Source organism: Podarcis pityusensis, assembly GCF_964106645.2.
Source record: "Podarcis pityusensis genome assembly, chromosome: 3".
NCBI classification, from domain to species: domain Eukaryota; kingdom Metazoa; phylum Chordata; class Lepidosauria; order Squamata; family Lacertidae; genus Podarcis; species Podarcis pityusensis.
The window spans coordinates 55,404,911-55,465,858 of NC_138026.1; the positions used below are offsets into that span (position 1 = coordinate 55,404,911).

General features: G+C 41.4%; 2 protein-coding genes across 3 annotated transcripts; one reads left to right on the forward strand and one right to left on the reverse strand.

Moving 5' to 3' along the window:
• The first annotated feature begins 35,233 nt into the window (after nt 1-35,233).
• HSF2 (heat shock transcription factor 2) lies at nt 35,234-49,605 on the forward strand. 2 transcript variants are annotated; one of them, XM_080999678.1, is made up of 13 exons: nt 35,236-35,489; nt 39,687-39,795; nt 40,796-40,923; nt 41,905-42,029; nt 43,008-43,083; nt 43,764-43,825; nt 43,952-44,036; nt 44,870-45,015; nt 46,234-46,497; nt 47,502-47,607; nt 47,918-47,971; nt 48,578-48,662; nt 48,905-49,605. In XM_080999678.1, exons 1-13 carry the CDS (start codon nt 35,361-35,363, stop codon nt 49,189-49,191), a joined length of 1,656 nt encoding a protein of 551 aa, XP_080855804.1. In that variant the 5' UTR covers nt 35,236-35,360; the 3' UTR covers nt 49,192-49,605. The 2 variants fall into 2 exon arrangements, with proteins under 2 accessions (XP_080855805.1, XP_080855804.1); XM_080999679.1 differs by lacking the exon at nt 47,918-47,971 and having other exon boundaries at nt 35,234-35,489.
• On the reverse strand, nt 49,516-60,383 carry SERINC1 (serine incorporator 1). The gene is made up of 10 exons (XM_080999709.1): nt 60,178-60,383; nt 58,083-58,244; nt 57,388-57,548; nt 55,921-56,000; nt 54,984-55,121; nt 54,314-54,483; nt 53,756-53,846; nt 52,870-53,011; nt 52,548-52,778; nt 49,516-52,301 (listed from the first exon to the last, which is right to left on the reverse strand). Exons 1-10 carry the CDS (start codon nt 60,214-60,216, stop codon nt 52,163-52,165), a joined length of 1,353 nt encoding a protein of 450 aa, XP_080855835.1. The 5' UTR covers nt 60,217-60,383; the 3' UTR covers nt 49,516-52,162.
• Between the last annotated feature and the right edge of the window lie 565 nt (nt 60,384-60,948).

Below are 60,948 nucleotides of genomic sequence, written 5' to 3' on the forward strand. Positions count from 1 at the left end.
CAAATCATGCTTTCATAGCTTTAATTTTTGAATGCTCTGAACACATTTGTAATTCATTTTTATATTATTACTTTCTTTAGTGTGTATTTTTAATTTGTTTGTCTTACAGCTAACTATTTTTCCACTGTTGTTTCCCACTGCTTCATCTCTTTGCCAAATTCATAATGGTCCTGGAACCTTGCTGGTTTGTTTCGGACAATACAAGGGAGCCAGTGTTTCTATCTGCATCCAAACGTTAATTTTTTTATTTTTTTAAAAAAAAAGAGAGGTGCCATTAGTTCAAGACAAATTACAGCTCAGCAACATAAATCAGCCAATCTTTCTGCAAAAGCACCCATTTACATGAGACATCACTTGAACCGGTTTGCACAATTTATTTTTCACACTAGTTTAATAGTATATCATCCATCATGTGCCACCCTATGGACATTAAAACAAAGGACTAGACATTTCATATATTTCAGACAGCTACATTGCTCACTTTTGGGGCAGTTGTACTCCGCAGTGGCAAGTAGTGACATTCCCCCTCCCCCCACTTGCTAGGGGCATGATTCATCATGCTATGCCCTTGCAAAAACTTTGTTTTTGTGGTGTTTTGATTGTTTGCTGGGAAGATCAATTATTTTATCATAAAAAACTCTGAAGTTCACATAAGTCAGGCAGATGTACAGCGCTGAATACTTGCAATTATTGTTGTTACAGAAAGGACCAGTTCAAATGAGGTGGCTTCATAAGCCCTGTTTTATGAAGTTGGGAATGAGCATTGGGCTACACCCTCCCTCCCCAGATTCAGACTAGAGATTCTGGTTTGTTTAAAACAAGCATTCTTTGGTAAGTCTGTATGGGGAAGTTTAGTTTAATGTTGGTTTACTAACCAGGGTATTAAGCCAGAATGTGATCAAGTGAACAAATTAAGCAAACTAGGATTTCCATTCTCAAACTGGGCCTGCAGTCCCAACTTTATGTCCAAAACAGCCCAGTGCTTTTTAGCAATAAAAATGTTCTGTCTCAATTATGGAACCCTGCCCTGTCTGTAGGTCCTGTGTGGTGACCATGATTCAGTATGTCTAAAAGCAAAGTGGAATACAGCAGCTTTCATATAAATATTTGTCAGAAAGGGATGGAAGGGCTGTCAGTTTTGGTTCTCTCAGTTCTCTACATTTCCTCAGCAATTTGTGATCTTTTAATATTTCTAATAAAAAATATTTCAGCATTTTAGTGCAAATTTCTCCTTACAAACACATTTTTGTACGCAGTCTTGACCAAGGCACACATTTTTGTGAACAATTTATTCTAATGGTATGCTTTATTATGTCGTTTGCACTAATATATTCATTATTTATGCACACATTCCCCCCTAATATATGCATTTTTGTAAACATCATTTGGTTGAAGAACAGCGTAGCAAATTCAGGTGTGTGAATTTCAGAAGTTGGTTATTTCCCTCTTTCTAATATTGTTTCAGAAAGTGTGAATTTGTCCCCAGTCCATACTACTGGCATATCTATCAGAAACACTGGATTACAGTCCCTGAACAAAATCCATTACTAGCCACTTCATTGCCCCATGAACATCACTGTCAGTATTCTGTCCCTATTTCTGACTTTTGGGGATCCTAACTCTAAGTTAGGATGCGGGTGGCGCTGTGGGTTAAACCACAGAGCCTAGGGCTTGCCGATCAGAAGGTCAGTGGTTCAAATCCCTGCGATGGGTTGAGCTCCCATTGTTCAGTCCCTGCTCCTGCCAACCTAGCAGTTCAAAAGCACGAAGTGCAAGTAGATAAATAGGTACTGCTCCGGCGGGAAGGTAAACGGCATTTCCATGCGCTGCTCTGGTTCACCAGAAGCAGCTTAGTCATGCTGGCCACATGACCAGGAAGCTGTACGCCGGCTCCTTCGGCCAATAAAGCGAGATGAGTGCCACAACCCCAGAGTCGTCCGCGACTGGACCTAACATTCAGGGGTCCCTTAACCTTTAACTCTAAGTTTGCTGGTGTGAATAGGCAATGTCTATACTGAATATATTGGCTAAATAAATGTCAGAATGTAGCAGCTGGAGTCAATATGGTGATGGAAGCTGACCAACAAAGCTGGCCCACCCATGAGGTAAGGTGAGGTGACCGCCTCTGGCAGCAGAATTCACCAGGGGCAGCAGATCCCAATGTCAATCTTTCTCCCCACTTTGCTCCTGATGTCTTCCCTCACCCATTTTCCTTACTGGGCAGGGGGTGCCATTTAGGGATTCACCTCTGATACCAAAATGCATTTGTCTGGGCTGCTAATCAAGCTGGTGATATTTCAGCAGGGATCCTGACCTTGGCATGTGGAATGTTACATATACAGGTTCCTATTTTCACCTGTGAAATAGTGGTGGGGTAGGCAGTTGCCCTCATCTGTGAACTTCATCATGTGAGATTTGTGGGCTCTGCGGGTTCACAGAACAAGCAGCCAATGACACAGATGATTTCGTCTATGCAGAAAAAGTGGAAAATATTGCACAGCCCTTACTGAACTCCTGTTCTTAAATGACTGCCCAAACCTATGCATCTCCACTCAGAGTCAAGTGCCACTGAGTTGATGTTCCCCATCACTACAGCAAAAGTGGTGGTGGGACCATCCATAATGAATCTGAATAGAATCTTATTTTCCATGGCCACTAAAACATTCCAGGCTTCAACTGCCCATGCCAAAAGCTTTGTTTGAGAACAATCTAATACAATAAAAAGTTAACATTATTGTAAACACTTTGGGTTGGGTGGGAGTGCAACTTCTATTAAGCCATTTGAGAAGGACAAACTGTATCTCGCTCAAGGAATGTCAAGGGCAGAGCCAAAGCTTTATTTATATTGTTATATTACACAACATGAATGGAATTGTAGGGTGGAGGCAAAAGGCTTCAAACAGCACCTGATCTGTTCCTACACTGGCTCACTGTACCTGAAGGTCATGGAAGTTGTTGATCTATTCTGGTCCATAAGGGTTGAAATGAAAGCAAGTACTTAGGTTTCAAAGATCTAAACATGGTTAGTGATTTCACTTGTTATTCTTTCCAGTGTCAAAGGCTCGGGACAAATAAGTCACATTGACTCCAATGAGAGAGCTCTATGTGCATGCACAATTCACCCACTGAAATTATAGGGACCTAAATTTGCTTAATAATGATGGGATTGTGGTCTGTATTTAGAATGCTGGTACACAGTCACAAAAATAAGCTCATAAAAGACCTATTAAAGTACCCTATTTTAGTAAATTTTAGAGGCATATGGTAAAGCTTTTATAGAAGAACATTTACTTAAATATTTCCCCAAAGGACAGAGATGTTTAACATGCACTGCCATTATGAGAAATTTCATTTACAGTCTTACGGGTAATTGTGTTTTAAGGTTAGCCAGGATCTGCATGAATGTTGCTTGTAGCTGTCTCTGACACCTTTTATTGCCCACACATTCATTTCATTTCTAGCCAATTCTATAGGGTACAACTAGCAATACCAATGTGGTCACGCTTGCCAAACTCACTGTGAAAGTGCCTCAGAAAAGTTTGATGATGGCAATTTCATGATACTATGCAGTAAACAGTAGAATTAAATGTGTTAATTTTTATCAATAGCCCTTAACACTGAAGAAGTAAAGCAATAAATTTGCTTGTATTGTATAGTGATTGCCCCTGGAAAAGCAGGGTAGCCTAACCTAGATCAATTCATCACTAAACAAAAATGTACCCAAAATTGCTGCCCAGCTACAAATGTTAGGGAGTTCCTAAGAGTTGTGCAGGCCTTTCCTAGATGGAAGCAACTTATTTGTTATGTTGATCAATAAAGTTTATGCCCTGGGTGTATTTTATTGAGCCAGACACAGAATTCTGCTTATTATTTTGGACAGAAGGGCTATTAAAGTTTTGCTTAACTGAACACTTTTGACATTTCAAAAAGCCTTCACCTAGATTCCCGACTCCTGTTAAGTACCTCAGCCTAAGCACTGCCCAATAAAGAAACCACTTTAACTTTTCCCTGGCTCCTGGCAGCTTCATAGAAATTATGTCTGCTTTGCACATGCTAAGGGGACTCTATTCTTTCCAATTAATTCCCATCTTCCAGAACAGTGCTTTCAGAAGGTTGAAGCTGAGGCTGAATACAGCACACAATTCCTCGCACAGATCTGCCTTGTCTGCAGTGATGCTTTTCTTATGGAATGACCTCCCCGCTGGACACAGGTAGGCACCATATATATGACATTTCTTTCTGGACTCAATGGAGATGGAGTACTTGTTTTTTCTCCATAGTCCACACACAATCTAGATCTATTGCACATTTGTTGTCCCTGAAAAGCACTTCCTGAGAAACTAGCTCCTTGCCAAAAACAAATGCTCGTTGCAGATTGATTCTGCATTGCCCCGCAGTGTGTCCATTGGAAAACAGTTGAAAACAGATGGAGGTGGTCCTGGCAATGGGAGCATATTCATACCTACTCAATGAAGTTGTGGGTTGGTGATTGCCAAGATCACAGCTACCACTTCCTTCTTCATTCACTGGGGGCAGGGGCAGTGAGAAAAGGCACAGATAACCTAATCAAGGGGAGAGTTTTCAACACATATCTAGTAACCACAGACCCCCTTGTGGAAGGCTAGAAGCAATCTAGGTAGAAAACATATTGAGCAGAAGCATGAATGATCTCCGATTGAGAAAAATGACATTTTTGTGCTGCAAATGGATTAGCGTGTATGCAACTGGTGACATTTCAGCGCTGAACCTTTGCTGGTGTTTAAATTCCAGTAGGTGGCTATGATTTTAATTCTAACCTAAGTTATCTGCTGGCTTAAATTCTGCCCTAGGTTATTTATTTTTTTCTTGTGATGCCAACGCTACATTTTCAGTATCTTCTGTACCCCAGTTTGAGATGGATGTGGGAGGTGGAATAAAAAAGTTTACATGGCTAAATAGTGATTTCACAAGCGTCCCCTCCAGATAGCAAAAATAATTAATACATGTAATCATTTAATGCACATAATGCATAGGTCACCCTATAACTTAAGGTCTCTGCATAGCTTACAAAACCTGAAACAAACAAATTCATAATCAAACAATGCCATTATAAAATTGCAACTCACTTTAAAACAGAGAGAGGAGGAAAATAAAGCAGGAAATCAGTTTAAAAACGGAGGGCAGAACTTCTCCCTGTTCAGGAAGCAAAGAGGAGGAAAATGCCTATCATAAAATAAGTGGAATGCAACATATTCCTCTATTGGATATTTCAAGAGTGGCAGACAAAACAAATGGCTAAACATGCAATATAATTTTTACTCAATGCATCATTGCGCACTACAGAGCAAACCGAGTTGTCGAAATCTTTTTTATTAAAATTCATGCCATGTGGTCATGCTTCAGTAAATGATGAAGTCAAAGGACATACTGTCAGAAGCTGGATTAATTGTTGACACTCCTGTCAATGTGTGGCCTGTTGCATTAATAGTGATTTATTTTCCTCTTACAGCTCACATTCATGAGGTTTTAATTTCTCTTTGGTCCTATTTTTTATTTGTCTTTGTTCTTTCCATTAATTTATTGAGGTCTTTCTTGTCATTTTCTACCTGAGACTTTTAGCAGTCAAAACAAGTGTTCAACCAGTGAGATGCAACCCGTCCCCAAGGATCTGAGTGTTCACAATAAAAGCGGGTGAAGTGGCAATGGCTGAGTCATGCATCACAGAGTTTCCAGTTCAAATGAGACTTTTGCCCCCGACTTGTGTGCCTTTAAAAAAAAGCCTCAGACCAATCCCCCCCCCCCCCAGCAATGAGGGCATAACAATACTGGCCTGCTTTTCAGGCTTGTTGTAAGGAGGGTGTGGGAGGTGTTCAAAAATGCTATAGCACCACCAGCAGAACTATCCAATTGATGCCCGCTTCACCCAAACATACACCTATCTATTGCAGAACTTTTGGTTATATTGTGCCAGTGCTGTAAAAACTACAGAAATATGGAAAGGTCAATCGACCAAAGCACATGACAAGAAATGGCATAACTGTTGTGAATACAGCAGACAATGACAGTCCAACAATACCATCTCCAGATCCATGAAAATATATTTTCTGTACAAAGCATAAGAGCATCCTGTACAGTGGTACCTTGGGTTAAGAACTTAATTTGTTCTGGAGGTCTGTTCTTAACCTGAAACTGTTCTTAACCTGAGGTACCACTTTAGTTATTGGGGTCTCCTGCTGCCGCCACTCTGCCAGAGCACAATTTCTGTTCTCATCCTGAAGCAAAGTTCTTAACCTGAGGTACTATTTCTGGGTTAGCGGAGTCTATAACTTGAAGCATCTGTAACCCGAGGTACCACTGTATCTTATTTAGTATCCTTGTTTCCCACCTCTCTCAAGGTATATCATTCTCATCTTTTATCTTATTAGCCTAGCTATTTCCCAGCCTATAAGCCTCAGCACTGTCTGCTAATTATTACACCATTTTAAAATTACTGGTGATTTTTCTGTTTTTTTCAAATTTGTCAATCCAAGTGCCTTGATATACCATCTGAAGCTTAAAAAACTGCCTTATACTGTGTCAATCCATTGGCCCATTCATTGAGCTCAGTGGTTAACCAGGGCTTCACACAAGGAGTTTGTTCTGGCCTCAGCTGGAGAATGAACCTGAGAACTTTTGCATACACTTCCGGGTTAGCGCGATCGGTTAATGGCGGATTCCCTCCGAGCTCTGGAGGGAATCGGCTCTACTGAGGACGGGTCCTGCCGCGGCGGCGACGCGGGGACCCTCAGAAACCACAGGCGCGGATGCCTGTGGACTTGGTGACTCGGCGGGCACCATTTGCGCCCCCCCAACCCACAAAGAAGCCTTTTTAAAGGCTTCGGAGAGGGTGCGGAGAGTGGCGTGGTGCTGTGAGTAGACCGCTACTTCAGTGGAGTGAAGCCGCGAGCCATGGCCGGAGAGCGCTGACTTTTTTCCTTGAACATTTGGACTGAAAAAGAAATAACCCGTGAGTAGTACGGAATTTGGATTTAAAAAATTTTTTTTCCTTGAATTTGGAACGATCGGGGGAGTGCTAAAAGGAAGTCCGCCCCCCCCCTTCCTGCAGACATTTAAAGCAAGAATTGGATAACTAAGGTGGAGAGACCATCTCTCTCTTTGTGAGACAAAAGTTATTAATTTCATGATTGGCATTAGAAGTTTTGTGCTGGAGGATGAGAACTGAATCTTAGAAGTTGATGTGAAACCCCCCCCCCCGGATTCGGGAGCGATCCGTGAGCGAGCCTGCTGAGGAGACATAAGGAGTTTGACAGCTGTCAAAGGAGCTGTCAAACGAGCTTTCAAACCTAGAAAAAATTGTTATTTACTATCTTTAAGGACTAGATGTGCTACATTTGATTCTAAGTTGTTGGAAACAAAGAAGAAATAAATAAATAAAGTTACTGACTGTTGGAGAAGGACTACTAAGTAATCAGAATCCCTCTAGGGGGGATTCTGAGACATTACAATGGCTGCAGATGGAAAATTACAGGCCGAGTTGGAAAAAATGTTTCTGCTCGTGGGAAAATTACAAGACCAGAGTACAGCTATGGCTACAAAGCTTGCGACCTTGAATCTTAAAGTAAATAATCCTGTTGACTGTGCTAAGGACTTGACAAAAAATAATTCTGCAGCTGAATCAGAAGAGATATTTTCAGAACTAGAGGAGAGAGAAGGAGGAGCGGAAATGTTGCTGGTGGAAAGGGCCAACCAGAAGCCTACAATTGTGGAATATAAAGAAAATAAGGAAATTGTGGATTATAAAGAAAACAAGATTCAGATTATGGGAATTTGGATTGAAATTGAAGAACTACGGATTGCAAATTTGTCCAAGATGAAAGAGGAAGCCTTTGGGACACTTGGAACATTTGGACTTAAAAGAAGCAAGAAAGATGATTGGGGCTCCGTTTTGGAATATGGAGGACTGGCTGGAAGAAACATGGATTTTACTGGGATAGAGCTCCTTCGAGACCCGATGACCAACATAAAGGACTATCAACAAAACCGGCGGAGAGGGACTGACGGAGATTTGAAGGCCTCGGACGTGAGAAATCCAGGCTAAGAACTGATATTGTGGACATCTTCTGTTCTGGGGGATCGAAACCGGGAAAGAGGGGGGGTGAGAGCTTCTGAATCCAAAAGGAGGATAATTTTAAGATTTTTATGTTTAGGTAGTGTGTTCAGTAACTAATATTTAAAATTGGGAAATTTGTGGAAGGGAACTTAGGTCGACCTTAGAAAAGGATGTAATGATTATAATTGATGTATAAGTTAAATTTGGTTAATTAAGCAGAACTAAGTTAAAAAAATAATTACAATAATATTGTGAAGATGAGAGTAAGAACTTGCTGAGCTAACTATTGGAATTAGGATGTATGAAGGGGTGGTGCGGGGAAGTCAGAGAATGTGGTTAAGAAAGGAAGGATTTGAAATTATACATGTTTGTCTTTGTCTTTGTGTGTTTGTGATGTCAATATAAAACGTGAAAACCTAATAAAAAAAATTAAAAAAAGAGAGAACTTTTGCATACAGCACATTATCTTTTTCATTGAGCTACTGTCCTTCCCAAACAGTATCTGACCACACTGACAGATCTCCAGCTTACAGATACATCAATAATGAAATAATTTCTTCTCTTAAACCAGGGGTCAGCAACTTAAGGCCCATGGGCCACAAGCAGCCCACGGGGGTCATTTTACCTGCCCACGAGCTGCCCCCAAACCGAGCTGCCTGCTTGGCAAGCCCCCACACACTGCACTAAACCGGCGCAGCATGGCATGGGGACTCGCTTTCGCGGTGCCGGAAATCGCATCTGTGCAGGCACCGGAAATCGTGGGCACACGCTTACGCACGCCCACAATCTGGCCCACGTAGGGGGCTCTGTGGCAGTAAACAGGCCCAGGCAAGGCAAGCTTTGCCGACCCCTGTCTTAAACTATAAATGCTGTATTTACAACATACACACACTCACATTAACATGTTGCTGATTAGGGAAATAGGTAGGATTTTTATTTTATTACAGGTACTGGATTCAGTCTGTGCTGGAGTCACTTTTTTATGAAGTGCAACTTATTCTGCACGAAGAGGTAAAATGGTATGAACTCATAAAACCAGCAATCTTGGACCAGATGGGTCTCGCTTGAGGGACTCATGCTTCACCCTGATCAATTTAAACTCAGAAGAACATCACAAACAGCATTTCAACAATAACGTTATTTATAGCCTAGTCCTGGCCATGTTTACTTGAAAGTCAGGACTGGTACATACTTAACACATAGGTGCTGGTAAAAACAGGCTTCCTGTAAACAGCAAATGGCCCAGAGGCATCTTAAAGACTGATTTACTGCGGCATAAGCTGTTATGAACATGGAGGCATATTCCACAATAAATCTATTAGTCTCTTGGTGGGGGATTGCTGCAGCTAAATAACATGGTTACCTCTCTGGAATTAAGTTTCCCATAGTCCATTATCCCAATCCTGGCCATAACATCTGTAACTGTTTACCATGCAAATCACTGCCATCTTGTCAAGATGATCCCAAAATGAACATTGTTCATGACTGTCGTTGGCAGCACAAAGGATCTGAATACAAGAGTAGCTTGCCATAAGGGAGGCTGGTTTTGTGGCAGGTTTGTGTTATTAATATGGACACCTGTCCTAGGTTTGGGTTATCCAACCTGAAGTCCTCCAAACAATTGCCATCATCCCTGGCCGTTAGCCATGCTTGCTAGGGCTGATGGAAGTTTTTGTCCAATGGAAGTTTTAGGCCACTCTTGTTTTGGAAGTTTTAGGCCACTCTTGTCCTATGCCATGTTGCCTTTTCCAGTTAACTGTGCACAGGGGTGAAACTTTGATCTTGGGCAGCAACTCAGCAGGGATGCTTAAGATTGATTTATTTAAGATCCTATGTTCACTGGGTGCCATCTCCATATTACAGGCTTAGTAAGCCCTGAAATCCTGGACAGTTGCTATTAGACAACAATGGCAATAATGAGATGGTTAGAATATTAGAGCCACTGATCTCCCCAATCACGAGCAACAAATTACATGTGGAGATGAAATCTTGCAGAGCCTGCTTCATGTACTCTCTATGACCAATGTATTGCATGTAAATCAACTGCGACGCAACACTAGGACAGCATATGAGGTAACTGCTTAATATTTCCAGAAGGTTCTGTAAGATCCTTCCATGCTAAATTGGAAGAACAGATACGAGATATAATTTATTTGGCAGTATACAATAAATCTTTTCATTCGTGAATTCCAGACTAAATACAACCACTGGGGCACATCAACCCAAAATCATCCTGGCACCAGTGGCACTTCCTTCCTAAGGCAGCTTTATGGTTGGCATTTGTATGTGTGCCAATTTTAACCAGGAGCATAGTGTCAGGGGGAGTATTATTCCCTTTGCCCCAGACTGTCATCCCAGGTATTTGTAAAGAAAAATACACAATATTGCTCAGCCCATACACACTTAATTGGTCTCCTTTGGTCTTCATTGCATGGAAATGCATGCTGTTTCAAGGAGTACCAACATTTCAGTAAGAGACTTTGCCTATGGAGTCACTTTGGCTTAGGACACGAAGGCCATACTTCTCCTTTAACAGCAACAATTACAGGATCCCCAAAAGAGATTAAAGCCTGCAGGTAGGGGAAGCAGGAAAGCCAAAGACCCTGTGTTCCTACAACAGTAATTTCTTTTAATAAAGCTTGAAGGCCACCAAGATTTTTTTAAAAAAACCCCACAAAGGAACAAAATGGATTCTGAACACTTTAGATGAGTTGTTAGTAGCGCATGTTGGTTTGGCCGGTTCTATACTTTTCTGTGGGATTCATATTATTTTTCTGGGAAATTATGTGCACTTCTCTTCAATTGTTCAGAGGACTTGCCAAGACTCACAGCCTTTCTTGAAGGTCAGAATAAATGAGCTTCACTATTCATAGGAAGTGTCCTCTTCCAATTACTGTCAGTTGTGCAACACACATAATCCCATACAAATATGGCGGACAGCAGGGTATATATGGCCTTTGGTAATGCCCTCAAAGGGTTGTGTTTGGAAACGGAAACCCAGGGGAAACACGAGGAGACAGCTGCCATCAGGTGGCTGTTTACAACTGTCGTGAAGAAACAGGGTGATGAATTGCAGGCTTTGAAGCAGAAGGTAGCTACTCTTGAGCAGGATATTACTAGAGAAGAAGACTTACGATCGACCACCTGTGAGGTCGTAAAGGACTCTGCTACTGAATTACAGCAGGAGGCAGCACAGCTCATCTTAGCATGCCAGTATGTCTCCCCAGTATGAATGCCAGTTTCCAGCAACTGGTATTCAGAAGCATTGCTGTCTCCAACTAGGGACAAGAAAGTAAATCCCATTGTATCTGGAAGATGTATAGAAGTCGTTCTTAATGTTTTTGGGGTCACTGAAAAACTGATGAAAGCTATGGACCCTTTCCCAAGAATTCCCCCCCCCCCAGCAAAGATCATTCTCAAAGTTAACAGGAAGGAAATCAAAGAAAAAAACGTTTTGCTCTTGGTTCATGGACTTCCTGAAGACCATCCACAAACTCCTTAAGTGTTCATGGACTGCAAGTTAAGAATCCCTGGTGTACAGGATTATGGCTGTGGATGAGAGCCATATGACGATTATTAGTGGGGAATCAAAGTGTGTCATGTGCATCAGATGAGGAAAACCCCAACCCTTCTCCAGTGTGGTGTAGTGGTTAAGAGCGGTAGTCTCGTAATCTGGGGAACCGGGTTTGAGTCTCCGCTCCTCCACATGCAGCTGCTGGGTGACCTTGGGCCAGTCACACTTCTTTGAAGTCTCTCAGCCCCACTCACCTCACAGAGTGTTTGTTGTGGGGGAGGAAGGGAAAGGAGAATGTTAGCCGCTTTGAGACTCCTTAAAGGGAGTGAAAGGCGGGATATCAAATCCAAACTCTTCTTCTTCTTCTTCTTCATCTACTGGATCGGACAATTGGCAATGTGGAAACACATCAGAGCATACTTAGGAGTGCAACAATGAGAAATTTCAATTTGAAATGCAGACCTCATTGTGTTTCAAGCTGATAATATGTGCACAGCCTAAGTTCATTTCAGATAAAGTAGTCCTTTGCCTATGACAAAAATATACATTAGCTACAAAACTGTATCCTAGCTGCTGCCTTAGCTGAAAGGAGTGCATCAAAACTTTGGAAATAATTCCCCTCCTCTGGCAAAGATACCTCCTGTCAATTTAGAAGGTCCATTTCCAATTCACTTTGGCAGCAAATAGAACAGGAAATGCCAATGGAGCTTATCTTTGCACCCGTAACAATGAACACAATACTGGTTGCAGCCTCTCTGGGTTCCAGCTGTGGTTTTTGGCATCCCTATAGTCAAAACATCTTCCAGAAGAATGCTCTCAGGAATCTAAACTTTATCAAGTCTTGTCACCCTTTGCCTTCAAACGGATGTCTTCCCTTCAACAAAACTAGACAAGCCTTGCAGTTTGGGGCATTAAATTTCGCCATTTTAAATGCCATATTCCTTCTCCTCCTCCACCAAATATATTCTTCGAGTCCTTTTATCTTTTACAGAAGCCACCATTGTTCAATGTATGAAAAGAAAACTATCTGAATTTCTCAAGAAGGATTCCAAGCACATCACTAGTAAATAGTGTGTGTCCTGTCAGATGTAGCTCCCTGGATAAAAGGATAAAATGCATTTAATTAATCCATACCCTCAGGTATCTCACCATCTTATAACACTGCATTCTCATACTAAGGTTGTGTATCTGAACATGTTACCTCCCATGATAACAGAACAGATATTTATTTTCCATTTGCAACATATAATGTTATATACATAATGCAATAGACAGTTCTGTGATGGCTTCTGAAGTGTGTAGTAAACTGACCTTTTCCTTTAAAAAAAATAGAAGAGTTGAACAGAATGTGTAATCTCACAGTGAATCTGGTTATACTTATCACAGAATAGAAACATTCCACATTCCAGTTCATCTGCTGCAGCAAAAACAACAAAGAGGCTTGTGGCATCTTCAAGGCAAACCCATTTATTATGGCATAAGCTTTCCTGGACAGCCCACTTCATCTGATGCATGAAGTGTTGTCATGAGTTTCAGATGTGCATATGCACATGGTTGGGGATGGGCTTGTAAATAGCGTGGTCAGAGTGAAATGGAACGTTTACTGTTTGAAGAAACCAGGGGTGGACAACCTTTTTGAGCCAGCGGGCACACTTGGAAGTTTAAGGAAGTGATGTTGATGCCAATCACAAAATGGCTGCCACACGGATATGAAACAGGACCACAAAAATAGTGCAGGCATGTCCCACCAACACCAATCAATGATAAAAGGCACCTAACATTTGCAACATGCCCCCTCCCCACAAACAACATGCCTGCGGGGTAAAACAGGGGTAGATATTCACCAAAGACAGGCAGAGGTGGTACAAAAACGGGGACAACAGAACCACATGTTTCTGCCACTGAAGTCAACATGACGAAGTGATGGATATTTTGCTTTGCTGGAACAGAATTCAGAAGTTAAATTGTTTACAGCATTCAAAGATTAGCAGCATCAGACCCAGATTTGTAGTGGAAGCAGATTTCAAGCTGAACACTCAGGCTATGGAAAAACAAGGAGAGACCTCGCACACTGGTTTGCTTCTGATCAGCCTGGCAGCTTAGACTCATCTGAAAGTATTTCAAAGCACACATCCTTAATGCGGAAGATTTCTGACACCTACAGGCCAACCTAGCTCACTGCATGGTATAATTCTTCAAAAAGCTGTGGAGCAGTGATGGCCAAACTTGGCCCTCCAGCTGTTTCGGGACTACAATTCCCATCATCCCTGACCTCTGGTCCTGTTAGCTAGGGATGATGGGAGTTGTAGTCCCAAAACAGCTGTGGGGGGCGAGTTTCGCCACCACTGCTGTAGAGGGAGAAATCAAACTGGAACAAGCCACAAAACAATTAATTTTAAAAAAGAAGAGTAATTCTTGCAGGTTTTGTGAACAGTTCTGGGTTAACACATGATTGGACCAGCACCAGATCCCCATTGCTACCCAGCTGGATGTAAGAACAGCTCAGAATCCAGCAGATTCCAGGCCACCTCAGGATCTCCCTCACCTCATCCTCAGAAGGGGCTTTCCGCTAGGTTCCACTGGCTAGGATACCAGCAGTGAGCCTTAGAGTCACACATTCAGCAACCAGCAGCAGGTCAACCGAACCAACAGAAGTAAGCAGAGTGATGCATCCACTCAATCCAAACCCTCCATAACCTGGCATGGGGTTGGCTTGCATCTTTACCAAGATACCTCTACGTGGGGCTACCTTTGAAGGTGACCTGGAAACTACAACTAATCCATAATGCGGTTCCTAGACTGGTGACTGGGAGTAGCTGCCAAGACTATATAACACCAGTCCTGAAAGTGCTACACTGGCTCCTGGTACATTTCTGAGCACAATTCAAAGTGCTGGTGCTGACCTTTAAAGCCCTAAGTGGCCTTGGTCCAGTATACCTGAAGGACCATCTCCACCCCCATCGTTCAGCCCGGACACGGAGATCCAGCGCCGAGGGCCTTCTGGCAGTTCCCTCACTGTGAGAAGTGAGATTACAGGGAACCAGGCAGAGGGCCTTCTCAGTGGTGGCGACCACCCTGTGGAACGCCCTCCCAGCAGATGTCAAGGAAATAAACAACTATCCGACTTTTAGAAGACATCTGAAACTTCAGGGAAGTTTTTAATGTTTGATGTTTTCTTGTGCTTTTAATCTTCTGTTGGGAGCCGCCCAGAGTGGTTGGGGGAACCCAGCCAGATGGGCAGGGTATAAATAATAAGTTATTATTGTTAGATTATCACCATCTGTTAAGCCTGGATACCTGACAGTAAAATCAATTCTTAAAGAGAATGAACACCTATCCTGACCCCTACACAGAAAGACGCCTTTTCATCGTTTAAAGACTTATTCACTTTGTAATTACCACTTTTCCACTTATTGTTTTATGTTGTGTATGTCTGTTGTAATTTTTATGCTTAGAAACCACCCAATAAACTTCATTTTTATAGGTGTGACCCAGAGCATGGCACTCAGCATATACCTATGAATCTTGCTTGGGAACAGAATAGAAATGTCTAAAAGAAATATACATTCCTAAGATACTTGTATTTTTGAAGGATTTGGAAGATTAATGTATCAGTGTGGTATGGAAATAAGGACCTGTCAAAAGCTTTGTCCCTCTTGTACCGGGGGAAACTGTGACCCTTCCAATGTTGTGGGACAACATCTGTAGGACCATCGGTTCTTCATCCCTCTTTTACATAATGCCATTAAGCTTACCACTACATTTTCTCCCAAAGTCAACTAATAGCAAACTCTGGAGACCCAGCTGTGTGAAAGATAATTAATTTGGAACTGAAACCCTGGAGCCAAATCAAGAGTTTGCTCATCTCCCTGCAATTCCAACAAACTATAATTGTCCTTGGTTTGTTATAGCAGCCAAAAGGTTTTTAATGAACTCAGAAGAGGCCCACACTTGCTCAACTATACTGAAAGACTATGGGAAAATAATTTCATGTGATTGCCGCACGAGGCTCGAACTTTTCCCTGTACAAATGCATAACTGATCCTTAAAGCACAGCGCTTTGGTTGCAGATGTTTGGCTTAACAGGAGATTACTTCACCGCTGCTCTCTCCATGCGTTGCCAGCTTTTATGCTTGTCAACACCCCTTCCCACCAACAGAGCACAGATCCTTCTGCCTGCAAAGGCGGAAAAATTAGTGCGACACACAAGTCTACGCTTCTGGCTCCGCTACAAAAAAAATAAAGGGAAAAGTCAACATCTATTGGGCTGGAGACACAAGGAGGACACTCCAGGATCAACGCTATAAACCAATGTGGGGATCATGCTCCACTCGCCTTGCCTTGGTAATCTGGCCTGCACTTGGCCACAATTCCCTTTGTGAATTCCTTTTTCCTCCCAGATTATTTTCTTCTCCTCGGACTATAGGTTTTCCAGTTAAGTATGAAGAGAGATATTCAGTTAGCGGTAGGTGCACTACTAGTATATTTGGCAAATCAACAACTCACTTCAAGAAACTTGGGGAGAATAAAAACATACCAAATACCAGCCGTAGAACTGCAGTTCTAGTATTTTTTGGAAGATGTACAATATTTCTCTCCAGGAGCAAACTTAGGAAAATGGTTCTGCCTGTTTGCATTAGATGCTTACTGTGCTAGCTCTGACTGGCAGACAGCAAGGGTGAAATGGAAGATTAAGTCAGTATTGGAATCAGAAGCAAGTCCATCTGCTTGCTGTACAAGGATGAGGCAAGATGGGCACAACCCCCCAAAAAAGTCTTTTTAAAAAATAAAAAAAAGAACAGAATGTGCCAACACCTGTTTTAAGTATTTTCCATGTCTGATGACATGGGCTCTGGTCTCCAAGGCTTATGCCATAAAGTATTTCTTAGCCTTCCAAGTGACACCAAGCTTTTAATCATTTATTGTTGTGTTGTGTTTAGAAGTACAGCCCTTGGGAATTCCTTCTTGCCTAGGAAGTCAATATGTGAAAGCTTCAGCACAATTCTATATGTGTCTACTCAGAAGTAAGTCCTACTTTCAGTGACACTTACTCCGAGACAAGTGGAGACAGGATTACAACTTTAATGCCTTAGTGGTTTTTGAAAGCTTTAGAATCTACAGAAGAAAAAGAGATGCATTTTATAAGTTATGGGCCATATTCAATGAGCATGTTGCTCTAGCGGAAGCCATCACAATGATTCCCACTAGCGCAGCAGGGCTTCCCTCTTCCCCCACAGTGCCCTCCCCAAATCTGCTTCAGAGGGTTAGGAGGACCTCCCAAATACCTGCAAAACAGCATGCAAGGAGAGGAGAGGAGATACCTGTTTTATCAGAGAAGCAGAAATGCTTGCGCTGATGGAACAATCTTCTTGGCGTTACACTGAATGCACCTGTAAACTATTACGTGTGGCTGTGAGGGCGGAGGAATGCTAGGCCACAGGTCAGTGGTAGTGAACGTGTTTTGCATGCACAAAGCCTCAGGACACTTGTTGCCCCTCATCTATAATCTATAGTTGTTTTCCATGTTAAAACTTACTGAACGCATTCATCTAATTCTAAGAATTCAGCAATTCAGATAATCTTTCAGGCCAACTAATTCTCCATTTGCAATAGCTATTTCGCTAATTGAATTGAGAGCTCCTTTGAGCACATTTAAGTGCTTGAGCATGTGCATTGTTGTGGGTCAGAGCTGGATGAGAGGGGCCGATGCTGGAAAGTGGGGACTTGGACGCCTAAACTGCACACATGTGGAAGGGAACTGACTAATTGGTCCATCTCTGCCTCTTATCAATCTTTTCAAGCCAAATGTCTCTAATTAACAAACTTTTCTGTACAAATTTTTGTTGTGTTTTATTGCTTATGCTTGCACTCAGGATTCCAAACTATGCACAGCAAAAGGCATTTCACCACAAGCGAAAAGATCGCCACGCTTATTGCACAATGAATTTCTTTTCTGTTATGCCAACGCGTAGAAAATAAGGAGACCCGTTAAGGGGAAAACATAAAAACACCAGAGAGTACATTCTGTTCATTTGTTCTCCAAACTTCCTCCTTGGTCTTTGTGCAATAATTGATACCAATTATTTTCATAATGTCTTCTAGCCCTGTATGTGCTCAGCAAACCAATTGAGTCAGCAGCAGGAGGGGGACGGGAATTGGCTATAGGCATGCATCCAGCGACACCTGCCTATTGGCTCTGAAATCAAATATCCTTCTGCATAAAGGGATTCAGCATGGCAGCTTGTTTGTGGCCAGTTTGAGGAGCCACTGAACTAGATTAGGAAGCTCCAGATTTGGGTTTTCTTTTTTCTTTTTTAATAATATTTATTGCTTTTATACCTTACAAAAAGAAAAAAGAGAAAAGAAGAAAGAAAAGAAGAGAAGAAAAAGAAAAAAAGCAAAAGAGAAAACAATACAATATATAAACAATACAGAATGCAACATTAACATTAACACATTAACCAAAAAAAAAAAAAAAATTAAAAAAAAAACCCATCGTACCATCTCAATATCCTCTCTTTCATTCCCTTGTTTCATCGACCTCCTCTCACCTCCCTTTTTGTATTCCATTTCTACTAATTGTTTCAGCAAATCCTTTCCATCTTTCTCTATTTTCTGTCATGTAATTATCTTAACATATTTTAACCTTATTTTCCATTAATACTATAGTACTTATTTATACTTAATTCCTTAAGATATTTCTACTAAAGCCATATAATTCCCTTCCAACATTTTTTTAACACTCATTAATTTTACATTATTTCCATATATAGGTTTTAAATTTTTTCCAATATTCTTCCACCATCTCTTCTCCCTGGTCTCGGGTTCTGCCAGTCATTTCCGTCAATTCCAGATAGCCCATCAACCTGGTGATCTTCTGTCCGAGGCTCTTAACTCTTTTCCAGGTCCCTTCTGTAGGTCTTTTTCATATTTATACGTGCTCTTTACTTTGTCTTCTCCTGATCTTGTTCTTATTTTCCTTCCTTTGATGCTGAAAAGTAAATCTCCGGGAAATTCCCATCTAGCAATGTTTTTATTCCTTCTCAACAGGTCAACCAAATCTCCATAATTAAAACTGAAATTCAAAAGATATTTCCAATCGTGTTCCAAAGTTCCTCCAAGTCTGGCAGTCCCCACAACTCCAGTCTCCTTCTGACCCAAGTCCAGGTCCCATAGGTCAATCTCCAGTCCAAGCGGGGCTCCAATCCTAGAAGTCTGACTTTCTCTAAATTCAGTCTTGGAAGGCATCAACTTATAATAATCAAATTGCAACTGTAAGGCTGGAACTCTCTGCCTCACCACTTGTGCCACTTTAAGTTCCACAGTGAGAACTTTCTCCTCCACCTTCTCCTCGATTTGTCATGTCAAAATAGATCCCTGTGTCGTTTCCTGAATAGTTTCTGTATTAATATTGACTTTTTGTGCCAAATTAGTCACTTTTCGTTCCAAGTTATCAATTTTTATAGTCCTCACATCCGTCTTCTTGAAAAGCTGTTCCAGTGAGTCGTTAATCTTGCAAAATGCAACCACTAAGGCTTCTTCTGTCAACATTCTTAACATATCAAGGTCAATCCCAGATTCTCACAACTTTATCTTGCAAGTGGAAAATTCCCCCAGCTCAGTTCTTGTAACAATTTCAAAGGTTTTGAATGTATTGCCCAGAATGTTGTTTTTGTTTCAAACTTTGCAGATCGTGGACAAAATGGATTGTTTCAAGAAGTGGCAGAAAGATATTTCTAAATTTGTCTGGCAGGGCAAGAAACCCAGAATAAAATTTAAAATACTAACGGATGCAAAGGAAAGAGGTGGATTTGCCCTGCCAGACCTTAAACTTTACTATGAATCAGCAGCTTTTTGCTGGTTGAAAGAATGGCTTCTTCTTGAAAACACTGACATTTTGGATCTAGAAGGTTTTAATAATGTATTTGGATGGCATGCATATTTATGGTATGATAAGGTCAAAGCACATAAAGCATTTAAAAACCACATTGTCAGGAAAGCGCTGTTTAATGTTTGGATAAGATATAAGGATTTGTTAGAAAACAAAACCCCAAGGTGGCTGTCACCAATGGAAGCGAAAGCCTTGAAAAAGGTCAATATGGAGGTCAAATGGCCGAAATATTGGGAGATTTTGGAACAAGACGGAGATAGACTGAAATTGCAGAGTTTTGAAAAACTAAAAAACAAAGTGCGAGACTGGCTTCATTATTATCAAATAATGGAGGTATTTAAATTAGACAGGAAAATTGGCTTCCAGGTGGAAAGATCCAAATTAGAAACAGAATTGTTAGAACCCAAGACTAAGAATTTGTCAAGAATGTATAACTTGCTGCTGAAATGGAATACTCAAGATGAAACGGTAAAATCGGCTATGATTAAATGGGCACAGGACGTTGGACATAACATTATGTTTGCTGACTGGGAACAGTTATGGACCACAGGTGTGAAATTTACGGCATGTAATGCCTTAAGAGAGAATATTATGAAAATGATATACAGGTGGTACATAACCCCAGTCAAGCTTGCAAAAATCTATCACTTGCCCGATAACAAATGTTGGAAATGTAAAGAAACTGAAGGTACATTTTTTCACCTTTGGTGGACGTGCCCAAAGATTAAGGCTTTCTGGGAAATGATATATAATGAATTAAAAAAGGTATTTAAGTATACCTTCCCTAAGAAACCAGAGGCCTTTCTCCTGGGCATAGTCGGCCAAATGGTGTTAAAAAAGGATAGAACTTTCTTTATGTATGCAACAACAGCAGCAAGAATACTTATCGCAAAGTATTGGAAGACACAAGAACTTCCCACGGTGGAGGAATGGCAGATGAAACTTATGGACTATATGGAATTGGCGGAAATGACTGGCAGAATCTGAGACCAGGGAGAAGAGTCGATGGAGGAAGACTGGAAGAAATTCAAAGACTATCTTCAGAAACACTGTAAAATTAAGGAATGTTAGAGTGATGATGGACTGAAAACAAGTGGTTTCCAGCTGCACAGGTTAAAGTTAAGGATAGATTAAGATTAAAGATTAAGATTAAAGAAGTTTAAAGAAATGGAAATTTGATTTTAAAAGGGGAAACTTTAAAGTTATATGATATTAAGATTAAAGGATTAGGTTTTAAAAAAAAGTTGAAGTTATATATTATAACATTTTATTAAATTAAAGATTGGGATTAAAAAAGTGGAAAAGAAACTGCTGGACAAATAATGTGGATTGGAATACAAAAGAGGGAGGTATGAGGAAGTCCAGAAAATAAGTAACTTAAAATTGGAAATGGAAAAGAGAGTTTGTTTTTAATTGTTTTGTGTTTATATTGTTAAGTCTTGTATTGTTTTTTGTGTGTGTTGTTTTTCTTTTTTTGTTGTTTAAAACTTTAATAAAAAATTATTAAAAAAAAAAACAATTTCAAAGGTTTCCTCTAGGGGGAAACAATTTCTATTTGTATCAATCCTTTTAGGCACAGTTCAAACAATAAAGTTTGTTTCAATTTTCAGTTACTTTTACTCCTTTTTAAACGCAGAAGGAGACAATGGAAACAAGATATTTCCCTTCTTTAACTTACTGTCAGCAGACAATCTGTTCACAGTCAATGAGCATATCCAAAACTTCAATACTTGCTAGCAGCCCGTTTCCAGGTTCAGAGCGGTGGTAATTTGATTTTCTTCACTCTTTCCTGCAGGCTTACAGGATCTTAAATCTCCCCCCCTTCTCCTGCTTCCAAGGGGGGTTTGGTAATTTAACCGATGGAAGTTTAATCCTTTATGAGAGACTTTCCAAGGCTTTAGCTTGCAGCCTCTTTGCTTCAATCTATTTACAAAAGGGGGAGGCGGACTTCCTGTTTGAAACCTCCCCGTTTCGATGCCAAATTAAGACGTTTAAAAATCCAATTTTCCGTTCTACTCACGGGTTGTTGTTTTAAGATCAAATTGTCCACAGGAAAAAGCGCTCTCCCGCAACAGCAATGCGGCTTCACTCCGTGAAAAAAGCAGTCGATTCAAAGCACCACACCACTCACCCCACCTCGCTCCGGATCCCCGAAACCGGGTTTCCCCGCAAGTAGAGGAGGCGCAAAAGGTGCCAGCCGAATCCCACATCCACAAGCCTCTCCCGCCTGTGGTTTTTGATGGGTCTCCACCTTCACCGTGGCGGCCGGACCCTAATTTCCACGGAGCGGATTCCTCCCGATCAGAGGAATCCAGCCATTGCGGGAGGCGCCTCCCCGGAAGTCTCCAGATTTGGGTTTTCTGACACCCCTTGTCACTGCAGGTCACCAAGAACCCAGGGCTACAACATTTGATTTGTCAGCTTTTGGCTCCTTTGAAGACTAGCAGCAGGAGAGGGAGGAATCCCTCGAGTTACCACTGCTATACTGTAATGCCACCCTCCCGCCAACAGAGCCTACGGTGGCCATGGGAGAAGGACAGATGCACACCTTGCTGCCTCATATGCATCCACATGTGAAATGGTGTGTCAGTACACCACAGCAATGGTGGTGAAGGGAGGTCAGGTATATAAGTTATACCCTGAACAGCCTTGGACCAAACAACCCTTCAAATAGAAACAAGGCATATGGTGACCTAAGTCAAACAAGGCCTAGTGAATAAAAGTGTTCCTAGCCACTGCTGAGACACAACATCACTGATGCAGAAGTAGGTCCAAGGAAAGGCTGTGGCTCTATGAAGGGGTGTCTTTTCTCTCGGCATTTCTCCTGCAGCTGGTGCAGTGAGAAAACCATGTCGACTGTCGACTTCTGAGCTCTAAAGCCGCATTGTGATAGACCCTGTCAGCAAGTGACTGTAAACTTCTGAGAACTACACTAGCAAAGGCTTTTTGCACCACAGTACTCAGTAGGGAGATTCCACGGTAGTTGTTACAGTTATGGCAGTCACCTTTGTTATTGTATAGGGTCACAATGCTTGAGTTTATAGGAAAAGGTATATTGTACTTTTGATTTGATTTTTGTTCTTTAAATTCTAAATGTAAGAGAACCATAACCTATCACCGTGTGCTAGATGGCACCCGCAGCAGAGAAGGTTTATATGCAGGTAAGTATGGTTAAGGGACACGGGTGGCGCTGTGGGTTAAACCACAGAGCCTAGGACAAATAGGTACTGCTCCGGCGGGAAGGTAAACGGCATTTCCGTGCGCTGCTCTGGTTCGCCAGAAGCGGCTTAGTCATACTGGCCACATGACCTGGAAGCTGTATGCCGGCTCCCTCGGCCAATAAAGTGAGATGAGTGCCGCAACCCCAGAGTCGGCCACGACTGGACCTAATGGTCAGGGGTCCCCTTACCTTAAGTATGGTTTGGGGGGGGTTCCCCCAGAACTGTTGTTTAAATAATTAAGCAAACAATGTTTTTTCTCCCAGAAATGTGGTGTGAATAATTAAGCAAATAATGTTTTTAACTTTTCTTCGTGATTTGTGTTGGGCTCTAAAAATGAATCAGCTAGGCCATCAAAAGCTTAGAATCGTTTTGGGAATTGAAGCAGATGTTCAACCTGACATTTAACCAAGAAAACGGGGGGCAGCTGAGATCCAGTGTGAGATCCACCATAGTTGTACATGAGTCTTCTATGAGGAGTTACTAAGAATCATAGAATTGATCAAAAGATGTCAGATTGTTTAAATAAATATGTTAGATTTTAACAGATTCCTCAATAAATGCCAGAGCACAGGGCTTTGGAAATAAATATAACATGAAACATTTGTTTTAAAGGGGTGAAATTAAACTTATTTCTCCGAGCCCCACCTTGGGGGTTATAGATGCCATGCCTTTCATTTACAAGGCTCCAGAAGCATTCGATTATAGCAGATTCTGTCGTGTATTTTCCGCCCAACCATGGGCAAATCACTTAATAAAGCCTTTATTGCAGCTCCATCATCTCTTCACCTACAAAATGGAAATAATACCCTCGGCAATCAGCTTGCAGGAGGAATTTGAGATCCCTCTCTCCCACCTGGCAAAAGGACATGTATGGGCCCTGTATCTCTGGGATGACTCATAAGACTATAAAATGATTCAGAATGACTCATGAATATTTTCAATACCTACAAGCAAATTGATACTATCTTAGGATGCAAGTGCTGGTGGCATAAAACTGTCACGGCACATTTGCAATAGCCGGATTACCCCTCCCCAAATGCTGGATTATCGCACGCCGCAGATGAACTCCTAAAGAGCAATTGTGTGCATGAACTTTTAAACCTGCAGGTACAGCTTCTATCCAGCATGCATGCAAGCTGTATCATATCACACAGTGCTATCAAGAGCCAAAACAGAGCTGATATCATCTAACCAGATAGAACCCTTGAAATGGAAATTGGAGAAAGGCTATATGGATCCAAGTGTTTCTACAATGAGGCCTTTAGCCAACATGGTTTTCTGACCTTGAAAGTGCCTATTAGACACATGCATGCAACAACTAACCAGAAACACATGGAAGTTCTTTATTAGAACCTGCCACAGAAGCATTACCAGACTCTAAATCCATGCCTACATTAGCAACACTAATAACAGCAGTAGTGGGAATATTAGTGGAATAAAGCCAATTTTTTTAATGTAATTCAGATGCTGGCTAAGTTCTTATCAAAGTTCACTGCTTTCAAGGGAGTTAAATAACAGCTATGTTTGGGCTAAAGAGAGTAGCTCTGTATTATTAATGATATATGGGAGACCTAATCCTAAATTTGCAGCTGCCCAGGATTAACCTGACAATCCCAAAAGAACTTTTCCCTGGATATTTAGGCTTTTTGCTTATGAATGATGCATACAGAGATTTCTTAGGATTTGAAATAAGTACAGACACCTTCCCCGCAAGGCATTTCCCAATTCACCAAGGCTTCAGCTCCACTCGGCTTTGTCTGGACAATTCAGATGGTGCCAGTGCAGAGTTAGGGCTAGAAAAATGGGAGCGTTGAGGTGAGGAAAGTGTTCCCACAACTCATACAACAACATGGCTGTCTGGGGTGTGGGGAATGTGAGCACTGTTGCTTACAGAATCTCTACATTCCAGGCGGGTATCTGCTGTAAGGTGGGTGTTCCTCACACATGCAACCCTAATATAGAACTACCATGCATGTAAATCCCTTTCTGACGATTCTCCCAAATGCATTGGTGGGGAAAGGCGCAAAGCTCAGAATAACCAAGGCAAGTTTAAAAGCTCAGATCCTGAAGTCCCAAAGTCAAGAGGACATAGAACTGTGCAATGGCTGCAATCTAGCTGACTGCAAGCAGATGGGACTCAATGGATAACAATGGAGAGACAATGATTTATGGTCCCACAGACAGCATGTAAACTGTTATGTACTGAAGTTCTCACCCTGGGCCAGCAGGGGGATACTGTAGATAGTTATGCAAATGAAGGATCGAAAGTGACATTCAGTGATTGGATAGTTTGTATGCAAATGAAGGATCGAAAGTGACGTTCAGTGATTGGATAGTTTTAGAAAGTTGTTACAGTAACAAGGTACTGGAGCTCTATATAAGCAGACTGACTGAGCCCTTCAGTTCAGTTCTGTTCTGGCATCTGAATAAAGAAGAGCTGTTTGAAGAATTGCTGTGTCGTCTGATATGTTCACCCACAACATAACATAAACTTCTTCTTTTTCCACAGAGAATTCCGGATCACAGCTAATGTTACAACATTTTTTCCAGCCGAGGTGTCAGTCAGAGACTTTTATGCCAGGATGCATATCACTTCGAGTTTTAATAATGGAAAAGAATGAACAGTACTGTAAAGTTCAATGTTTCTTTTCAGCATTTTTTAAAAAATAAAAATAAAATACCAATGGTGCTGCACTTGTCTATAACATAAATCAAGTAAGTGAAATGAACTGGGCACAGATTCTTTGTGTGAGTATTCTGCAAAGCACTTTGAATAAGAAATAATGGCTCTTTAGCATATTAACCAGGCGGGTACAACATTTGTTTTCACTTCATTAGAGTCCCTCCCCCTTTCTCTCTCTTGGCCTCATGAAAAATTGTGAACAATCAACTTACTGCTGCCAATGTCTGGGACCCATTAAGGAGCAGTAGTTCCGTTTCATAACTCCGTAGCCAGTTAGACTTAGAATAAAAGTATACAGCTGACCACAAAAATTAGCTTTGTACTCATAAAATCTAACCAAAAAATGTTGATGGGGGAAAATATGCGACTGAAAACTTTTTATGCAGAAATGGTTTTGTTTAGCGCCTCATCACAGCCAGCCTTTGTAAAAGCACTTCGGGTTTATATGGTGCCTTCGGTGGCAAAGGATCTCAAAGTACTAGCCAGGCAGGAGTCTGTGCACAAGTGAATTATGGGCTGACTTCCAAGGGAAGAAGACAACACACAGGGGAGAAAATGTAACATGCTAGTCCTCACCTTACAGGGCTTTAGCCAGGGAGTGCAATCAAATGTTGTGACTGGCAAGGGACCTTCCTGGCCATCATCAGCCAGAGCTGCCTTTCTTCCTGCTTCTGTCGCACTGCTGCCCAGGCATTGCAGATAATGATGTGTGAACATTGCATGGGTTGACTGAGTTTATGTTCTTCAACAGCAGTAGCCCTTGTGCACAGGGCCGGATTTAGGTTTGTTGAGGCCCTAAGCTACTGAAGGTAATGGAGCCCTTTATATGCGATATTTTAGGGAGCAGCCTAGCAGGCCATTACTTACATCATAGGAGCCTACACAACGCAAAACACGGTTGCTGTATGTAGGCTTTATTTTATTTTTGTTTTTTATCTTATATTTTGGAAATGTACATCCAGTTTTTTGGGGGAGGGGGGCCCAGAGAGTGGGGCCCTAATATAGTTCGTTTAGCTCATACATAAATCCGGCACTGGCTGCCCACCATTCTCTCCTTGTGCACATCCAGCACAAGGTCCAAAAAACCCAAGAAGCCCCGGCAGGCATACACATTGAACAACAGCAGTTATGATGACAATAAATGCTTCCGTACAGCTTTTTGATAAATATTAATTTTATTTCCAAGGAATAACACAGTACACAGCTGACCTATCAGCTTTTTTGAAGAGATATAAAAAGTGTACATTCAGCTTATGATGGCATCGAAAAGTTCTGATAATTTTTATAGCTCTTTATATTTACCAAAAAAAAAAATTCTGGGCTGAACAAGAGAGTTTATTTGTCTAATTAATAATAGCCTGTTTTGAATGTGGTCCTTCCCAGCATCATTTCTTGGGTGTAAGGCTAAAATCTTAATCCTGTTTACCTGGATGCAAACCCGATTCCATTCAATAGGATTTACTTTTGAGTGGACATGGTTTGGATTCTGCTGTAAGTCAATGGAATTTACGTCTAGGGTTGTATCTACCTCCCTTCCATCCTAATTTTTAAAGCAATTACACAGTGTTTACTTATGTGTCACTGTCGATATTGACAGGAAACTAATACTGATTATATTTTTACATTTCTACTATCGGCAAGCTTTTTAACTTTTATTTTGGCTTGGTCTGATAGAAGCTGGATTCCAGAATTCTGGCAGGCAACAGGTTTCCTATTCCAGCATGGTGTAGTGTTAGTGTGTTGGACTAGGACTGGGGCCAGCAACCTAAGGCCCATGGGCCACAAGCGGCCCACAGGGGTCGTTTAACCAGCCCATGAGCCACCCCCAAACCAAGTTGCCTGCTCGGCATTGCACTAAACCGGCGCAGCGTGCAACTCGCTTCCATGGTGCTGGAAAGTGCATCTGCGCATGTGCAGATGCCGGAAATCATGTCTGCGCAGACACTGACACCGGAAATCGTGTCTGCACAGGCGCCGAAAATCGTGGGTGTGGGCGATCCGGCCCATGGAGGGATCTCCGCTGGAGTGAACTAGCCCAGGCGAGGTAAACCTTGCGGACCCCTGGACTAGGACCTGAAAAAGAGCCTCTCAGCCTAACCTATGTCACAGGGTTGTTGTGAGGATAACACAAGGAGGACATGAACCATGTACACCACCTTGAGCTCCTTGGATGGAAGGCAGAATATAAATGTAATTAATAAATTCCTGCACTTGTGAGAAGCAACCATCAGAATATGATTCACTGGATACAATCAGTCAGCTGAAAAAATGAAGAAGTTCCACAACTGACCCATAGCTCTTGGTTAGCACAACAAAAAAATTCTCCCGAGTCTTCCCTTCAGCAATAATTTGGTATTTTCTAGACATAAAACCCAACGAGCAATATTCTGGTTTTAAGGAGAGAGAAAATCCCAGGGAGGAGGAAGATGAATTAAAGTATTATGGAGCCAATTCTGAATATTTGTGGGATGAGAACCATTGGTTGATAAAATGAAAAGTAAACTGGGGTCAGGAAATCTTTCTTGGCAATCAGCAAGGAGTCAGGGGCAGGAATGTATGAAAGCCACTGAAATTCCATTGCTATTTCCACATTTTCCAGAACCAAACAATAGATTTCTGTGGAAAATCCTTTGTCTGAATCAAAATTTGGTCAGTTCATTATGGGATTCTATTCTTTACTGCTTTCTGTATTAGTTGGATCACTAATTAATGGACTTTAAAGATTTTTTTGCCTGTAAACAGCATGCCTTCCAAAATGGTTTGCAAACTATATATCAACATATACATATTAAAAACCCTTTTACGCACTCATTTAAAACATCCATTTCTTTAAAAACACTATTAAACTCCAGCATAAACAATACAATAATAACAACCAATTTATATTGTGGACCCAGAACACAGTACTATTTCTATAGCCCAAGTATGGTTAGCCACCAACATCCTTGATAAAAACACAGGTATTTGAGGCCTTTTAAAAGTAATGAAGGCTGGGGTTCTTGCCTGGTCTCAGAACTGAGTTCTGTGAGGTCACTGCCCAAACAACTCTGTTCCATTCCAAGAATTTATAAGATTTCCATTAGGCATGGATCCTATGGTGCCTCAAGCAAAATGTGTTCTGTGTTTCAAACATTTGTAAGGTTTCCCTTTTATGTGCTCTCTTGTGCACCATAATAATAATAAATAAAAGGCAAATGTCATACATTTACTATACTTGCAGAACCATTCCAAGTCTGTTTTCTCAGAAGTAAATCCCGCTGATCTCAACAAAATTTACTCCCAGGTGTGAATAGACTTGCAGCTGTAAAGCTGTCTGAACACACCATTTTTGTGCATTTTCAAAATCGCACTGCATCACGGGAGTTGAAGCAGCATGAAGGCACCAGTGAAATAAAAAGTAAATATTTATTTCACTGGTGCGTTCATGCTGCTTCAACTTCCATGATGCAATGCGAAAGAGTGAGAAAAGGTATAGGATAAGAAATGGGCACAATTACAGGAGTTTTGGTGCAAAAGTTAAAATATTGTGGGAGTAACTTTGTTACAGCAATGGTGGTGGAAAAAATTCCTGGATAGACATGAATCAAAGGTAGTTTTTGGTAAAGCTGCCTGTAAGTTCAGCACAATATTTTAGTCTGACAAATTTCAGTTTGAATTATCCTGTTACTAACAGCAATAACCACATCTACCGCAGCAGTAGCCCTGGTCAGCTATGGTTAAAAATATAACGCAAAGAACTTCACAGTTTGATCTATATTGCTTGAGGACATCAGAAAGAATTACTACAGCTATTCAGTTAATCAGCTGTGTACACAAGCTTCATTCCTGTTTGCAATTGCACCATTAATTGAAGTTCAGTTTTGACTTTGCTTGCCTCAGGTAGGGCTGCACTGCCACTGTGTGGCAAGATTGTTTGCAAACCTAGCAGTGGTTTCTGTGGCACAGTGAGCAGAAAGGGCACAGCAAACTGGATATAGAAATGTGAAGGTCAAGTGGGGAGGAACTGGGGGGGGGGGTATTCCAACCCCTTTCCACCTCTGTTCCTACATTGTTATGTCACAAGGTCATAAAGACTGAATTCAGGAAATCAATTTTTTGTGACTTAAATGAAACTTATGCAATGTCTTTTAACACACAGCCATTCAAGAACCAGTTACAGTCTGAACGCTTTTTCCAAAAACATGGTAATCCCCATGTGTTGTTGTGTGTGTGTTTTGGGTGGAGGGAGTTTGAAACAACATGTATAGTTGACCTAAGATTCAGTGCTCTAGCAGATATATTCACAGGATGGAACTTGCAAGGTTTCCCATCATACCAACGTGTCAGATCCCGAGGAAGTGGAACTTTGCTCACATAATGTGATTTTCCTGGCCTGCTTGCAGAACGTCCCAGATTCAATCCCCAGCATCTCCAGGTAGGGCTGGGAGACAACTTCGTTGGAAAGCCTGGGAAGCCACTGCCAGTATGGATTACCCTGAGCTAGCTGAACTAATGGTCTGGCTCACCACAGTGGTACCTCAGGTTACAGACACTTCAGGTTACAGACTCTGCTAACCCAGAAATAGTACCTCGGGTTAAGAACTTTGCTTCAGGATGAGAACCGAAATCACGCAGCGGCCGCGCAGCAGCAACGGGAGGCCCCATTAGCTAAAGTGGTACCTCAGTTTAAGAACAGTTTCAGGTTAAGAACGGACCCGAGGTACCACTGTATAAGGCAGCTTCCTGTGTTCCCTTGAGCCCACCTACACCTCAAAAGCTGTTCCCTCTGGGACAGCATGTGATAGGGCAGGAGGCAGCAGCAGTGGCAAGGAAATTGCAAGAATCTGGCAGGTCTGCCTAACTTTAAGGGCCTTTCTGCTCATGCAAGATATTTTTGCATGCAAGTCACTGCCAAGTATCACGTATTAAATATAGATTAAAAAAAAACATCCTGCACAAGTGTTTCGGTTTAGCTTCCCAACATGTCTCTGAACATACGTTTGGGTCTGCGAAGTTCAGTGGAAATTATGTAGGCGTGCTCTTTCGATACGTAAACCAGTAACATTATGCTTATTGAATAAGCTTACTACCAGAAGTTTAAAAAAAAAGGAAGAAGTCAAGAAATGGTTCTTTCACCACCACTTTTTAACATTGGAATGACACTGGCACCACCTTGAGGTAGACGTTAACAGTATACAGTATTGAAATTTTGCAAGTTATTTCTCTTTTGAAGAAAATTTAATATTTTAGCAATCATACCATTAAATAACAGACAGTGTTGACACTGTTATTCACAAATTTAGGCAATTACTCCTTCATACCAGCCTCTGAATGGGATCATATATAAATATGTATAGCTGGGGTGGGATATTGTTGTGGGGGATTGTTGCTGTTATTGATATGAAAATTATGATACAAGAAAGTAACACATTATTTATGTGGAAATTGTTCAGTTTGTTGTGTACATTGTGTGTGTGTTTTTCTTATGTTTGGAATCTATTATATTTTCATGTTGAAGCCACCTTGAGCATGGTTTTAAGCTATGGCAAGGTAGTGTACCAATAAAATCTCAAACTGTTTCCTAGCCCTTACTTTCCATTGAAGAAACATCAACCAATATCCCAGGCCACTAATAAGCAAGCCTGTTAGCAACAAAAGGCATACAACTTACAAGCATACACACTATTAGTGCAGCTAGATTATCAAAGCCAGCTTTCCCACCAAAATGAGGGGGGAAATGGCACCAAAAATATAACAACGCTTGACACATTTCGTTCAGAGGAGCTAGACTGATAGCAAACCTTCGAAGCATTAATGAACAGAGCAATTATTATAATTTATCTGGAAGGGGTTGAGGGAGGAAGAACTCCACACATCAAGATCCACATTTCATTTTTTTCAAACTCATTAAAAGCTTTTAGACAAATGTATCCTGCTGCACCTAGCATTATGGGCTGGCCCTCACTTAACTGCAAACATAGAAAACATAGCACAAATCATAAAAACCCAGTGCTTAGTGAAGTCCTATAAAAACCTTCCTCTACTAGTTCTGTACACCTATGAACTAAATCAATTTAGGATTGAGGGGGCTGGGGTGCATAGTAGTGGTAGACATTATGTGACATTTGTCCACTCCATGCTGATTGCTCCCAAAAATATGAGAGACTCTGCCCACTATTCTGGGCTTCTCAATTAAACAGCCTCCTCATATGTTTCTGAAGTGCCACCTTTTTTTGGCAGAAAAAGCTGGAGGGTAGTCAGGTGGGTTATTCTGCACTGTGGTCTTAAGTCACTATCGTACACACCAGTGTGAATACTCAAGATGGAAGCTGGTTCTAGACCACATGCAAATTACAAATGTCACACAGAGGTCACGGTGCACTTTTTTAAGGTCAGCAATAGTTAACGAGCTGTACATACATTGGCAATTTTCAGAAAGTGTCCTCTTTGAGACTATGCAACGTAAAAATTGAGGTTGAGTTTCTTTTAAAATTCACTTTCATGAACTACAAACTTGTAGCTGTCATGAATTGAATTGATTTCTCAGCAGAGGCAGGTATCATTTGTTAGACCCTTAAATTATTTTATTATCCAGCAAATGATCTTTTTCTTCATTGCAAGTTATATCCATGAGTGGAAATAAATCCAGGACACTTAAAAACAATTAAGAACAGATATTGTCAGGGAACTGCCATCAGTGCCGGAGGGAGAGAGCAAAATCCAGAGGGATTCCGGAGAGCGTCCCGGGATTGGGAGAGGCAGCCCATCTTCTGGGGAAGAGAATCAGCGTAGCACCAGTGGAGAAGGGGGGCAGATGGGGGAAGCGGCGAGGCGGTCCCATGACTCCTTGCCGGGGACCAGCGGGGAGAGTAGAGGTCCTCCCCTGCCTACGCCCTCCTTGCGCAGAAGGCTTTCACGCAGAGAGAGTAGGAGGAGAATAGGCGTCAAAGAGCTTCTTTGCTGGGAGAAGTTTAAGAAACGCCCACTGACGGATTCTGCCAGCGATTGAGACAGCCACGGGTGAGTGGCTGTCCGGACAGAAAAGGTTCACTCAGGCAACCCAGACAGGTGTTTGCACCGGCTTACGCACAAGCAACCCCTAGAACCACTACAGATATGCTTGCATCAATTCTTTCAAATCTACTTAAGCAGCATGATGTATTTTTAATTCAGTTGAAATATTAATATGTTCAAGGGCTATTATTATTATTATTAAATTTATTTATCCTTTACCTATTCCTTGACAGGAACTCAATGCAGCTTACAGATAAAATAAGAACAGCTGTCGGGAATCACGTTTTCAGATGTGTTAGTGTTGCAGATTCATATTTCTCTAAGCATATAAATGCTCTCCCATCATTTTAACTGCTTTAAATAAAGTTCTCTCACTGAAGTGATCTATAGCTTTTTCCCTTCCCCAACAAAATGGATTAATATTTTCTGCCATTTTTCCTGTTCATCTCTGAGGAACTGTAAAGGCACGTTCCAAAAATAAAACTAAAAATTTTATGAAGGACATTTGCCATATAGATCTTCAGATGTGCCCACTTATTTAAGTCATTTTCTTTTGCTTCCACATGAATTTATTAGGATTGTATTCTAAGATCTCTTTCCATTTTTGTGTGATCCTAGATATTTAACTGGCTGCCTCTCCAAGCAATGTGTACTGTCTTCTTTGGTAGGTTTGTTTATATCAGGGGTTGTCAACCTGGTCCCTACAGCCCATTAATGGGCGTTTCAGGATTCTAGGTGGGTGGTTGAAGGTTCTACGGCACAAGCTGAATCCTCCTTCCATCGAGCACTGGTGGGTGAAAAGGAAATTTTACCATCAAGGAAGATGCATTTGTGGGCGGTAGGTATAAAAAGGTTGACTATATTATAGCCAATTCATTTGGGTTTTGTATCCAGAAAATGTTTATCTATTAAACTTTTACCCAGAGACAACCAAAAAGTTAAGAGTTTCCCACCCCAAAAAAAAATCAGGATTGGGTACACATAATCTAACATCACCAGCGCACAAAATAATTTTTAATTCTTCCCTGCATATTTTGACCTCATTAATTGGCAGCTTCCCAGCCACAACAGCCTCCTGCCTACCCTACTCCCCTTAAAAATAATGACCAGTTTTTTAAGAGCTCGCTGCTCTTTCAGGGCCCAAAAAACCCCAAACACATACACTGAAATAAAGTGTGAGAGGTGTGTTTTTTTTAGATCTGCCTGCACATTCTTGTTGCAGAAGGGACTCTGCCACATAGAGGGGCAGAGCCTTGGAACACACCTGAGCCCAGCAGTTGGATGAGCCCAGCCAGCCTTTACCAGTTTATTGTATTGATCTTGTAACTGTCACTATAACACTTTTCCAGATGTAATAAAAGAGTATCACGGTGTTTTAAGACCATAATATTAGTCGTTAGGAAGATGATTCACAAACATAGTAGCGATCAGATTTCTTTTTAAGGAAAAGAAGAAGAATTCTAAGAGACAGTGCAATGGAGTGCTAGCTAGGGGGAGGAAGAACAGAAGCACTTTTCCGGGGGAGCAGCAGAGGATCATTGCTGGGAAGACAGGTAATTTGTCGCATCAGATAAATGGTCCATCCAAGCACACTTGAGTAGCAGCAGCTGCCTAGGCTTCCCAGGCCCTTCTCAAAGGCTGTACCAGAGCGTGGTCGAGGGTGGATCCCCAGCCCTTCTCCATGCAAAGCAGTGCCAGATTTATGTATAAGCTAAACAAGCTATAGCTTAGGGCTCCACTCTTTTGGGGGGGCCCCCAAAAAATTACAGTGGTATCTCAGGTTAAGTACTTAATTCATTCCGGAGGTCCGTTCTTAACCTGAAACTGTTCTTAACCTGAAGCACCACTTTAGCTAATGGGGCCTCCTGCTGCTGCCGCACTGCCACCACACAATTTCTGTTCTCATCCTGAAGCAAAGTTCTTAACCCAAGGTAATATTTCTGGGTTAGCGGAGTCTGTAACCTGAAGTGTATGTAACGAAGCGTATGTAACCCGAGGTACCACTGTAAAGGAAAAAACCAATCGATGTACTCTTCCAAAATACCAGATAAAAAACAAATAAAATAAAACCTACATACAGTAAGTGTTTTGTGTTGTGTAGGTTCCTATTTGTTATGTGCAAATGGCTTTAGATACCTATTAGGTCCATAAATTACCATATAGCATATATTCAACACAAAACACAGTGACAATTTGTTGTTGACAAAGGACAGCTGGACATATAAAGGGCCCATCACCTTCAGTAGCTTAGGGCCTCAGCAAACCTAAATCCGGCCCTGATGCAAAGCACCTGCTTCTGTCACCAATAGCTAAACCCCGCCCCAGCTATTTCTACGGGTGCAGAGCTTGGACCGCAACCTGAATTACTATAAGCGTGGCAACTTCACTGGCAAATACTAGGCTTCTAATTCCAACGCCAACGCCTCCCAACCCAGAGCCTTTCCCCCTCCCTTCTTTGATTTTTCCCCACCGTTGAGCCTCGCCCACTTTCCTTCCCTCCCCTTCGCGCGCGCCGCTGTCGCTCCGGCCTCCCATTCTTATTTGGAGAAACTCCCCCTGATTGGCCGAACATACGGCTCTCTCCAAATTTGCATCCCACGTCGGTGGAAATTTCCGTCTCCCGATTTATATATTTATTTATTTATTCCGCGCCCGGAGCCAATGGGAGCCCCTCCGCTCGCTCCGGCGCTTTTCCGACCAATGAAAGGCGAGAATTCTCGCTGTTGTGGCACGTGAGGGCCGCGCACGTGGACTCGTTATGTAAAAGGCGGGGCAAAGAACTCGCGAGCCCTCCCCCCCGCCGCGCGTGCGGGACGGCGCGCACGCGCGTTGCGGGGGGCGGAGGGGGCAGGCAGGAGGAGGAGGAGGAGCGGCGGCGACGACGACGACGACGGTATTAGCAGCGGTAGCGAAGGACAACGGCGGCACCGACGGCCGAGACTGCCTCAGGCGCACTTCAGCGGGCGAAGATGAAGCAGCAGCAGCCGGTAACGTCGGCGGCGAACGCGAGCGCCGCCACCGCAGTCCCGGCCTTCCTCAGCAAGCTCTGGGCGCTGGTGGGCGACGCGCCGAGCAACCAGCTCATCACCTGGAGCCAGGTAGGCGCTGAGGAGGAGGAGGATGGGGGCGAGGGGAGCGGGATGAAGCGAGGCCTCCTCGCTCGGTAGGCGACGCGGCGCGGAGGGAGGCGGGAATGAGGGAGGGGATCGGTCTCCCCGCCATCTCCCGTCACCGTTTCGTGGATGGCGCACGCCTTCCTTCCCACCCTTTTTCTCTCCGTCTCCCCTCAGCCGCCCATCTTCGCGTCTGTGTTGCGTCTTGGGCCTTCGTTCGGACAAAAGGCGGGGGGGGGGAGAGAGAGAGAAGGGAAGGGGGCGTGGTCAGGCGTTGGTCACGCTTTCTGTATTCCTGACGGGCGGGGGGGGGGCAGGGGCTTCACGCGGCCTACCCGCGAAGGGCCCCGTGAGGCCCGAGGCGCACTCGGGTTCGCCGTGAGGGCGCCTTCGTCCGAGGGAGCGGGGGAGAAAAGGAGGCCTCGGCAGCCGTGTATGCACACCACACGGTAATCTGAAGGCCGCGCTTCGGTTTCCGCAACATGGAAACCCCCCCCCCCCAATCTACCGAAGGGCTGCGAAACAAGTTCCAGGGGAAGGGAGGCGACAGACAGCCAAATATAAAGGGGAGGAGAATGTGCCGCGCGACCCTTCCCAAACGTGGCTTTGACGTAGGCACGTGTGGATCAGTGCATATCTACCCGCTTCCTTAACACGGAGGTGGTTCGCATGTAGGAGAAACGCCTTGTATGGAAACAGTCCGCAACCAGAGGGTGAGGGGTGTTTCTGCGTGTGGCGTACACACAAACAAAGGCACGAGTTAAGAGGACATGAGGACATTAGGTCGTGAGCATCTTACTGACTGTGTTAAGATCTGGTTTGGGGGAGTCCCTGGTTCATGCATTATTATTTTCTCCTTAGGCATGAACTTGGTCAGTGGTTCTCGGTGAACCATTACAGTATTATCTTGCCTATTACCTCCACAACATGGGGCCTTACAAAACTGTTAAGTAGGAGTGGCAGAACTGCCCTTACAGGTACTGACTCAGCCTCTTATGCACTAACACACATATCTGCCATTTTATTGACTTCCAATAGTCCATTAATTTTGGGAAGGAAACATAAATACACATAAAGTGTTGGAGTCAGTAGAGAGGTTTAGATCTCTGTTTGTAGCTCCAGGAGATCAGCAAGGGCTGAAGGTGGTTCTCAAGTCAAAAAAGGTTACTCACTTCTCTTGTAAACAGAGGTAGCCATGTTGGTCTGTTTTAGTCAAAACAGCTGTCTTGTGTATTGCGATGTGGATCATTTTGAATGCACTAACGTGCTAAATAATCACTATAGTTTCTTGTCCTAGGTTTGATTCTAGTAGTGCTCCCCTGTAAGTAGGCTTACATGGAGAAGAGGAGGTGGCAGCTCAGTAGCTCCGTAGACCATATTGGGCTACAGGTTGTTAGATTACTGCTTCTCTGTTTTGCCCAAAATAGACGAATTCCAAGAATTATGGAAGGAGTTACACCTGTATGAATAAAACCTTATGGTGAGAAGCAAAGAACTGAGATTGTTATGAACAAATTGATGAATGTTGAGTACACTCTTTCTGTAACAATGTAGAAGAGGTCCTCTTTCATTAGCATCACAATTGTCTGGGAACTTGTACAAATTGGAACAGCAGGGTAGGAAAGCTTTGGTGATCAATTTTCAGACAGTCTTTGTATGCCTAAGGCAAACAATGTCCAGATCTCAGGAGGCATTCATCTTTTGCATAGTTTTTGTGTCACATTCCCTATCCTGCTAACAGTGACACTTTATTTTTAGCATATGAAGTTTTAGGTACGTAATTCTTTTGTTTGATTCGAGGCTTAGGAACTATTTGGTAGGTAAAAATAGGCTATTTAATCATCTTAATATAAGCAGTAAGATTTACACTGCATTCCTATTGCTCATTTGCAGTCCATTTTGTATGTACATGCATCCATTTCAGGTCTCTTTAAGAGGAAGGATACTTTCTATTAAGGATACAGTTGCAGGAATTTGTGCAGTCATGTACACCAGTTTGGCAAAGAAACAAAAGCCAGGGTGTTATGGGTAGATGAAGGGGCAAACAATATAGAAAGGGCATTGGTGGCAGCAAAGGTTAAAAGCTCTGCCTGAGTGCTTGTCCAGGAAATCTCTCTTCATCTTCCCTTGCAGCATTTCTATGGAAAGCTGCAGATGTGGTGACTTAGTCAAGTCTTCATCCAGGTAATGGAAAACATCCAATCTCTCCTAAAGACCTTTCAGCAAGTAGTACAATCAAGAATGCTGCCGAAGCGCTTGACAACAGGGAAGCAGTAGATAACAGACCAAGGACAGTGGTGTAGTCACTGGTGCCACCAGTTGGAAACCCAGAATTTGCAGGGGACAAGCAGAACAGGCCAAATCTTGCACTTAATTTTGTAAACAAGAATTTTAAAAAAGGCCAACACCACCAATAATGTACACACTGCACATGTGCTCTGATGTGCACATGAAACTTTTGTTCAAGTAGACTTTTTCCACAGAGAGACAAGTTGGAAGAATGAGTCTTTTGGGCTGCTCCCTTTCGTGACCAGAGTATTTGAATATTTTCTCAACCAAGAATTCTCATCTTTGTAACTTTCCAATTACTGAGCAACATGCATACCATACTAATAGGGAATATGGTCTGCCTCCTTCATGTTTTATCTGAGTAACCTTGAGGAGTTGTGGAAATATGTTTGTGTTTTGTCTCAGTTTTTATGTAAGTATAAATAATAATTCTGAAATATTCTAAGCTCAGCCATGATAAGAATGAATATTACTTGGGTATGTATGTATGCAGCAGAATCATTCTGCAGTTGATTCTCATTTATCTGTTTCATTTTTAATTACCCCCTTCTTCCTGATTTACCTGATCTTGCGGCACTCTGTACATTGTTTCAGTATGCACAAAGATTAGCATAAAAATAGGAGCAAGAGGCAATAGGTGATTCCTAACTTGTATGAATGGAGTTGCATTATAAGTGGTCCATGTTTCACAAGCATACAGTAAGGTTGGTAGTACAATAGCTTTGTAAACAAGCATTTTGGTTTCCCTGCGAATGTACCAGTCCACAAACACACTGCGCTTCAATTGTGAGAAAGCTGCACTCGCAGAGCTCAAAGGTTGTTGGATTTCGGCATCAATGTCAGCCCAGGTGGGAGAAGTGATTGACACTTTCCAGCATTACACCACTGAGTTGGATTTGTAGCGCTGCAGAGGTGTCGTTTTTCTGCTCGTTGGTACAGCGCTTTGGTTTTTTGGATATTGAGCGATAGGCCTCGCTTTTTATTAGCTTATGTGAAGATATTTAGGATGGTTTGGAGGTCATCCTCTTGAGTGTGTACACGCTATGTTCTCATCAGTATGCTGAAGCTTTATGGCAGAAGTTATGGTAACCTTACTCTTTGTTTTCAGCCTGCTCAAAGAGCTTTCCATCTGTTCGATATGATTTCTATTCTGGTGGGGAGTTTCCCTTCAACAAAGGGTAGGGTCATGGCAATGAAAATAATAAATAAAGAGTTGGGGTGATAACACAACCCTGTGGAACACCTGATCTCACTGTGAACGGTTCACTTTGAGAGCAATTATCTGCAATTGTTGCTGTCATATTATCATGGAAGAGCCAAAAGATGTTCACAAATTCATCTGGGCAGTCGATTTTAAGGACAGTCCACAGGGCATTACGATTTACAGTGTCGAAGGCCTTAGTCAGGTCAGTAAATGCCATATACAGGGGTTAGTTTTGATCTTAGCATTTTTCTGGAAGCTGTCAAGCAGTGAAAATCATGTACACTGTCCCCCTAGAAGGTTGAAAACCATTTTGGGATTCAGGAGGAGTAGCCTCGGATATTGTTCAGAGACAGTTTGCTAAGATCCTTGCAAGAATTTTGCAGGCTGCAGCTAATAAAGTGATGCTTTGATAGTTTCAGTAATCCGTTCTATCACCTTTTTTAAAGAGATTGATAATTTTGGCATCCCTAAAGTCTGCTGGGATCTCTCTCCCAGATTTTTTCGATGAGCTAGTAAAGTTGTTGTGTAAGTTTAGCTCCGCCCACTTTGAAGACTTCAGCAGGTATCCTATCACATCCGCTGGCTTTGTTGTTTTTCATTTGGTTAATGATAGTCTATGCTTAAGAAACTGTTTTACATTTCTAACCACATTATTTAGGCATTGAATGTGATTGTGATCTTCATTGCAGAATGGACAGAGTTTCCTTGTGTTGGATGAACAAAGATTTGCCAAAGAGATTCTTCCAAAGTACTTCAAGCACAACAACATGGCAAGCTTTGTGAGACAGCTGAATATGTGTGAGTTTTATAACAATATGTAGTATTAACCTTTAGATATACTGGTCTACATTTAAAACATTGAACTCCATGGAATTCAGTTCTGAGATGGATTCTACCTTTTATTGTAATAACAGATTCTAACTATTTCTCAGTTTTAATCATTTATTGTACAAAACAGTATCGTAAGGCATTCAGCTGCAGTCACTGACTGGAATGCAAGGGGAAACAAGCAGAATGCATACTGCATATTGAGTGAATCAAAGAAATGTAGACTTGGAAGGGACCCAGAGGGTCATCTATGCAGGAATCTCAACTAGGAGAAGGACAGTTGACGCTGAGAGAATTGATTCAAAGCAACGAGCCATCCTCATAGCTGCAGCCTGCAGCTTGGTTTTTGTGTGAACTTCAGTCATGTTTGACAACCAGTAATAATGGTTTTTATAAGTGTTTTGAGAGCATGTGTGGCAGCTTTATAAAAAAGAAATCCCATGATATTGATAGTATCTTCTTCCAGAAGGGACAGGTTTTGACATGACATGTAGCAGTATAAGTTCATCTCCTTATTTTAGGAAGGACACCCATCTTGTAACACAGCATAGCGTTGTGATGATTGAATTTGTATGTCATATTTTAAGTGGCACTTTAAAACTAGAACTCTTAGGTATAGCCTTTATAGTACTAATATATAAAGGCTGTGGTTGGCTTTGTTGTTCTGCCTTCCGCTGCTCTTATGAGAACGGCCTTGTTATCCCAAGATAAAACCCAGGACTAATAAGGCTGGAAGGGAAACAAAATGGGACCCTGCATAGGTTGATAATGCACCTAGGGTTAGTCACACAGAAACTTGCACAAATGAAGGGCAGCTTGTAGCAGAATAGCTTTCACTAAAGGTAAAAGAAATGTGAATAGGCAGTGCTGCTACCTGCACAAAGACAGCAAAATTTTTCTCTCAACTGAATGAGGATTGTAGCCTTGATTATTCCAGTAGGCTTTTCCATAGTTGATTTATTCTTTTCAGATGGTTTCCGTAAGGTAGTCCATGTTGACTCTGGCATTGTCAAATTGGAAAGAGATGGCCCTGTTGAATTCCAGCACCCCTACTTCAAGCAAGGACGGGAAGACTTACTGGAGCACATTAAAAGAAAGGTTAGTGAAAGGGAGTCTGGAAGCTTTGAACCTTCTGTAAGCACTGACGTAGATCCATGTGAGGGTTTGCCAGGATCTTACAGATAGTGTAAGTGGGAACAGAAATCTAGATTGCAAAAAAGGAACAGTACAATTCTGTTTTACTGAGTACAAAGCAATGCACATGCCAACAAGACTGCCATGCAACGGTTCAAAACAACTGCATGCAAGCCTTCAGTCACATCAAGATCTAGAACTACAGATCAAGGATGGCTTACTGTAACCTAAAATATGCCTTCAACAAAGGGGGATGGCCAGTTCTCTGATCTAAAGGCAAAAGCAAGTCTTGGACCTATTTTGATCAGTATAAGGAAGCGCTTCACCAATGAAACAGAAATCCAGGGAGATGTTCAGAGTCTTATCTTCATTTGGCACAACTTGAACTATGTCAGAATTCACTTGCTTACCTTCCACACTTTTTCTCCTCCTTTTTTACAAACCCCACTTCTTCCATCCCCTATGCTTGCAAAAATTGTCATCTGACCTCATGGAATGTTTGCATTATTTATTTCTTCAGTTTCTAGTTATTTGCTATAATACCTGCATAAGGTAGCTTTGGAAAGCTTCTGGGTGAAAAGGGAATTCTCTGTAAGAGATGGAACAAGGCCCTGACCATCCAGCTTGAATACCCCTCCCATTATTCTCTTGACCTTTCTGCCTTATAATAAACATACATACGTACATAGCACTTCCCTTTTTATTCTTTCTGAATTATTTGAATTCAGCATAGCCTTTGTTTATTTCGTTCATTTTCAGATAGCATATGATCCCTACATGATCTTGCAGATTCCATCCATGTGTACATTTTTGTTAATTGAAAGCAGAAGTACAAAGCTCTGCATGGATTCAGAGCAAAACCTTATTTATCAGTTAAATAGTCACTGTAATCCATATTTTTAAAAGTAACATGTTAACTGAAATTTGTGGTGATAATTCTTACAGGTTTCTTCTTCAAGGCCTGAAGAAAATAAAATTCGTCAGGAAGATCTGTCTAAAATCATAAGCAGTGCTCAGAAGGTTCAAAGTAAACAAGAGACTATTGAATCCAGGCTATCTGCTCTGAAGAGGTAAATAAGATTTCTAGCTTGATTTTTGAGGAAAAAGAGTATGAAAGACTACTAGTTCATCTAAAACTGTTTTTAGATTGCTGTAAGCTGCCCAGAGTGGCTGGGGGAACCCAGCCAGATGGGCGGGGTATTTACTATTATTATTATTATTATTATTATTATTATTATTATCATCATCATCATCACCATTATTATTTATATCATTACTGGTGGGTTTATGGCACCTTTAAGGAAACAGTTGTTTATTAAAGCTGGTATTCACCTGAGTGTTACTCTGAGTAGACGCATTGAAATTAATGGCCATGACTATGGGTCTTCCATTTCAATGGGTCTGTTCTGAGTAAGGCAACTGAGTACTCCCTGTAGTGCTGTCTTTGTGTATTTTGTATTACAAAGAAGAGGTGTGACAGGTCCCTGTTTCAAGGAATTCACAATCTAAAATAGGAGGGGGGGAATAAGCATGAATATGTGATTATTTTAATTATATATGTTTTGGCTTAGTTAACAATAAGGTATAATTACAGTTCCAAGTTTCACTAGGTCAGTTATTGGGATGCGGGTGGCGCTGTGGTTGAAACCACTGAGCTTCTTGAGCTTGCCGATTGGAAGGTCAGCAGTTCAAAAATGTGCGATGGGGTGAGCTCCCATTGCTCTGTCCTAGCTTCTGCCAACCTAACAGTTGGAAAGCACACCAGTGCAAGCAGATAAATAGGTACTGCTGCGGCGGGAAAGTAAACTGTGTTTCTGTGCACTCTGGCTTCTGTCACGGTGTCCTGTTGCACCAGAAGTGGTTTAGTCATGGTGGCCACATGACCCGGAAAGCTTTCTGTGGACAAACACTGCCTCCTCAGCCTGAAGCGAGACGAGTGCCCCATAGTCACCTTTGACTGGACTTGACCGTCCAGGGGTCCTTTAACTTTTTACCTTTATCTGGGTCAGTTAGTAATCCTTATATTGACTGTAAACATTTTGAAACAGAGAAAATGAATCTCTTTGGCGGGAGGTAGCAGAACTGAGAGCAAAACATCTGCAGCAACAGCAAGTTATTCGAAAGGTAATTATGTAACTTCTTTCTTCATAAGAATAATTTAAAGTAATCTATAAATGCAGTGCAAAATTGGAAGGGAAGCAGTAATTTGTGTGTTGGAAAGGGGCAGGGGTTTTAGTGGAAATTGGTAGCTTGAATGGTAGGTGACTTGCAATAATTCAATAAAGCTTGAAATTATCTTCTCGGAGATAACTTGGATAGTGGGTGGCAAAAAGCTCAGATGATCTGTTTAGGATATGGTAGCATGAAATGTAAAGGGCATTAATAATCTAATTTTGTTAAAATTGCATAAAAAATGTTTAAGAGATTAAACACAGGGATATACACAAAATATAAAACTTGCAGAAGTCCATGTTTTATATTTTGAATGCCTTTAAGTTCCATCTCATAATTTTTAAATTGTTTTTAGACAAATCTGATATCTAAAACATACAGAAATTAGGCTGTTTAGGGATTTGCACTATTATCTCTGCATTAGAATGACACCCAGACCTCTAAATCCTCTTGTTCTTAACTTTCCTATTAGGAAGGTGACTCTAAGCCTTTGATATTTCAGGCTTTAATTCTAGCCTACTTGACTCTGTATAGTACCATAAAAAATAAAATTGAACTATTGAGTTCAGTTGAACTTGCTCCTAATTGTATGTAGGATTTTTCTAAAGGCAACATTCTGTCTTTTTCTGCAGATTGTACAGTTCATTGTCACCCTTGTTCAGAATAATCAACTTGTGAGTTTGAAACGAAAACGGTAAGTATCAGGTTGCCGATACTGGAATTGTAACACAGGTTTATTTTGTGGATATATAGTGTTTATAGAAGCATAAGTTTAAATCCTTGTGTTTTTTAAAAAACATTTTTTTCTTTTATGATTTAGCCCATTGCTTCTGAATACTAATGGGACACCGAAGTCCAACATATTCCAGCAGATAGTCAAAGAACCAGCAGAAAACAAACATCATGTGAGTTAATTCTGAAATATACTTAAGGAAAGCATTAAAAAATGGGCAGAATAACTGCTTGGTTGGCCAGAGAAAATACAATATTCCCCATGAAAAAGAGTACAGTAATCATTATTCACATAGTCCTTGTGTTGGCTGTTCTCCTTTATATGGAGTGAAAATAGATCAGGCATATAGCAGTAAGGTACCAAGAATGCTGTTGACGGAAAGGGAGGGGCACCAAGTGATGCTTTTCCATAGCATTTACACCCAATACTGCATTGTCAGATTATTGTTTAGTTTTGATAAGCTAAATGAGGAGGAAACAGGGCAAAATATTCAGCTAAAAGAGCAGGTGTCTTTGATGTAGGAGCTATTTTTTTCCTTAAACACAATCTGAAGAAGTATTGTCTGTACACACTGTACAGATTTTGCATTCTTTCTGCATCTTCTCCCACAAATTATTTCACTATGTTGTAACTTTCTTCCATTCATCTTGAACCCTCTAAGGCCCACATTGGTTGTGAAGGTGAAAATGTTCCCCCCCCCCTTTATTGTGTACACACAAACTTCCTAATTAGGATGGCAACTTTTGTTCAGAACTGTACTTACTGTCTCACCCTCACCTTACAAAGTTAAGGGGAGGGTGGTTTCTCCAGATTCTCGTTTTAAGCTGTTTTTTACATTTGTCAGGACAGCTCATTTGGAAATTGTATCATTTTCCTCCTAAATGTATGTTTAGTATGATGTCTGAATTCCTAATGATTTGTAAATCTAAATTGGTTTCCATTTATGGTTTATTTAAATTTTTAAAAAATCATTATGACACTATTTTGGTTCTTGTAAATGGGCAGGTACCGCATAGCAGGACTGATGGCTTAAAGCAGAGAGAACAGCTGTCAGACGATATTATTATTTATGATATCACTGATGATATTGGTGATGAAGAAAAGCCTCCAGTTACTCCAGAAAGCAGTGAAGATGCTGCTTCAGACTCAAAGTAAGAAAAAATATTTGGAATTAAATATCCTCAGGCACACTGACCTACAGAAATTATGTCCATATCTTACTTGATAGTTTGACCCTCTAGGTCTTGTGTAGATCCCAAGATACCTGTGTAATCAAAAGATAAGATGCAAGATATCCAATAGGTTAGTCTATAAATTTTAACATTAAATCAAAATTGTTCTGAAAGGTAACTGATGAAAGGTGTAGGTTTAAGGGAGCCATCCTAAAGCCTGTGGACCGCCTCTCTTGGTATGCCCTGCAGAGGACCTTATGGTCCACAAACAATAACACTTTGGAGGTCCTGGGCCTCAAGGACGTTAGGCTGGCCTCGACCAGGGCCAGGGTCTTTTCGGCCCTGGCCTGGTGGAATGCTCTGTCGCAAGAGACCTGCGGTATTTGACATCTTTCCGCAGGGCCTGCAAGACGGAGCTGTTCCAACAGGACTATGGTCGGGGCCCAGTCTGACCCCCCAACAAACACACAAACTTTTTTTTTGTTTTAAGACCCAGTATATAAGTGGCCGCCCTAAGCCTTTCCACCGACTCATATAAGACTAGCACAGTTGGGCCTGGTGAGCAATCAGTGTTCCCATCCCCTATATGTATTTTAATCGATTGTTTGATTTATGTTTTTAATGTATTATACTTTGATGTTAGCTGCCCTGAGCCTGGTCCTGGCCGGGGAGGGCAGGGTATAAATAAATAAAAATTATTATTATTATTATTATTATTATTATTATTATTATTATTGGAAGTGGAGTGAGTGTAGCTTTGCTGTGGGGTGTCATATAACACCTGCTAGAGTCTCCCTGATGTACACTCACAAAAAGCTCCAAGGGAATATACTCCCAGCAGTATAGGACAAAATGGGGTATGTTGGAACAGATTTCTGGAGGCAGGATTAAAAAAATATATATTAAAATATGCTACCACCTGCCATCCTAGCCACATTTGAGTTGGGAGAGCTTACCTCTCTTCTCTTTCCCTGGACCCCAACAAACAGGTACTTCCCACTTCTACCCTTCCTCCGAAAAAAAGAAACGTACTGGTATTCTCAGTATTTGAGCATTTAAGGAAGTGCAAAACAATAGCATTATGTAGCTCATAACAAGGGCAGCAGTTTAATAGCTGTTCTCTACGTTACTATGAACTGCAAAGGAAATGTGGTGGATGTTGCTTCTCTTGAATCACATTTTATATATGTATTGCAGTTACAGTCCTGACATTGTAATAGTCGAAGATGACAATGAGGATGACTGTGCTCCTATAATCCATGAAAATACAACTGCTGAACCAGCCACAATTCCATCCAGTGATTCTGTCAGTCCTTCCCCTTATGGTGCAAGCCCATTAATGTCTGGTGCTGTTCAGTTAAACAGCCAGTCAACCTTAACAGCAGAAGACCCAGTCTCAATGATGGATTCAATACTCAGTGAGAATGGAGTGATTTCACAAAATATCAATCTTCTTGGAAAGTGAGTCACATTCTTTAAATCATCTTTAAAGTTCACACTTGTTCTCTCTTTTTTTTAAGAGCTTAAAGAAGAGCTACATGAATATTTAAATTTGCACTAGTTTTCTGATTTGTTGCTTTCTGAAAATGGCATAGTAGATGAGATTCAAATGTTTCCCAATTCTAAGTGCTGGTGCTGACCCATTTAAAGCCTTACACAGCTCAGGACCTCAATACCTTAAGGACCACCTCTCCCCATACAAACTAACCCGGACCCTGCGCTTGTTATCCAAGGCCCTTCTCCCTTCCCCAAGATGTTCAGAGAGTAGCAACGCAAGAATAGGCCTTTTCAGTGGTGGTTCCCCGTCTGTGGAATGCCGCCGCCAGAAATGCTAGCCTGGTGCCATCATTACATGTCTTTAGGCACCAAGCAAAAACATACCTCTTTACCTTTGGGTATTAAATAATCTGTGGCCTGTTAAGGAGAGGGAGACTGTTATCGTACTATTATATATTTTTATATGCTCGGCCAGTAAAGCGAGATGAGCGCCACAACCCCAGTCTCGTTCGTGACTGGACTTAACTGTCAGGGGTCCCTTTACCTTTAACTAAAATATGTTTTTAATGTTGTACACTGCCCTGGGATCTTTTGAATAAAGGGTGGTATATAAATCAAATTAATATTTCTTCAGTATTCCTCAGTTTTGGATTCAGTAGTAAAGGTACAGATAGCTTTTAGAGTAGATGCTCATTTCCTTTTTTAATACTGAATAATGTCATGCTTAGTGTTTACTGAAAGACTAGTGGTCTTCTGTAGAATCAATGCATGCTTGATCCACTATATACCCCCATGGTATATAGTGGATCACTTTCAGATACCTAGAATTATACTCATGCCTGTTGAATTCCAGATAATCCTAGTGGTTGTCCTCTTTACCTTCATTTTTCTTCTGCACTTTGATTCATTTGTACAATATATTTCTCATAAAAGCTAGAATTTCATGGAGTTTTCTTGCACTCCTTTAGGGTGGAACTTCTGGATTATCTTGAGAGCATTGATTGCAGTTTAGAGGATTTCCAGGCCATGTTGTCAGGACGACAGTTCAGCATAGATCCAGATCTCCTGGTTGATGTAAATATTTACACTATATATATATTTTTTTACTTCTATTTTCCTCGCAAATTTGGCTTTACAAAGATTTTGTGTAAGAAAAATACATTTGCATTTTTTAAATGTTATACCTTAAAAGGTCTATATTAACAACAGCTTGAGACTGCAGTTTCAGAGAGCAGAAGAATAGTAGTTTGTGCTTGAGGGTTTGTGCAGAACATTTCTATTTGTGGCTATTTCAGGCACAAAAGATTAGTTTGGTTTATAAGTCACCCAATTTATATCTAGAATATAGAATTTTAAAACTTGGTGTACATTTTGTCTTGTCCAGCTTTTTTCAAGTTCCGTGCAGATGAATCCTACAGGTCATATCAATAGTACAAAAGTAAGTTTTAAAGTAGCACAGCAGTGGGAAATATGGTGTAATGTCAATGGCCAGTTGTCTAATCCAGTTGCATAGCATGTTAATATTTGTTTTAACATTTTGTGTACCTTAACAAGGCTGATATTGACAAATTATTTAAAGATGCAGCTGTTTTCCTTTTTGTGCTTTCCAGATTTTTTTTCTGCATTTTGAAAAATTACACATGTGCATCTTAAGTTTTCAAGTTCTATATTGGGGGGCATCACATGCTGGCCAGAACATCAGTTTAACACATCAGTATTTTTAAAAGTTATTATCAAAGTAGATGTAGCATTCAAAAGAGGGTGAAAAGCACAGGCTAAGAACTGGTTTTGAAATGGGAGATTTGCATCATTTTGAAATGTATTCTCCTTATTTTAGACATGCTTTCTAGAGTAAAATTTGAATGTGATTGGGTGGATATACCCATGGTGACAGTCTAGATTTCTAACATTCCTGTGTCCCAGCTGCTAGATAAGTTCCTGAACATTTGCTTGTAGCAGTTATCTTCTAGACAAATGTTTTCTCTGTTCCTTAAAAAAATTAGTATGAAGTCATCTGATTTTTGTAACCATGCTTGCTTTTAAGGTGGAGACAAAGGGAATTGAAACAATGAAGACTAATAGTGCTCAACCATCTACACAAGATGTGCCTAATTCTGACCCCAAATCAGGTTGATATGCAAGTTCTCTTAGCTTCAGAAATGTAGATTGGGTATAATTTAACCTGCATTCATAAATACCCTTATTTTAGACATGAAATGAATAAAATAGTTAACATATACCCAGTATGTTTGGAAAGCAAGTTGTAGTTGTGCTGTACATTGACAAGTTTCTCTTCATTTTTTAGCCTTTTCTGTAGGAATATAGAGCAGTTGAGTAATTACTTTGGTTTGGTTTGTTTCTTGCCCTGCAGATAAACAGCTCATTCAATATACTGCCTTTCCCCTACTTGCATTCCTTGATGGAAATCCAGGCTCAGTGGAGAATGCAAATATGACACCTGAATCAGTATCTTCTGTGGATAAACAAATAGAAGTGGATGAACTCCTGGAAAGTGGTCTGGATCCTCAACCAACCCAAAGCAAACTGGTTCGTCTGGAGCCACTGACAGAAGCAGAAGCTAGTGAAGCTACACTATTTTATTTGTGTGAACTTGCTCCTGTGCCAATGGACACTGATATGCCACTGCTGAACAACTAAAACGAGAGAGTTAAAGCAAACTATTTATTGAGGCTATTGTTTGGGATCTATCTTTTGTAAATGGCATTTTGTGAGCAGCTACTGTGGAACCTTAAACAGTTTGTTCTATCACTTTCCCCAAAACTCGGGTCTCAAAAGAGCAGTTTAAACATTTATACAAACCATCAACAGTTCACAATGAGTTCATTCTAGTGCTGTCATATTTGGAATTATGTATTCAGAATATGCCAGGTAATTGGATGCTCTGTATTAGCCACTCGCAGTTTTTCTTGTTCACTTTTAGTCCTAATGTATGACATACACAAGTAAATAAGTAACTCTGGATGGAGGTCGTAGCACTCAGAGTTTAATTCTTCTGTACTTTGTTTTCTATTTTTACAACTTTGTTTAAATAAAACTGTTAGGGGACCAGAACTGAATATAGTGCTTCATTGAATTGACAAGTGTCCATCTTAATTTCATAGTCGTAAGAGTATCCACTACTTGCTTCACCCCATAGGCACAAATGCTGTTGAATGGGTTGGGGGTTTTCTGTGAATGTGTTCTTTGTTAAAGGGGATTTTCAGTAGCAGGCTAGAGGAAGTATATTCAGTACTATGAAAATGTATGGCCTATAGCCACATTGGATAAAAAATCAAAACAAGACTCGGAAGACCTAAACAGCCATTTTTTCTGAATGTTTACTAAGTTATAGCATACACACAAAATGACTAAATATTAAAGCTACCTTGAAATTGCATTCATGTTGAGCCTAAGTCAGCCATTAAATATATCTAAGTATTTTTTTATAGAAATTCACCACTGATACTCAGTAATGCACAACAGTGCTGCTACAGCTGAAACTGTTCTCTGTCAGCTATGCAATCCTTAAGGAAAAGCAAACCAGAACTGTACCTTCCTATTCAAGCAGCAAAGCACAGTATTTGAAGATTTCCAACAAACAAACTATGCAAAACACCTAATAGTTTCTGTGTTATGTAGACTTAGGATTTTCCAGGTACAAATCCACTGCCGGCAATGGACACACAAAAGATAATACCTTTGACACAAGAATCAATGACATCTGTGAAGAGATCAGCTATTAAAATGCAAGTGTGCTTTAACTAAAAATGAATATTGGTATATATCAATTTATCCAGGAAAGTATTTTTAGAAAGATACAGAACTTGATTTACAAACTAAGCTCAATTATACCCACACAAGGAACAGATGGAGCCAGGATAGTTTTTTTTAAAGTAACTTTTAAAAAAGCTATAAAAATAAACAGCGGTACCTGAAGTCTACCTCATCAGCGTGAAATATACTATACTACAGCTACCAGCAGTGGGGGGACAGCAATCCATTTCACTCCTTAATTTCAATTTAATGAGTGCTAGCCCTAAATACCTTCCAAGTATTGATTAGGTTTTTTTAAAAAAGACCATCTTGGTATCAAATGGTTACAAAAATGAAAAGCCCATAGCATGCATTAATACTTCACTGCACTTCACTTTAAAAAACAAATCTGGTCAAAATGGCAACTATTTTTGATACCCCATGCACATTTTGAATAATTTCAAGTACAACCTTAAACATTTACTCCTGTTCACATTCTTTAAAGAAGCCTTGTACTTATTCAAACCTGCAAGTACAAAAACCAGTCCTACAGAATTGTAACAGCTGTTTTCTTATATGCTCACACCAGCCCTAGTGACAGCTGGGGCTCTTTATCGTTTAAAGTGTGGAAGGGGGAAACCCTCCACAAATTGATTAAAATGGCAACTGAATCACAGGTACAATCTTTCCCTTCCTACTAACCCCACTCTTTGCTCTGCTCTATCATCAGCTAAGGCTCATTAGAGTTGACATTCCTGTGCTCCTGTTCATCTGATGTTTGTTCAACAAACAAAAGATCATACCTCCTGCAGATCAGCTATGATCTAAAGGTAACCTAGACTTAACACACACCTGATATGTGATTCTCATTCAGCATCAGACTCTCCTAGACAACCATCCATCCATGCTTCAGCTGAGGTAATACAGTATCCTCCAAAGGCTTACAACCATTACTGTCTCTCCTATCTGTCATAGCCATATTTTTCTCATCTTTTCTGGGCAAATCTCACAGTTGTGAAAGATTATACTTCCTTGCTAGACCAAAGTTGATATTTTACTAACTAGAAAACTGCTGTGTAACAATTATTAAATTGCAATAAAGGCCAGTAAGATTGTCATAGATAGCCCTAGCTTCTAACACTCTTCATGGTTCCCCATCTGATTATAACTTCAAATATCTGATTTAATGCACCTTTGACTGTACATGATCTAGGAATTCTTCAGTAAGCAGTAGGGCTGAGCCAAATATTTGTGGGGTTTGAAACACATGGAACTGTTGTTCTCACATCTAGTTTGACCCTAAATCCCTCTCCAGGTACTAGTTAGGGGAAAGAAAATATACAGAAGGGAGCAGTGGGAAAGATCACACTAGCTCTGTCCAACATTGCCTTTTTCATCACTTTCCAACTGGTGATATTGTGAAGCAGAGACATGTTTGTATCTGTGGAGGCTCCCAAATGGAAAACCAAGGTTCTCACCCACAGAAGCAGGGAGTCTCCATGGATGCAAAAGTCTCTCTCTGCTTCACACGGTCACCATTTACAAACTGTAAAAGTGATGAAAATAGCAGGGTGGTGGTGGTGGTAGAATCTTCATCCCTACTCTACCCACCATATGTGTTTACTTTCCCCCAACATTGGAAGAGGGCTCAGTATTAATCATTAATATGTACTATTATCATCATCAAGCTCAACTAGAAAACAGTCACTGAAATAGCAAGTGAACATGATTTAAAAGTATAACCATGCAGAAGACATGATAAACTATTCAGACGATACATACACGTATTATTTACAAATTGCATCTCGATGCTGAATACTGTTAGCTTCAAATTAGCAACAAAATAAAGCAAGAGCTTTCAGATGAGACACTTGGCTTAGTCAAATTCACGGTTTGTTAGAACAAGTGGAGCCACCAGAGTCCACACGTAGAGGACTATGCCAATCCAGCTGGAAGAGATCTTCACCCAGACAGATGGCCACTTACTGGTCATTGATGCAGAGGCAGGGTCAGGGCTGAGAAAGAGGAGAGATAAAGTGTTAGCCGACTCATTTGTGGAACAGAATAACTACTTTTCTCTTGATCATCACTTATGTTCTTAAAATTGAAAAAATTATGTAAGAATAAAATTCACTGCCACCGATATGATAAGTGGGAGAGGAGATTATGAATCCAACATTTGCCTCTCTGCCCACTTCCACCCCTACAGGTGATCAGCACTGATAATGTCAATGAAATGTAGTCCTGCAAGATCCACATACCTGTACCAGTTGGTTAGGGTCATCATGATGTAAAGCGAAGCAAGAAAAAGCATGAAGTGAAAGAATGAATAACTGTAAGTAACTCCATCTCTCTCATTATCAACAGCACGGTGCAAATCATCTCCTTCATCAAGAGAGCCTTCACTCCTGGGAAGTCCATCTTCTATCAGTGTTGACTCATCACTGGTTAATGTCAGTTTATTTACCTGACTATTATTGGATGTCCGAATGCTGCAGTTAAAAAGTAGTTAGTGTCACTAGATGTCCTTTTTTAAAAAAAATAACTGAAAATTGGAAAAGGTTTTCCAAAAGTTCTGCTCACCTTGAGTACAGAACACACATTAAGAACAGGATGAGGCCTACAATTCCTTGGGCATCCCACCAATGGACAAACTGACCCTTACTTGGAGTGCTTGTGGAATTATAGCCAATTATGTTCAGCAAGCTTGGATTGCATTGTCTGTCTAGATCAGTAAAGACACAAAAAGCTGAAAGTCGGATTATTCTACACAAAACAATTATTTCTCACAGAAGCAATGTCCAACATAATAATATCCACTAGGTGCTAGCCTTTTACACTGCTCGAAACTGTTTTTGAGCTGTTTGTTGTGTAGCTTTCCAACTGCAATGAAATACAGCTATGGCCTTTCCATACAAAGGATATGGGATTAACAGTGCTTTCTTTGAGTACTGTACTAGCAACATCCCCATGCAATAGAAGGACACTGGCTAGTCTTGCTACTGTGTGGTGAGAGAGCAAGTGGTCAGAACAGTGTTAGAAACTGATATATGAAAGCTAGGAGATAAATGGCACCTTAAACCTAGGTCATGGGCACTGCAACGGAGTGTCTAGGTGCACTTTTTTTAATAACAAGAATACAAAGCTGAAAATGAATGAACCGCCCGCCCTACAAGAAGTCTTTTGTATACCAAAACTGCAATCCTAATCATGCTGACTTGGGAGTAAGCTTCACTCACTCCAAGAATCATTTAGATAACCACAGATTCTCTAACAATCAATTTATAGCATTCTACCTTGCACTCTGAAATACTTTTTGTTTAACAATTTTTTGTCCCTTCAAAGCTTCAAAACATTCAAAAGTTTTAAATCATCCAAAGTAGGTGTGACAGCAATAAACAACGGAGTTCTGCCAGAGTCACTTCTGGATCATAACAATAACAACAAGAACAACATGAAATCTCCTTACCTGGCTCATTGGTCATTGCAGCCCAGGTTAGATACATTGTATAAACGGTGATCACAGATGATTGTAACAACCCAGATCTCGGTTGTGACTCCTATATGCAGACAGAAAGCAAAACAATACAGATAACTGCATATTGTGCTGATTTTTCTTATGTGATCACAACTCAGCACAGGGAGGGAGAGTAGGAAATGAATGAATGGAGAGCAGAGGAAACCAACTCTCCATTTACTTATCCCCCCCACTCCCCTGCGCAAAGCTGTAATTACAGGCTTACCAGACTTCGGGAAGGTGGTGTGACGGCTCTGGCAATGTCCCAGAGCCCTTGTGCCTCCTTCCCAAAGTTGGGTAAGCAGTCCTTCACACCTTGTGAGGTGCTGGGAGCAGTTCCAGGGTTTCCTGGATTTATATGCTTTTGCATGTATGCAGAGACTACCCCCCCCCCCCAGAACCAAATGCTTGCATAAGATGTGAATTAACTATATGTAGAAATTTGACAAACGGCTGATGTATTAGCCAGATTCTTATGAAAACAAATATCCACTTAATGTAACCTCATACCTGGATTTTAGGCAGAATTGACATTACAGATGCTCCAATGCACAGCAGCATATTGACACTGATAAATGCCTTATTTTCAGAACAGCCATCGGGCAGAGTATAATAGACATAAAATAGGACAATTGCCACCAGAGACAGAAGATAGTTTAATGCTGTGGCGGACAGCAAAGCTGTGAAGAAGCAAACAAAACTGGATTCAGGTTTTATTAGTACTTTTGAAGGAGGCTCACTAGAGCAGTGATGAAAAATAAATCCTATGGTACACTGTTGGATAAGAAAAGTGATCTGCTGGATTAACTTCAGTAGGCAGACTAAACTACTATTGCCTCTAGAAGATCTGGAAAAACTGAATCAATCCTCAGTAATTATAGTTGTTACTACAGCTGCATCAAGTCAGGCACAACTTTCTCCTCTTCTGATCCCATGTAATCAATATCATTATTATGCTTCTGGAAACACCAATTCCCTCTTAACCATGGTATGTTGGGGATGGGAGGGATTCAGACTCTCAGTTCCGCACATGCACACCCTTCCTTGGTCAGCAACTAGCGAGTGAAGAGCAACATCAAAGAGTTCTCAGGTCATGACTCCTACAACTGAAATTTGAGCACAGCATGTCCCAATTTTAATAAACAAACCCTGTGATGCTGACCAACAAACCACTACATACCTGCATACCAGCATCTTGAGTTTCCCTCTTCCATCTTTTCGACCCAAGATTCATTCCAAGAGTGGGCAAAATCAATAAGTAAAACCAGCTGGATAAGAATGAAGCAGAAAGCACCAGCCATGCCTACGTAAAACCACACTAGGAAGAAAAATAATTAATATATTAATTTTCATAAATAATTTTTCTGTTTGAATTGTTAGCATGTATTGAGTGATTCAGAGTCATCCGGGTAAAATTTACTCGTAAAATAAACTCTTAAAGAGTTTGACAATTAAAAAATAAACAAGGCTATGTCCCCAGGTAGCTTATAATCTAAAACCAACAGTGAGGAAAGCACAAGGATTTAAGCGATAAATATGAGTCTGTGACTACACACATATAAAACTAGATTCTTTGGGAATGAGAATTAAGGGATTATGCTGAAGTAAGGAACCTCCAGCCTGCAGGCCAGATTTAGCTCAATTTGGCCCACAAAACTGTTTTCCCTAAACCATGGTCACCTGACATCATATAGGATATCCGGTATGAGGCAGGTACAGACAGCACTGGATTAGCTGTGTAACTGAGCTCAGCATGGGGAACTCAACTGGACAGCTGATTGCTGAGGAATGCAGATTTGCCAGTCCTAAACTGGCAATACCCCTTGTGCTATGGTTTCCAAATGCCCGACAATCAGCTGGCTGTTGGGCACTTGAGAATCGCTGCTCAAGGGACACTGACAGGTAGTTGGGACCACCCATCTGTCAAAAGTTTGCAAACTGAGGTAGGGACTGATCTGACCTGTCAGGCCAGAAAGGTCATGCCAAAGACCTACGCATCTTCTCCAGTGTGACAAATCAGAACATTAAGATCTGTTAAATAAGAACTCAGTATCACATTGAAAGCTATTGGAAACAGTTTCTGTGCAAAATATACATGACTTTCCACGCAATCATACCTGTTGTAAAGGGTCCTTCTGGAATAAAAAATGCTCCAACTGTAATTGCAACAGCTGTGATGAATTTAAAGAACCAGAATCTGAAATATCACCAAAGAACCATCAAAGTTAGGGTATCAGCAGTATTTTTAAAATTTGTACTTTATATAATATACTGTATTAATATTACATATGATCTCTTCACTGACCTGAAGCAACAGCCTTCAGGTTTTGTTATTTATATACCTTGTGCAGGAAACACAAGACTACAATTTATCTCTCTCTCTCTCTATCTATATATATATATATATGAATGAATTTATATACCACCCTATACCCAGAGGTCTCAGGGCAGTTCACAGAATAAAACCAAAATACATAATCAAAATAAAAACAACAATCCAATAACCACCCCCCCCCCAAAAAAAACCCCACATTTCAAAAGGACATAGGATGTCAATCAAAGAAACCAAAGGCCTGGTTAAAAAGGAACATTTTTGCCTGGAGCCTAAAGGTGTATAATGAAGGCACCAGGTGAACTTCTCTGGGGAGAGCATTCCACAGATGGGGAGCCGCTGCAGAGAAGGCCCTTTCTCGTGTTGCCATCCTCCAGACTTCTCAAGGAGGCACACAAAGGAGGGCCTCAGAAGATGATAGGTTCATATGAAAAGAGACAGTCCTTGAGGTATTGCGGTCCTGAGCCGGTTAAGGCATTATAGGTCAAAACTCGGAAACTACCGTATTTTTCCATGTGTAACACGCCCCCATGTATAAGATGACCCTTTTTTTGGACCGCAACAAAAGGGGGGGGGGAATTGACCAAAGTTGTTGTGCTTGGGGGGGGGGAGGGAGATTGCCCACAGTTGCTGAGCTTTTTTTGGGGGGGGGGGGGTCAGCACTGCCAATCGCTCTACAGCCTGCACGCCAATCAAAATTGTACACATTGCTGCAGCAAACAATCGTTTGCACACACACCGCCAAAAGCCCACCTGCACACTCAGCACAACAACAGAAGATTGCACACACACCTCGATGATGCCGAAAATAGCACGCACCATTGCCAAAGCTGCAAACAATCGTCAGCAGGCCTTGCCACAGCAACCTATCACATGCCCAATCGCCGCTGCAAATTTCATGCTGTCTGATGACAACAAATGCCCATCCCCCCTCTGCTATCCGTGTATAAGACGACCTGCTATTTTTGCATATTATTTCATAGGAAAAAATATTGTCTTAAACACAGAAAAATATGGTAATCAGTAGCCAGTGCAGTTGGACCAGGATCATCGTAATATTCTCAAACCATCTTGCATGAGCAACCTGGCCAATGAATTCTGCACCAGCTGAAGCTTCCAAACCGTCTTCAGAGGCAGTCCTATGTATAATGCATTGCAGTAATCTAACCTTGAGGTTACAAGAGCATAGACAACAATATTTAGGCTATCCCTGTCCAGATAGAGGCATAGCTGGGCCATCATTTCTTCTTACCCATTATGTATTGCTGCCCTTGGATCACTGCTGCTCTTCACTTTGATCATCATTAAGGAGAACAGGAGAAAGAACATGGCCATACCAAAGCACACCCGATATACTGCTTTATAGCCTACTAGAACATCACAATTCACTTGGCCATCACAAAATCCAGGAATCTGTAATGAACAACATAATATATATTAACATATGTCAATGAAGAACCCAAACTTTTTGTTTTGTTAGGAGCCGACTATGACAGGATTAATTTAACATCTCTTCATTACTTGAAATTTGTACAGGTCTAAGGTTCTCACAAGCCAATGTTAAACTGAAGATTTAAATACATAATATATATATTTAAATACATAAAATATAGTCCCCTGGTGTTTTCAAAAGCCACATACATACATGTATGTATGTATACTCCTGGTCTGAAATAATAGCTAACTAACACAGGAAGAAGGCAAGGTTTTACAATCAACCATTATGCTAAATGTTAAAATACTTCAGTGAAAGGCAGTCATAATGAGAGAACTGCTCCATAGTTAGGCCTTAGCCTATGTAAACAAAACACTAAATAACATTCTAGAATAAAAGGAGGTGCGGATACGAAGCAATGCTTCTGAAACGTAAGAAAATACAGGTCAATCCCAAACTACCGTAGCAGTGCCACAATATTTCTACCATAGTTGTCTCAAGAGTAAACTGACCTTCTTCAGCTGTTCTTCCATTCCTGGAATTAACATCACACATGCAACACCCACTCCAATGAGCAAGAACAGAGCATATATCACCCTTGTTATAGTGGAGTTATTTCCACTGGGGCAGCACCGGCACAGCAGACATGGGGCACTGCCACACAAACATGGTATCTGATGAAAGAAAGGGAGGAGTATGAGGACAAAATAAAAAGTTATGCTCAGTTAATTACGTGGTTAAAATGTTTAACTACTGGTTCTGATGTCATAATATTTAAGGATCACACTCCTACTAATGTAATAGTTGTAATCTCATATTCTGTATTACATCTTCCGATATACCCATTACTGCAAAGGCCATGGCTTTGATAGTAAAATGTGTGCAGATATGAGCAGTAGGTCATTGGGCTCTTGATTCAGTGCTATAACACTAATAGAAGCATGAACAAGTCCTGCAAAAAAGCAAAGGTGATGTTGCAATGCTGCTTCTCAGATGGCTCTGTGATTGCCCCATGTACAGCCAAGACAGTCAACAGACTGTTTACAAAAGTTATTAGTTATGCTTACCAGGGCAAATAGTGATGTATACCATAGCCAAGAAAAAGTATATGACTTACAGGTTAGTGGAGATTTGTTTTTACTTTATGCCTGAATCAAAGATATATACTGAATTACACACTTTACTTCAATATCCTCAGAGGTGTAGGGAAAAATATAGGACAAGCTCTTACTCTAACTTCCAGCACATTAGGAGGAATGCACAACAGTTAAATCAGCAAAAGTTTAAGCAACATTCTATCAAGTTGCCCAGTCTGACCATTGTAACTTTCCACTCTGCCTTTATTATTCCATAGCAGGAATTTATCCCAGGGAACAGGAAAAAAATCCACAAATTTCAGTCTAACAAAACAATATTATGAATTTCTACTACGGCTCAAGATATTGTGTTGTTTTTCCTCAAAAAGTCCACATTTTCTCTAGACTGATTTGATTCTCTCTTACACACCTACAGATGATCCTACTTTAATGCAGGGTTTGTCAAAAGGAGGTAGAAGCCACACTTTCACTCATAATTTTCAGTTCGGTAATCCCACATATACTCCTAGCATGGTGACTTAGCATACACTGCGGTATAAGATGGTACAAACATTTGCCAGATGCCTTGGAACAATAAACGACCCTGTAAAATTAGAGATGACGAAACCCCACCACACACACAAACACCTTTCACATTGCAACTTCAGAACCCCTTTATAGAGACATTCCTAAAAATGGCCTTAGGAAGCTATCCACAGAGGAGGAAAGCATGAGGACTGGATAGAAGATGATGCTGGGGGGTGGGGGAGCAACTACCTAGATAGCAAACTACCCTCCAGGAAACAAGCGAGGAACTGTCAAATTTCAAAGGGCCAGTGTTTAAAGAGGCAACATCACCAACCCAGTGCCGGATTTACGTATAAACAATCCATAGCTTAGGGCCCCACTCTCTTGGGGGGGCCCAAAAAATTAAAGGAAAAAACACACCAGATGTAGATTTCCAAAATATAAGATTTAAAAAAAACAAAAATAAAATAAAACCTACATACAGCAACAGTGTTTTGTGTTGCGTAGGCTCCTATGATGTAAGTAATGGGTCCCGCCTGCTCCCTAAAATATCACATATAAAGGGCCCCATTACCTTCAGTAGCTTAGGGCCTCCTCAAACCTAAATCCGGCCCTGCACCAACCCATTGCTTTCCATTACTAAGGGTTTTTAATTTGGGGTGCATTGTCATTTTGCCATAGCACCTGCAAGGCGCAGACAACAGGGTCGAGACGTTAACGCGCCTCCTCCATCAGTTCTAGGGCGTTGGCAAACGAAATCATGTTATATATGATTTAAACAAAGGGAACGCATCACGGCCAGGGAGGGGCCGCCTCGCCGCAGAGAAAGGACAGCGCGCGGAGATGCATGGGGGGGCGCAGTCAGAGAGCCCCCTCACTGCGCCTGCGCCTCTGGAACTGCTGCTGCTGCTGCTGCTGCTGAATAGCCGCCCCCGCCCCCGTGACTCCCTAACCCAGCGAAGTGGGGCCCCGAAGGAGGAGGCCGCGGTTCCGGCCACATTACCCAGCTCGCCATGGAGCAGAGGCCCAAGACAGCCCCCATCTTCTTCTTCTTCTTCTTCCTCTTCTTCTTCTTCTCCTCGCGGCGGTTGAGTTGCGCGGCAGCCCTTTAAAGATGGAGCCAGCGGCAGCACCGAGCGGCGAGGGCTTGTTTACTCTCCAGTCTGCTTCGCTCACTAACCACGAGCTTTGACAGGCAGCGGCGCGTCACTTCCGGGCTGAAGGAGGAAGAGCCGCCACTGGCCACCTCCCCCCTCAGTGCGCAAGATTTAGTAGGGTAGACTCGCACAGGCTTCTGACTTCTGGGTTACCTTAAAAGTATTTTATGTTATGCTGTTTGGTTTGGTTTGGTTTTTGCGGCAAAACAGTACGGGGAAAATCCAGGGTTTAAACGTAGGTGTGACTGGGCAGCAATGTTTCCTGTCCCCATTCGCTAATTGTAGCTTTAATGTCTTGTTAATCTTTTGTTAGAAGCCGCCCAGAGTGGCTGGGGAGACCCAGCCAGATGGGCGGGGTATAAATAATAAATTATTATTTTTATTTTATTTTAAAACCTAACCTCAACAGAGGGACGTGGGTGGCGCTGTGGGTTAAACCACAGAGCCTAGGACTTGCCGATCAGAAGGTTGGCGGTTCGAATCCCCGCGACGGGGTGAGCTCCCGCTGCTCGGTCCCTGCTCCTGCTCACCTAGCAGTTCGAAAGAACGTCAAAGTGCAAGTAGATAAATAGGTACCACTCCGGTGGGAAGGTAAACGGCGTTTCTGCGCTGCTCTG

Excerpts from the sequence above, each read along its gene's own strand:
- HSF2 (XM_080999678.1), top strand. The coding sequence starts at position 35,361 with ATGAAGCAGCAGCAGCCGGTAACGTCGGCGGCGAACGCGAGCGCCGCC. Across the intron at positions 39,796-40,795 it reads TGTGAGACAGCTGAATATGT|ATGGTTTCCGTAAGGTAGTC; the intron begins GTGAGTTTTATA and ends TATTCTTTTCAG. Across the intron at positions 43,826-43,951 it reads GTGAGTTTGAAACGAAAACG|CCCATTGCTTCTGAATACTA; the intron begins GTAAGTATCAGG and ends TTTATGATTTAG.
- SERINC1 (XM_080999709.1), bottom strand. The coding sequence starts at position 60,216 with ATGGGGGCTGTCTTGGGCCTCTGCTCCATGGCGAGCTGG. Across the intron at positions 57,549-58,082 it reads TGGAAGAACAGCTGAAGAAG|ATTCCTGGATTTTGTGATGG; the intron begins GTCAGTTTACTC and ends TGTTCATTACAG. Across the intron at positions 55,122-55,920 it reads AGAAGGACCCTTTACAACAG|TGTGGTTTTACGTAGGCATG; the intron begins GTATGATTGCGT and ends TTTTCTTCCTAG.